This window comes from Talpa europaea (genome assembly GCF_964194135.1).
Source record: "Talpa europaea genome assembly, chromosome: 6".
NCBI lineage: Eukaryota > Metazoa > Chordata > Mammalia > Eulipotyphla > Talpidae > Talpa > Talpa europaea.
Genome location: NC_140072.1, coordinates 6752687 through 6824775, shown reverse-complemented (window position 1 = coordinate 6824775; position 72089 = coordinate 6752687).

The window sequence follows — 72089 nt, the reverse complement described above, 5'->3', positions numbered from 1 at the left end:
GAGGGTGGGCCCCGACCCTCGCGGGCTCCTGCAGCCGACACACCAGCCCGAGAGTCTGCTCCGACTGTTGCAGAGAAGACGGTCAGACAAGGAAGGACTCAGCCGAGGGCACAGGTGGGTGCAAGACCGGGGAGCCACATCCTGCTGCTCCCTCCCTGAGGCGCTGCTACAGCTCCCGCCTAAGCCGCCTCCTGCCTCCACTTAACCTCTCTGCCGTGTTCCCCACACAGCAATACACCAGCCTTTGTCCAACACAAACCACCTCCTGCGCCTCTCACGATTCTCCATTACTCCTGAGATAAGATCAAGATCCAACATCTTTTTACTCCACCTGCAAGCCCGCCCACATTCCACACCCCAGGTGACCTGAGGGCGCCCTGGAGGTGGGCAGCACCCCCTGCATGGCCACAGGGCACCTGGCCTGGGACTCCTGCAGGCCTCTGCCCTCAATAGTCTCCACCCTCACTCCAGCTCTCAATTCAAGCAACACCCAAAAGCACCCTTGACCTTCACAGCCTTTGCACGAGCTCTTCCTTGTTGCCGCTCTCTTCCTCTCTTCACGCCACTGCCTCTGCTTCCGTCTCCAGTCCCCAGCTCAATCACTTTTTCAAGACCCCAAGATTAGCTTTCCTGAAGCAGTCAGGGTGGGTCCACGCAGGCCCTAAAAAAATGACAGATTATTCCAAACTGAAGTAATTTCATGCAGACTTGCTACACAGGTGTTGAAAGGTCAAACAATTTTCAAGAGTCAGTGCTGAGCTAACCCCGCGATTCCGGGAGCCATTACTAGCCCCTGAGCTGAGAGATGGAGGTGTTATAGAGCAACCCCGATATTGAACGGGTTCCTGGCTGTGGGTCCTCACCCGCGCGCTTTAAAGGAACTTATGAATACTCTACTACAGACACACGCAAAAGGGTTAATAAAAGGTTTATTTACAAGAGAAAAAGAAATAAGGAAAATGTACAACTCAGGGAGAAAATAGGGAAATCAAGTCTTTAATGCGTCCTACCCGATCCGACGACCTGGAAACCCAAAGTCACTCTCAGAGCTGGCCGGACGCTGCGAGCTGGCTGAGAGCCCAAAAATGGAGAGAGCCCAAAGCCCACGTGTCTGCCTTTTGTATCCACCTGGCTGCTGAACCCCACCCTCAGGTCCCAGCCACCTTCCCTTGGGTGGTGATGCTTTGACCTGGGGTGGGGGTGGAGTCCACAAAGCCTGTATGGAATTTGCTTTGAGACATCCTTTTCCCCCTAACAGAGGGACCAGAGCCTAGAAGCTCAGGAGTCCTGGGGGCTACTGCTCTGACCACCAAGTTGCTGCCCCACTGGCTGAGCCGGACTTCAGCTGCCCTAAGAGTGGAAACAGGAAGAGCATCTTCCTGATGTCTCCTGTTGCAGAATCTGGAAGAAAACATGCTGGCGAAGGAGTCTGGGAAATGTGGCCCACAGCCTCCCAGGCCCAGCAGCCCAGAACAGGAATTTGGAACAGGTTTGGCCAAGAAACCAAAGTAAATGACTGGCACATGTCCAAGCTACATCATTTATCTATTTTTTAAATATATTTTAATTGTGCAATTTTTACTGCAATGGTGTGGTTTTACAACACTGTATGTGATTCAGGAGTATAGATTCATACCTCTTCAGATGTAGGTTGCCATGCCACACCCACGAAAAATGTACCCAGAGTCCTCCACTCAGACTTCTGGGGCCCTCCCCCTTTTCATACTAACCCCCCCTCCTAATCCCCCCACCCCACCCCATGTCAATTCTACAGTCAGATTTCCAGGGTTTGCTTTGGTTTAGTGTCTGCTGACCCTTTGTTTCTTTATATTCCACATGAGTAAAACCAAGTCCCCCTGACTGATTTCGCTAGCACAGTCCCTCCAGTTCAGCCACATTGTTGTCAATGGCGAGATTTCATCTGCCCACCTTCGCTTTGGACTCGAGCTGCATGGAGGTTGGCCAATACCCCAGGACCCAGCCCAGAGCCTCAACAGTTAGCACATAGTAGTATCAACTAGCCAATTGAATAGGAGGGCTGAGGGCTTTCCGAATCTCAGTTTCCACAGCTGTAAAGTGGAGATAAGTCCCTTTCACAGAACTGTGGTGATTACTGACAGTGAACGTGAGCGGGTCCTGCAAGGCCAGACTCAGCTCAGGACCTAACATGAGAACCCGCCAGGCCAACGACTTCACCGGCCATTTTCCCAACTTGTTTTTAGCAGTGTGTGAGGATGTTGAGGAAAGAGTGTGGAGCCCACTTAGGGCCTATCTTCCCCTAAAGAATTTCAAAAGCTCCTTCTGCCTATTTTTGTCCGTGGTGCTTGAGTGACTATGTGGGTTATCACCTGTGAAAAACATTTTTATGCAAGTGTTGACATTTCTGGTGTTTTCCGATAGGACAACATCACCTATGCAGCCTTGTGAAAAGAAGTCAGTAGATGTTGTGACCCCAGGGTGTTGGGGAAGGAGACAGCAGGCACAGAGAGGAAGACCAGGGTCTGGAATTCTTAGCTGCTGTGCAGAAAATTTTGAACACAGAGAGTTTTTAAACCTATCTGCAAAGCCCACTGGAGCTGGAGGGGATATTCAATAGGTCCCTCCTTTCTCTTTCCTCCTGATTTCTCATGATTGTTCCCCATGATTGCTCCAGGCTGCAGAGTCCCAGATCCCCATCTCCTGACCTCTCTTGCTGCTAACACTCAGCCCCGTAGGTCATCTCATCCTGTCCCCACTGGCGACTCCCGATTTCATATCAAAAGCACTTTTTCTCTTATGAACTTATGAAACCAACACCTACTTCTGATGGCTAATGGGGAGATCAGATAGATGATAGATGACAGATAGATAGATAAATGAAAAATGATAGACAAACCTAAACTTGATTGTCCCCCAGTCCTTAAACATGCTCCTCCCACCATTAGCCTCATCTCTGCCAATGTCAATTTTCTTCCAACTTTGGAGAAATCCTTGTCCCCACTCCGTCTCTCACTGGTGACTTTCAAACTCAGCTCTCTATGTATTATGTGTGCATCCACTTCTGTCGCCTCCATGTCACCATCCTGGCCATGTCCAGCACGCCTGAGCCTCCAACTGCTCCTCTTGCTTCCATCCTGCCCTTCCACTGACTGTTCTCCAGAGAACAGAGTGTGAGCTTTAATGCGTGGCTGCCCCCCAAAATAGGTGTGTCCATGTTCTAATAGCCATTCCATGTGAATGTCACTTTATTTGGGAAAAGAGGCTTCCAGATAACATTAAGTTAAAGGCCTTGAAATAAGATCATCCTGGACCATCCAGTGGCTCCTAAGCCCAGTGACCACTGTCCTGAGAACACTGCAGAGAAGGCGCGTGGAGATGAGTGATGTGGCTGCCAGCCGAGAAGCTCCCGGAACCCTGCAGAAGCAGGAAGAGGGAAGGAGGGATTCTCTCCTAGGGCCTCTGGAGGGGCACCCTAATTTTGAATTTCTGACCTCCAGAACTGTGAGAGAATACATTGCTGTGCTTTGTTCTGCAGCCATAAACAAGTTTTGCAGACTAGGTTGGCGGCCCTTGGAAACTAATACCCTGTGTAAGTCAGATCACATCGTTCTCTGATCTGAACCCTCCAGTGTCACTTCCTTCCATCTTGAGTAAAATCAAGTTCCTTTTCACCAGACCTATGTGAGCTGAGCCCCTGCCCTTGGCCGATCCCTGCTGCTCTCCCTCCCGCGCAGGGGCATGGCCTCTTGTGGAGCCAGCAGCTCCACCGTCCTCACCTTAGACACTGTCATCTCCTCTGCCACAGCGGTTTTCCTCACTGTCCTCAGGACGCTCCGCCACTGCCCTCCGGCCCCTCCTCCCACCTGCTGTCACACAGAAGCCACCCCGTCCACTTGCTTCTGCCACCTCAGCCTGCCCTTCACAGCTGGTCCTCTTCCTCCCATGAGAAGGAAAGAACCTGGAGGATCGGGGGGGGGGGGTCTGTTCTCTTCACTCGAGTATCCCTGGTGCGAGCACATACCTGGCTCACAGATGGCACTCGGGCAACGTATGCTCAGTGACACTCCGGCCCTCTGAGACCACGGGTCCACTGTCCCTGTCTGGCCTCAGACATACAGTGGGGCCACAGGCACACACTGGAGCCACAGGGACACACAAAAGCACAGAAGCTCAAAGAGCTTGCAGGGTCTGAGAAATGGCAGCTGCAGGTGCCCACCACAGGGCACACCAGTGACCCAGAGCAGAGAGAAGCAGAGGGAGGGAGGAGGGTGGAGGCTTGGACCAGGTTCTGGGTGAGACAGGATTCCCTCACGGCCATACAATTCCCTCATTATCTAGGCAAGATACATTCCTGGGGGTGAATGAATCACTCTATTGACAAGGAAAAAATAAGGAAGGAAGGGAAAAAACTCTCTTTAATGGCAAGGTTACAGAGACTCTTTCTGCTCATCTTGAGTTCCAGGTCAACTCCCTATTTTGCAGATTTGAATTCCAAGCCCCAGGTAGGAGTATCACCATGCGAGACAGCCCCTCCCTGCTGATTCCCAACCAAGACTTCTAGTGTAGGTGATAATCTCCACAAAGTAGCAAATATCAGATGCAGAAAATAATGAGAAGTTTCTGCTACTGATCACTTTTAGATAGAACACAGGATGGCCCCTCTGAAGAGTCTCCTGAGTCCCTGGGCCTCAGGCTGACCAAACACACTGTAGAAATGCTTCCTCCTACAGGCTCTCAGGCCTCACCTGGACCAGGTGGGCCCCTCCCCTCTGCACCCATCCATCTGTCTAATTCATTTGAACCTGCTTTATTAAGGTGTAATTATCTACAATAAAGTGCTGTGTGTGGCAGCCACGGTTCAGTTACTTCCAGTATTTGATGACTTTGACTCTGCGTCTGCCACAACCAAGACACAGAACATTTCCATCACCCCAAAAATGTCTTCCTGGCCCTTGGCAATCCATCCCTCCCCTGACCTCTGGCCCCAGGAAACCACTGATGGATTTTTTGTTAATATAGTTTCATTTCCATTTTCTACAATTTTATGTAAATGACATCATCCAGGATGTGCTTTTTTATTTATGCCTGAAATTCTTTGCTCATCATGATTACTTTGAGATTCATCCAAGGGGTTGTATATTTGTCAACAGTCCATTCCTTTCTTGTGTGGAGAAGCATTCTATTGTACAGAGGCATCAGAGTTGGCTTCTGGTCGTCTATTGATGTGCCTTTGAATTGCTTAAAGCTTACAGCAATTGCAAACACTGCTGCTATCAATATTTAAATACAAATCTCTATGTAGATATGCTTTTATTTTTCTTGGATTAATACCCAGGAGTGCATATTATGGTAGTGCTTAACTTTTGGAAAACCTGTTGGTTTCTACAATTTGGGAACAGTTCTATTCCTACCGGTAGTGTTTGAGAATTGCCTTTCCCACATTCCCATCTACATCTGTAATTGTCAGTCTTTCCATTTTAGCAGGGCAGAGTGTATGTATTGGTATCTCGTTATTGGTTAATAATTTCCCAATGGCTATGATGTTGAACACCTTTGCTGGAATGCATTTTAGTTGAATCTTAAAGGATGAGTAGTTGATGGACATACAAAAATGGGAAGGAAAAAGATTCTGGGTAAAGGAAAAGAAACAATGTCCCTGATGCAAATAGTTGGGTGTATTCCTGAAATTGAAAAAAACAGAAAGGGTTAAGATGTGTGAAAAGTAACAAGAAAAGTGAATATAGGCGGGGTCAGATCTGCTGTCTCCTGTGGGTCACAGTAAAGAAACTGTAAGATTTCCAGGTGCCAAAGAGAGTCCATGAAAGGCCTCAAGCAGGCAGTGATGTGCACAGTGATGTTGTTGTGTGGAGATCTTAGGAGGATACAAGGATGGATGCAGGGAAACCTGTTAGGAAGCACTAATAAAAGCATATGTGACAGATGCTATTGACCTAAATATAGTGCAGTGGCCCCATAAATAGATAAAAGTACATAGATTCCAGATATATTTTAGAAATAGAACTAGCAGGATTTCTCATCTCTGAAAAGCAAAGGAAATTCTCCAATTCTTTTGCATTAAAAGAGTGGCACATTGATGTCAAAACCTCATGCAGAAAAATGCACACACAAAAAGAAAACTAGAGCTCCATTTCATTTCAAAGCAGAAAATAAAACATGACTAGACAGAATCCATCAGCATCATGTAAACAGTTAAACAAACAAGTAATTAAAAATGATACAAAATGATTGTTCCAGGAGAGCAAGGCTGGCTCAATATTAGGAAATCTATTACTACAACCCATAATATAAATATATCTGAGGATAAAAAGAATGGCATACTTATCTTCCATTTACATATCTCAAAATCATGACTTATTCATTGGCAAATTAGTCAATAAAATAAGAGCTGACAAATAAATTTGGCAATTATTGTATTGTGATTTCACACACACATACACACACACACACACAAGCCTCAACCCTAATTATAAATGCTTGAGAGTATCTCAGAAATACTTGAGACTATCTCCCTCAAAGCACAAGTAACACATCCTCTTTTAACTCTCCTCTAGTTACTTAAATAAGATTTACTGTTGATTAAGTAATTCACTAATAGGTAATATAAGAAATTAAATGTTAAGTGTTAGGGAAGAGTAAAACTTTATTAAATTACATTGAAAACTGAAAGACTCCTGGGCTTCCCCGGCGGTGCAGCGGGTTGAGCACAGCACTGTGAAGCTGCAGCGCGAGTTCGATTCCCAGGCAGCCAGGGAGATACCCACATGGCGCGGCAAACCTCTCCTGTCTCCCCGCTGCTCCCCTCAGCAGTGTATTTGGTCCATCTGCCTGTTCTGCTCCCTGCTCTGTCTCTGGTGAATTCTCCCAACCTCCCATACCTCTGGCCTGTACCCCAGTTCTCATATAAATAAAATAAATCTTTAAAAAAAAACCTGAAAGACTTGATTCAAAACTAGTGTGAAACATAAAGAGAAATTAGTAGTTAACAAATCAACATGTCAAAATTAGTGACTTCATTAAAAAACTAGTTAACACTCAAAAAGAGAACACTCTACCATAATAATAATTAGAATGTGTATAAATATAATATCTAGGTACAAACTTAAGAACTATGGAGACTCTGTGATAATAACCTCCTAAGGGTATGAGTTGGCTTGAACAAATGAAAGATAGGAAAGACATACCACATTCTTTGACATTTACTTCTAAATTTAAGGTGATCCAACAAAAAATAAGTTTGTATTTTTTTTCTAGATCTCACTAAGTTGACTGTGAAGTTGATTTGAAAGGAAAAATAAGCAAAAACAAGAAATCTGTAAAAGAAGAGCAATATAAGGGACATAACACCAGACTCCATTCTATAGTAGCATGGGGCAGGTGGAGACAGACAGACCAATGAAAAAGAACAAAAATCCAGACAAAGACCCACCACCTGTGGAAATTTAATATATGACAAAGGCAACATTTTAAATATGTGGGGTAAAAATGGACTTTTATGAGTGTTGTTGGGATAAGTGAATAATCAATCATAACAGACAAAATAAGATCTGTCTCACCATGTACCCCAAGAATGTATATAAATGTAAAAGAAATAAAATAAAAACGTAACCACAGAAGCACTAAAGGAAAACTAGAGGAAAAAATTTCTCCATAATATGGAAGTAGAAGAACTTTTCTAACTATATCCCCAAATCTGGAAGCAATAAAAGGAAAACTAAACACATTTGACTACATAAACTTTTTGAAAATTAAAAAGAAAAAAAATTGAAAGGCAAAAAAACAAAAAAAAGCTTAAGAGACAGAAACCCATTGTCAAAATGGAAAAAAATGACTTGAAACTTATACCACAGATAAGGGATTGTATCTATCTATATATCTATATCTATATCTATATCTATATCTATATCTATATCTATATCTAGAGAGAGAGAGTAAATAAAAAGGTTTGTACTAATAGAGGGGAGAAAGCCATCAGCCACACAGAGAAATTTGCTAGAGAAATTATGGGATCTCACAAAGAAGAGAAGGCTCATTGCCCTTAAGCTTATGAGGAGATGGCCATGCTCCTTTAAAATTAGGGAAATGCAAATTAAAAGTACTTGTGACACCACCTCAAAATCTGTTATAGAATATGTAGGGAACCATGAACATGGGAAGTTGCTAACAAATAAAGTTGGTGACAAGACCCCTTTGAAAACAACACGGTGAGCTTTCCAAAATACATATACATCAACCCTTTGGCCCAAGACTCCTCCTACAAAGAATTTATCCAAAATACATGATATTCTGGAAAATTAGAGAGAGTGATAGAAACACAGAGAGAACATTTCAAAAAGAAATTATGTAATTTGGTTAAGAACCAACATTGTTCAGCATAAAGAGAGGTGGATATTAAAGCAAAGAACTAGTCATCTAATAGCTCTTAACTTGAAACACTAGCGTGGATTTGTGATATGCTTCCCAGCTCTGAACAGTGACAGATCTAAGAAATAACGAGCCTTCCCATATCAGTGAATCTCACTGCTAATTGAACCATGGTCTCGGGAAAGCATTTCCCAATAAAAGGAGCCAGGGTCCCTTGGGAAAATGGCTCACGCCAGGAAAAGTACAAGATAAACCTGGAATATCTTATCATACAAAAAAAGCAAGGAAATGATCACTGTGGTCCTGTCTATCTGACGTGGGAGCCAAAGGGCAGTTAAGCACCAAATAGGATCGGGATGGGAACATACCAAGTCTACTTAAAACACAGTCATGGTGGTGGTATCCTCGTCCTCCTGTAACAAATCCTCATAAATGATGAACTGAACATCAAAAAGGTATGACCATTCTGTTCTGGTGGTTCAAAGTCCAAATCTGCAGGGCTCTGTTCCTTTTGAATCTCCAGGGAATCATCAGCCCCTGCCTCTTTCAGCTCCTAGGGGCTGCCACACTCCTGACTCATGACCCGCATCGCTCCAACCTTTGCTTCTGTCGTGACATCTTCTCTAACGCTGGCCTCTGCCCTTTCTTATATCATCCCTTGTGATTACACTGGATCCAGCAGGATAACCCAGGATCATCTCCATGGCTCAAGATCCAAACATCAGTCACATATGCAAAGGCCTTTCTGCTGCTAAGGTCATGTATCCACAGGTTCCAGATGTGATTGGGGCCCCATTAGTGCAGCAGCTAGTCACCTATCTTGAACAGAGAGACAACCAGTATCGCCAGGTGCCTCCTGGGGAATACACAGAGCTGTTTTGAGGTGTGCTTGCTAAAAGAGGCAGCCTAGATGGCATGAGGCTCCTGGATCTATTCAGCAGGGCGCAAGCCCTCGTTGGAGCACATAAACACATAGATAAAGCACAAAAATATAAAGCAACAATATAGATGGGGGAGGGAAGGAAACAGTATAAATCACCCATTCTCTTCAACAAACAGGTTGCAAAGAAAAACAAGACGAGGAGGAGAAGGCAAAAATTGAAGAGGCTGAAAAAACACAGCAACCTCATGAAACAGGCCAGTCTTGATCGACTTCATAAAAACAAACCTAACCTAAGGGATATTTATGGCATAATCAGAGAATTTCCAACACTGACTTAATCCTTGATGCTATTCAGGAGTTGTGGGGTTTTTGTGTTTTTTTTAAATAAAATTCATTTCTTATAAAGATATATAATAAAATATTTACAGAAGAAATCCTATCATGAGATGATGCCTGAATTGGCTTCAAAATAACCCAGTGGAGGAGGGGCAGCTAAGTAGAGTGAAAGCAAGGTTGGCCCAGAAGTGAGAATTGTAGGACTGGGGGGCTGGGCACCCAGGCTTTCATTATTCTCTTCTATTCTCCTATTGGTTAGAAATGTCCCATAATGACAAGTTTTTTTTAATAAACAATATGTACCCAGAAATAAAATTACTGGGTATGAGTATTTCCAAAGCATTTAAAATGTATTGTCAAATTGCTTTCTACAAAGGCTGCAGCAATTTTTAGCCCCACCGGTGGTAGAGGAGTGTTGAGATATAATATTTTCAAGAGAATATATAATCACTTAGGTAAATGGAGGCACGTGTCTTTCTCAGTTGCCCAGGTCTCCAGAAAGACTAAAGGTCTATTATGGGATATTGTGGTCAGTTGTGACTGAACACCTGGAGGCCTGTACCTGAGCAGCAGGGGAAAAAACCAAGAAGCAAATGAATTTCAGCATGACGGACTTGCAAGCTCAGATTTATACAAATCCAAATTACCCTAATGAGGGGTTTCTATGTTATTTCTGACACTGTTGCAGGCGATCTTGCTGAATCTCCATTGAGGGATTCGTTTAGCGGGAAAATATGCAATTGTATCTTCTCAATGAAATCTGATTATCTTCAAGAGACTTCCTCACATAAAGATGGGGAAAAAAATCAATGCCCAGGTTTCTCTGCCTAGCATGAAAGAGAATTTTCTGCTCTAGGGTAATTTTGAGCTCCTGTAATCTTCCAATTATGTTTGATCACAGTTCCTCTTTCCTGTCGCAGTATTAAAGGACAGTCAGCACTTTTCTGCCAGCAAAACCAACTTTCCGATGAGGCAGTCACTTATTTCAATGGCTTGTTTATAATCAGCAGTTCTCTGGGCGTGTGGACCATGCCCTGCCTTTGAGGATAAGTCCCTTCCCCCTCTGCACCCCACTCCCACCCTCAACAGTCCTCCCTGACTTCTGGTCAACCAACTAAATAACAGGTGTATTTGATCTGCTGGTGTTGGGGAGCCTCATCCACTGTGTGGGGGCACCAGGAGCAGTGAGGTGCAGTGTCTGGCTGCTCAGAGGCCACCGTGTTTGTGGTGATTGTGTGATGTCTGGTAATGGCTCAGGCATTCATTCATTCCACAGATGCTAAAGGTTAGACCATGTAAGAGCCTGGTCACAAAGAGATGGCTAATCAGAATTCCATGGGAGACAGACATACAAAATCATGAAGATACCACTTGGTGAGTGTAATGCTGGAGGAACATACCCAGGAGATTTCGGGCGCGAAGGAGAGGTTAACTAACTAGTTCAGAGAAATGTCCCAGAGGAAGAGAAGCTTGGACTCCCATTAAGGCTTAGAAGGTGGACACGGGTGGAGGGGAGGCCCTTTTCAGGAGCAAAGAAGAGCACATGGAAAGACACAGAGACTTGAAATAATGTGACGCCCTGGGTGGAAGGTAAATCATTTGGCTTGGATAAAAGAGATCTTTAGGGTAAAGAGCAAAATGGATAATGGGAAGGTAGAAATATCAGATAACAGAGGGTCTCGTCTGCTTGCAGAGGCATTAGCTTTGCTCTGTAAGCTAAGTTACCAGGAAGCAGGTTTAGAGAGTGCAGGGAGAGGACAGAGGATAGAACCAGGTCAGCCCATGAACTTGACCCCATGTGACCTGCAGGAAGGAGTTACAAGAGAGCAGAAAGGTAGAATGTGTCTGGGGGAATGAAAGAGTTTGCAAGAAAGGAAGCAGGGCAGATGCTGGACCAGTGAGGATGTGAGAGCCCAGTGCAGAGAGCAGACTGGAGGCAGGACTGGGGAGAGAGCAGGGGGCGGGGGATGGGGGGGGTGCTTGAGATGGGTGTTAGAGCCTGGGGAAACGAAGGCCAGTAGGGATCGCGCTAGTCCACTTAGGAACCTAGAGAAAGGCAAATGACAGAAGTTCTCCAAAGGAATATACCATTTGTCCAGAAGGATCTGTAGCTTACTGATGCTTTAAGAGGCTATTTTATGTAGAATTGAGCTCAGGGGGAGAAATATTTTGGGTCACAGTGGTACAAAAAAAAAGTAGGATTTGGCAGAAAGTGAAGATACCAAGCACCATTTTTCAACCCATTCAGGACCTAGTTTTCAAAGGCTAGTATTGTAGACGAGGTATTAATGGCCGCATATTAATGGAAGGAAACAAATTCTAAAATCTCTCTTGGGAATTTCTGGATTCACATTATCCTTTTTTTCTTGCTGGTAAAATTTGAGGGACCGTCAGTCTTTCCTGGAGGAAGGAAAACTGTCTTGACACATAGAGGGCAAGGCTGGCTCTAGAATTTTATAAGTCAAAATAGTTGTTGAGTGAATGAATGAAATAATGGCACTTGCCAGAAGCCCTAAATGTAACTGTCTTTAAAGGAAGTTTCAAAATCAGTAATTGAATCAAAATGATCAACTTTATTTATGTCTAAAAACCTGATTCTGAAGTTTTGCATAGTAAAATATCTTTTTAAAGGCAATGGAGGAAATACTTCGTTTTAAACTCCCCAGTTTATAAGTCTTTTTATAAGAAAACGCTATCTATTAAAAGAAAGCAATAACCACAGAAAACAATCTGTTTAATATGATCAAATTAGTATTTTGTGTTTTTCACTAAGTGGGTCCACCAGCAGTTATCCCAGCCAAACACTGGGTGCCCTTGAGCTCCCCAGATTTTCAAATGCACCAAAGGTTGAAGAGACATAACTCACAAAGCCTCGCCCCTGTCAATATCTATGCTTTGTGTGCTTAGATCTTCAGACAGTCAGAGAGAAGGAGGGGAGCAGAGAGACGTGACTGTTACTCAGGAAGGGATAACGCCCCCAACGATCTAGAACTTCAAACTGTTCTTATTTCATCCTGAGATGATGAGCTCTAAACAGTCTTGACACATTTCTGCAGAAGTTCATGTTTGGCGCACCCAGCGGGCAGCCCCTCAGGAGAAGAGGAGAAAGGAGCAGGTCTTCGAGGCAGCGCCCGGGGTGATGGGCCCCGGCAGAGGGCTGCTGGGGCTGATCTGGTCTCCAGATAAACGCGGCATTCATGCTGGCCATCTGTCCGCAGGTCAGTGGGGACAGAAACTCAGAATCATTATCTCTAATGAATGAATATACAATGACAGTCTTGTGTGTGGCAAAGGCTCATCCCATAGGAACAGGGGTGGGGAAATCAGGCAGTGGGCACAAGTGCTGCTGATCTTGAAAGGGGAAACAGCTGCGTGCATGTGTGTGTGTGCGTATGTGTGTGTGTGTCTGTGTATGTGTGTGTTTTCCTTTAACCTTCAATAGCTGCAATAAGTTTACAAGAGAGATGTTTTTGCAGACATCTTTGGCCTGTCTTTGTCCAGGGCAGCTCCTACATTTTACAGACATGGTTTGGGGGGAAGTTTCTGAAGAGCCAGCTCTTTTCCCTTCTCCAGGCCTGTCCACATTGTCACCTCATTTTCTGCCTTGCTTTTGTGGGCCAGGGAGCAGTTTGATTTCCTCCCTATCCCCTGCACACACACCTTAAAACGTAAGAACCTATTATTCTAGATCTATGGTGCCTTTAGCAGAAACACCACTCCCTGCTCTGCATTCCTTTTCATCACTTTCCCAAGTGAATTCATAAGGCTCACGTGTATACACATATATAAAAAATTATGATTCAGAAATTCAGCTTCCAATAAACAGATATTTTTAAGCACCTACCCTAAGTTAGACCCAGAGCAGAAACAGAAACCGAAGAAAATGTTTCCCTGTCTTACCAATTTCACATCTTTATGTTTTTTTTAAAGATTTGTTTATTTATTTATACAAGCACTGGGTACAGTAAGAAGCACAGGAGGGTGAGAGAATTCACCAGAGCCAGAGCGGGGAGCAGAGCAGGCAGAAGGACCAAAGTACACTGCCGAGGGGAGCAGCGGGCGGCAGGAGAGGTCTGTGCACCATGTGAGACCCTCGCCAGCGGCCGGGGATCGAACCGGCGCTGCAGAGGCTGCGGGCAGCTTCACAGCCCAGCACTCAACTGCTGCGCCACCAGGGGAGGCCCCAATTTCACATCTTAATGCAGAAAATGAATAGTGGTTTAAAAAATGAAGTCAGAACCAAAACAAGTAAAATCCACACGCTGAAGGATCAGAACCGGGAGAGCAGGGAAGGGATGCACTGGACCTGGTATTGGTGCAAGATGCTAAAAACACGGTCACCTTTATTTTTGACAACTTCCTTCTGAGGTAGGAATCTTTGCCCTTATTTTTGAGGTGGGAAAGTTAAAACCCAGAAGATTTAAGTGACAACTGTAGTCACACAGTGAGCAAGAGACAGATTTGGAATTTAAACTCAGGTCTGTTTGACTTCAGAGAGCCTGTGGTGAGACTCAGAAAGGATCGCATTTGAGCTGCAGAGGGGCCAGGTGAACTGGGAAGCAAAGATCTGGAGACAGGCTTTCATGTCACCCTGAGGAGCAGTCCAAGGTGGGGGTGCTGGAACAGCTCAGTGCTAGATGCACAGAGGCCCCCTGCCAAGAGCTGGGACCCCCACCCCCCCGCCCCCCCCACCCCCCCCCACCCCCCCCGTAAGGGAGCTTGAATGCTATACGGAGGGCTTTGGGCTTGATTCTGCAAGCACCTGAGAATGTAATTCCAGAGTCTAGAATAAAATGAGTAAATAATTGCTAATTGGATCATGTCTAGGCCGTCTGCACAGTTGATGGGATTGACTCAGAAGGGTCACATTCAGGGAGGAACCAAGAAGCTCCTGGGGTGGACAACAATGAAACCCTAGGAGGGTGACCCCTTGGCCTTCACCCTACGGAGCAAGGGTGCTAGCCCCCAGCAGCATGTGGAACTGGGGACGGAGCCCTACCTGGGGCCAGGTGAGGCTCACCCATAGCTCAGATGGAAAAAACACGTGGGAGTGGAGAAAAGCACATCACATGGGCTGACATTTAGTTCCTCCTGGTCTCTGGGAGAGAGCTGTGATGAAGGCAAGTGGCCCTCACACCTGGGCAGCCAAGTATCCTTGTGAAACTGAGGGCAAGAGGCCAGGCTGCTCTTGGCCTTACAACTGGTATCTCCCCAGTGGGAAGGGGGCCTTCAGCTGATAACCTCAGGGAGGCCTCTGTTATGTGTAGGGGAAGCCATGTCACATGAAGAACAGGCAGGCACAGAACACCCAGGCATGTTTGAAGATACACACAGTCCTCACAGCTATCTACTTGGGGGGAGACCACAGATGGACGTGGAAGATGAACATCGCCTGTTGGGGGGAGTCCAAGGTCTGCCCATTCGAGCCAGAGGATGCCATCTGGATGGATGTCGTTCCAAGTGGCTCGGGGTTGCTCCAAGTGTGGTCCACAGGCCCCTGGTGTTTCCTGTGGTCTTGCAAATGGCCTACAGGTGTTGTCACGGTTTCAACAGAAAACCTGTTGAAGCCGCCATGTCCACATACATTTCACAGATTTGAAATGGACAATGATTTCAATGAAATGAAAGGTGATTGTAGAATGTACATTATGCGCTTGAAGGATGTACTCCGAGGATTATGTCATCAGTTAACCTAAGAGATCATTCCTTGAGTATCGTATCTTCATCTCACAGCATATTTTTGCATAGTCCATAAAACGGACATGAAAGTTATTGTCTTGTAGTCATCATTAAACCCCAAAGGTATGAAGTAATGGCTCAGAAGTAATTTTGAGACCTGTGAAAAGTCATGTTGATAAAAATACCATTACCACTTAGAGCTGATCAGAAGTGATTGGACATGGCTGTGGATCAAATATAGAACATGATTCCCGAAATGGTGGCGTTCAGACACTGCCACTGATGATTTTGCTCAAGCAGCCAAAAAAGAAAATGTGGCCAATAATTAAGATGATGTTTCAGAAATTGGGGCTTTGGGGTGGGGGGGGGCGTCTATTCAGCCTTAGTTCCTACTACATGGTAGAAATTCTCAAAGTGTCACAAAATCATTTTTGATCAAAATTTGTTGACATTTTTACTAAGCCACATGAATATTTCAGAACAAATTGGATAAAATACTTCCCCAGGGGAAATGACTGAATTGTATCCCCAGAGGCATGAAAAAGAAAAAGAAAACCAGAGGAGCATTATTCAAAGTTAAGATTTCATCGCACTTAAAAAGGTACAATTACACTGTTGCCAAAAAACTTGTAAAACCACCCACAATACTAATGCCAAGTACTGAGTTCAGAGAGAGAGAAAGAGAAGCAGCACAGTCACTCAGCAACCCACACCAGTGGGCGATAGGTAGCATCAGTAACATACGATGAGAAAGAGCCTTTGTGACCTCCGAGGAGAGAAAGGTCATGCATGGGTCTTGGGACACCTGCAAGCAGGGAAAAGTGTCCACAACTCCATTGTATTTGTTGCTGCAAACAACAACTCTACAGTGAATGATTATTTTTCTTGGTGGCAATAGTGGCCTTGTGAGCTAGATGTCCAGCAGGCAGGGGACTAGCCACGGGTATCAGACACAAGGGGAAGGTCACGTAATAAGAAAAGGTTACCCTTGAGTATCAACCAGGCCACCAAAGTTAAGTTCAATTGTCTATCTCTGACCTTGATCCAGGATTTGAGGAAATATCAGCTGTGGTCATTCTGCCTTTTCATATTTTATAAGAATCCTGTTGTGTAGCAAGAGGAAGTCACTAAAGATTTGAAAGGAAGGAGCGATTCAAATATTTCTTCAAAACACAATCTTCTTTTAGTGGTAAGTATACCTCCCCGTGACAATATAAAAGTCTATCCCTATGCATATAGCTAAGAAAATGAAAGTATGTACATCAAAAAAAAAAAAATACAAAGAAAGTAAGTAAAATCATTTCCATGGGGAGTGAGTTTAATATGTGTGTGTGTATGTGTGTTCATGCTGGAAATAAGTGCCAAGGTTTCTTAATAAGGTTGAATTTTGGTGCAACTTTAGATGCTTTCTGGATGATTTTCTTTACTTATCTGTAAAATAAGCCCATGCTGTGATATTTTAAAAGTGCATTTTCATACAATCACAGTGGCATAAATAACTTTCAAAGATAAATGCTATCAAAGATCTGTTGTGAAATCCATTGGCAAGTTGCACCTTTGAGCCTACCAGAAACATCTCTCTAACTGGTATGAACAGGGGGCGGGTACAAAATTACTGTTTATCTTTGTTTCTTGTTCTACCTTGAGACCAGTTGCCAGGGAAACACCTGTTAGAGAAGGCAGCTTGGTCTCCTCCGTGCTCCACAGCCCTGGATGCACAATAGACACTCAGAAACACACCATTAAAGGCACAAGTAAATGGACCATCTAGAGGAGCCAGCTTGAACAGTCTTGATATGATCACCAGAAAAAAATAATAATAATTGCCATCTTGCTAACTTTTCTGTCCTTGGGTCCTCTTTAAAATCGCTCTGCTGCTCTTACCTCTTTCTGACTGCAAAGCTATCCAACATCTTTCAGGAATTCAAGTGGGGCAAGCAGAGAATGCACTCCCCACCCCCAGCCTCCTACTGGTTCTGAAAGCTGAGGACTACACCCACCATCTCTCAGAAGTGGACCTACCCCATGCCCAACACAGCACAGCCTCACAATACCTGCCCCGTGGGCCATTCTTACTGTTGCAAGCTAAGGAGGTGGGTTCTTTGAATTTTTATCCCTAGATCTAGTCTCTTTAGAGTTTGGGAGATGGAAGGGTAGATTTTATTCTTGATGAATTGATCTTTGTAATCATTAGATTCTTCTCAAGATACCAAAATCTGCTTTGTACACTGTTCTAGAATTCTGTAGCAATCAACACTCATCTCCACTTATAGCTGCCAGAATCCTTGCTTTGGTACATTGTGAAAGACATAATAGTATTGATTACTTCCCAATTTAGAAAGACCTCCAGCTCTTAAAGTTTTGGACAGATTACAACAGGGCCTCAGAATGAAACCTCCAGATCTTGTTAGCCTCCAGGACCGAGGGAAGTCGGGTCCAGATTCTTTAAGTCATTCACAATGGCTAAGTGCTCATATTGGGCCCATTCCAAAGCCTGGGACTAGAAAAATGTCTGGGCTTCAATCCTGGGAAGAGGCCAAAGGTATCCAGGAGAAATCCACCATTGTAACTGAAACAGAGCTACTGAGTGCTATCGAGGGTCAAAAGACAGTGCCAAGCAGAGGACCACTGCCTGCGGGCTCTTTACCCACGCACTCAATTGCAAGACCATTCAGGTACAGGGAAAGAATTTCTAAGGCCACAGTGGCTCTCTCACCCCAGATAGTGTCCACAGTGTCAAGCCCCAAACAAAAGGCTGCTCATGCAAGATGGTGCTGTCCTGTCAACGAGGGCTTGCAGCTCGTAGCTGACTGGTACGCTGTGGTCAGTATCTATCACAGGGAAGCAGCAAGAGGTGTTCATATGTGGGGTTGCTGAGACGACACCACAGCAGCCCACAGCAACAGTCTGAAGGCTGGGCTAGAGAGTGCCAGGCACTGGACCAGACAGCAATGGAGGCAGAGCACCAAGAGGCAGTGTCGAATGATCAGAAATGGTGGACAGTTCTCAAAGGTGACCCAAACACAGAGTGCCGGTCTCCTATCAACAGAGATAACAGCATTGGCCAGTAGTGCCAGTCACCACCACTCACCAGGATGCAGACACACCTGTTTTAACAGCTCTTTATGAGCTAATGGAAGGAATCAACAGCACAATAGGCCTTTGAGACACCAGGCCAAGGCCTATGGTGCTCCTTCCAGGTGACATCAGAGGCAGGGCAGAGGTAGGTGCAGGGAGCAGGTCTCTGGGAAGGTCTTCAGCTTCTCTTCTTTCTTTGGAGGTCACCTGCTATATGCTTCTTCTTTCTTCAGAGCCCAGGAACCAAATTCCCTCAGCTGGCTCCTGCCCTGCCATATATCTTCTTTCAGAGTCCCCAACTCTACAAGCCTGATGTGGCTGCAGTGGCACCAGGACACATGTCTGAGCTGCTGCAGGGTGGGCTCTGCTGGGAGCCTGCCTTATTGGCCTGGGGCCACATGGGACTCTCTACTGCCTGCAGCTCAGGGAGCCACAGTACTAGAGCTGGTCCAGCAGGGCCCCATGCTCCTCCCTGCAGCCCTCAACCAGGGGCCATGGTCCTCGTCTTCTGGGACTTGCTCCAGCACAGGGCAACCTTGCCACTGTAGCCCCAGTGGGGCTGTATGCCCTGGAGCAGCATGGCAGGGGAACCATTGCTGCTGCCATCAATGCCGATGCCTCTGCCAGCAGCCTGAGCCCCAGTAGGGCCACTGGTGGCAGGTTGTAAAATGCCCAGCACCCACTGCCACCTACTGCTGGTTGTGCTGCCCACAAGCATCTTCTGGGGCAGGATGCCTTAGCTTGCATGAGGGGAGGGGCTGCCAGCAGGCAACATGTTCCAAGGGCAGGGGAACCGCTGCTGCCAATGCAGCTTTTAGAGTGGCACCTGCTGGCAGCTGGAGCAACAGGGAAGGAAATTGCCACGGCTGCTGCCAGCCACCTTCAGCTGCCTCTGCTGGCCAGCCCTCCAGCTATGTGCACTGGGCAGGTGGGGCGGGCACTAACAAAACTGGCACATTCCACTGCTTTGGCAGCAAGAAAAAGCTGGTCTTGCCCTGCAGCTTGGGCCGCAGAGATCCTGTTTCATAACCACAAAGGTAAGCCAAGGTGCCCTGGAGAACAGCTATACGCAACATGGCAGTCTTTGAGGAAAGAGAGTCTCGGGGATGTTTCTCCAGAGAAACCCTTCTCCTTTCATCTGGAATTCTCATTAGACTTTGACCCTGCTTCCTCCTGTCCAGTTTTCATAGGTCAGGATGATTTTTCTAAAGCACAGGAGGGCCATTTGAGCCCTTATTTAAAGTGTGTTGATGGGTTGTCCAGTTCCATTTCTAAGATAGAAAATGTCCTCCATGACCTGACAGCTGTGCCTCTCTCCAGATTCCAGCCTCCTTGCTCATATTCTTTGAGTGCAGAAGTGCACGTACTTGCTCATGTAATTTCCTTGGTCCTGTAGCCAGCTGTCTGGTGCATCTCGCAGCACTGACCACATGTCTTCTCCTCCATGGGGTCCTCTTGCCATGGCAGGCTTGATGAGATGCCCTCCCCTGGGCTCTTAGCAGGCCCTGTGTGTCCCTGGAGAGTGGACCCCAGTCCTTCCCAAGGGATCGTGTATGAGGCCATCACACCATGCAAACTGGCAAATACCGCTGTAGCGCATCATTACCCGCCACGCCCCCGATGCAGTGAAAATGATGACAGCTATCCCCACAAACATGATGGGAAGTGGGGGTCATACCACTTATGGGACAGATATTTGACAGCAGACCTGGACACTCACTAGCTGGGTGCCACTGCCTACCAAACATTCTCATGCCACAATTCAGACTGCACCTTCTGTTAGGTCCTTTGAGTCTGTAACAAGTTATTATACCTGGAGTGACTTAACATGACACAAACGCTTTAGTTTACAGCTCTCGAGAGCAGAGGTCCAAATGGGTCTACTGTTCTAAACCTCAGATTCGATAGGACTGTGTTCCTTCCAGAGCCTCTAGTAGAAAACCTACTTCTTTGGCTTTTCCAGTTTCTAGAAGTTTCCTACACTACATGGTTTGTGTACCTAGACACCTAAACTCTCTACCATCGTCACATCTCTTTCTGATTTGGACTCTCTTACCAACTCCTTTCATTTATAAGGACCCTTGTCTCTATATCAGGCCACCCAGATAGACCAAAATAATGTTCCCATCCCAAGGTCCTTACCTTAAGCACATACACCATGTTCCTTTTCTCCTGTAAGGTGACATATTCAAAGGACCCAGGTGTGGACACCTTTCTTTCTGGTTACATACTTTCTTTTCTCACTGTGCTCTCTTCCACGTGGCTCCTACACTACAAGAAAGGACATGTCATGAACTTTGGGGTTCTCCTGTAATAATTTAAACCACAAAGATAAAAAAACAAGACTTTGAAAAGAGAGCGCTTGTGTCTGTGTCCCTCTCTTAATTCTGAGCAGTTCCTGGAGGGCGGGGCCATGGCTGAGTCCCATCTGCCTGACTGTGGATGTTCATAGATCCAAAATGCTCACCTGTTCCAGGAACAAGAACTTTACAAGGTCACTCAAGCACACCCTCCAAAATACAGCCAAGGAATGACCTGTGTGATCTTTTCCCAAGCACACAATACAGTTAAATGAGCTTTAATTTCTATCAATTTCAGTGTTCTTTTTCTCAGTCTGACAAACCAAGATCTCCACTCAAGTTGCTAAAAGGACGGCATTTCCAGCCTTCAGCATCTCTGCCTGGGCGTTAGAAGAAGCCTACATGATTAAAAGCACCAGCCCGGACAGAGAACCCGACACCCTCCTGAGAGCTGGCATCTGGAATCATCTCCAACCTGCAGCAAGGGCTGCCCCACTGGCCGGAGCCTGCTGCTCATCTCTCCCTGACCCCTGCAGATCAACATCCTCTACCATGGGGGCAATGCAACCACCACTCTGGCTGGCCTGTGGGGCTGGTGTCCCAAGGAAGACCTGCTTTAGTCAACACGCTTAGAGCTTCTGGTCTTTGAATCTCAGCTTCTATTGCATCTCACTGCATGGGGCAGGGTGTGGGGTTTTACGCCTGGGTGAAGGGGACAGGAACTTTGTCTTCATGCTTCTGGACTTCCACCCATGTCAAGCCAGCTCTCCTTAAGCCACTGTCTCCGGGCACCACCTCCTTTGAGTGTGCTTTGCCATCTTCCTCCTCTTCCTGCTTTGGCAGCCTCTCTCTTTCCTGGGGAACAACACTGGGCATGGAGATCTGACCAGAGATTGAAGATACCATCACTTCTACCTTCTGGAGAACTACCATCCCATCTCAGAGACTTATCTTCGTCACTCATAAAATGGGGATAGTAGTAAGTCCCCGAAAAGCCCTCTGAACCCCATAAATACAACAGGAGAGCTCACCTAGTGTAGCAAGTGATGGCTACTTGGGAGAAATCTGATTATTACTCTCCCATCATCACTCACATGGGCACCACTTCACTCCCATGTCCCTTTGGAGACAGGAGCCTGGATCGCCAGGGAAGCAATTCAAGGAATCAGCTGCAGGCCAGGTCTTCATCTTGTCCTCCCGGGCAGCACCCTGGCGAGAGCTTCTACTTTCTTAACTTAGCTGATTTCTGTGACAGTGGGATTAGCTGTGTCTGTGTCCTCTTGCCACTGAGCCATATGCCCCTGAGTGGCAGCTGCTTGGCAGCCCATGCTGGGAGAACACAGTCTTTTCAAACCAAATTTGATGAACATACATTTCTTCTGTCCGTCCTACTTTGGGCCATCTGTCAGCATGGCCTGGCACCTTCGCTGGACCTGAAAGATGCTGCAATCAGACCACCAAGGAAGGCTCAAGGAGAAGGCTGCTGCCAGGGAGAGCTGGGTGGAGGAGCCTCCTTGGGATCTGAAAGAGCCAGATGGGTTGCCCAGCCCTCACCTGCTACAGTAGGATCTTGTTTCTGCAGCAAGAACGTGGCCTCCGCCGCTAGCTCTGAACCCAATTGTGACTCTTGGACAAAAGAAACTGCCACCAAGTGTAATAAAGTGATGCTCCTCCAACATGCCTGTGCTTGTGGGTGGCTGGGAGTTCTCGTTCAAATGCAGATTCGATCCAGCAGGACTGGGCCGAGATGCTCCATCCCTAATGAGATCCCAGCTGATGCTGGTGCTGCTGGTCAAGGAGCACAGTATCAAGGTTATCAGGGACACCTGATTGGGGTCAGGAGACTTGTGGGTCATAGAAGGTCTCCTGCCAAGAGGGTGTTTTGGGAATGAGACACCCATGATGGCTCAGATAACCAAAGACTAAGAAGGAAAAGCCAGCAAAGAACCTCCTGGTAAAACATTCCCGAACCTGCTATCTGCCCCAGTTCTGGGTCACCTTCCGTGGCGTCAACACTGCAGAGTTACCCAGACAAAAGCAAGGAGCCTATTAGCCACATTCTCTTTTGCAGCATAGAATATAGGTCCAGAAGAGGCACATAAGCAACGGGAAGTCAAAAGAATGATGGGGTGCCATAACACCCCTATCTGCCCAATGCCTGAGAATGGAATGTATAGGGGCACAGGGGAAGGAAGAAACTGGGCGGTGGAAGCAGAGACAGGGGAGGCCAGACACCCCCAATGAGAAGCCCTAGAACTCACCCCTGCCCACTTAGCCTCAGGCTCTGGAAGAATCCACGGGGAGGCACCCTGGAAGCTTCCTTTCAGGGCGCAGGAAAGTGTATGTACTTGCCTGGAAGCAGCATAATATGAGCAATTTCCCAAATCGACTTTGGCAGCCCAGAATTTCGGCAGAGATGTCAGACGGTGACATCAATCCACCCAAATTGCTTTTGAAGATGGAATGCTCCAGATCTCATAATTCTTCTTTAATTGTTAAGGAACTAATTAAACCCAGAGCATCTCTGTTAACTGAGTTTTATTATGTTAATTTCACTACTGGACAAGCTATGTCAGGCGCCCGCGGACTCCACTGTGGGCTTCTGGCTCCTGACGAAAGGCGTTAATGATATTTTCAATGAACACAGCGCCTGCACCCACAGAATCCCGAGTGATTTACCAACAGTTTCTTGCCAGTTCCCACAGGGCTGAGCCCTGGCAGCCAGGCATCACCCCTCAGCCCATTCTGCACAGCCCTTCCCTCTGAGCGCCTACCTGGGCAGGTACACGCGTGCGCCTCGGGGCACAAAACAGACGTGGACCACCAGCCTGGCTGGAGAGAAACAAACAAATGTGCGATTCGATTCGGAATCCTGTTTATGTTTCTTTTTGAATTGTTGATAATTCCTATTTAATGGCGAGATGAGCCTCGATTACAGCCATTAGTGACACTGGGCACAGCTTCACACAGCAACCCTTGGACCATCTCCCTACCCGGCGCCTCCCCAGCAAGACCTAGGCCCAGGGCTCCCTGTATTCTGCCCCACCTGATTGAAATAGGGGTGCATCCCCCTGCATTGCATGTCCCACAGCCGCTGGAGTTCTACAAAGATGGGGTGACTGAGCAACAATAGGCTCCTGTACCCACTATTTCCCAAAATGCGCCCCAGCGATGAGACCTCTGAGGTGATGCTCCCCAAACTGTAAACTCTTTCGGGGCTCACCAAGAAAGTGGCAGAAACAGAATGAACATCCCTATCACTTAACTCTTACTGTCTTACACTGATAGGATGGAACGAGCTTAGAAATCTTGAAAATCTTCAGTTCCTCTGTAGAAGCAGCAGCTGTCATCTCCAGGGAGAAAGCACTTGCCACAGAACCGCAGCGAGCATTTCATTCCTGGTGGTTCTGGAATCAGGTCTCCTACCCGCTGGTCCAGTTCACACAGCAAACATCCCAATGTAAATGCTAAGGGCACTTCTGGGAATTTAAAGGCATCTGTCGCTCGTGTTACTTGAGGGAAATTAGGTTTCTCCAGGTAGGCAAGTGCAAACTCTGTCCCCAGGGGCAGAGGGATGTCAGGAGTGGGAGGAGAATCCATCGGGGTGAGGTGGTGAAAGGGTCAGGAGCCCCCTCAGGAGACAGGTCAGAGAGACGAGGGCCACATCTCAGAGAGACCTCCCACACTCTCCTCAGAAAGAAAATGCGATAAATAAACACCCCTTCTCACAGCCTCTTCCCCCTTTTTTGGCGAGCAAAATGCAGCCAAAAAAAAAAAAAAAAAATCCTTAAACCCTAAGAGCCTCTGAAACGTGACTACCCATTTGATTTTGGAAGCTTCTTCTTTGCCTACAAAATAAAATGTACAAAAATAAATAAAAAGAAGGAAGAGGACAGGAAAATGCTTTGGGAATGTCATTTCTTCCTGATAGAACAAATCCCCCTTGTGAATTGTGGACTTTGAGCTGCTGCCCAAGGTTGTCTGATCTCCAAGGAGGCGCCCCGGGTCGATGGCAGGACCCCATCCCTGGGAGAGGCACCAGCACCCTCCTGAGGGAAGGAAGCCGGGGCCACCGCAAGCCACCCCGACCCTGCCTGAGAGCTCCGCAGAGACATCTCCATGCCCAGGAGGCAGTGACCAGGCTGTTCAGTCCTGAAGAAGGAAGGAGCCAGGAATGGCCTCTAACCAAAGGGGTGGGGGAAGGGGGAAAACACCCACCAGAAGGTGGCGCTGCACCTTCAGACAGACTGGCCTGAGGGGTGATGGCTCCAGGGGAGACCTAGCGCTCCAGAGCGCCCGGGTGTCTAGAGAGGAAATGAAAGGAAAGGAAGTTAGGGCTGGAAAATCCCTCAAATAGCTCCTAGCATAATCCTAGTCACTTATGGGGAAACTGAGGCCAAGAGAGGAAACTTCCAGCTGCTGACCCAGGGATTGAATTCTTAGTCTTTCAACTCCACTACAAACAGCTGCCTGCTTTGGGGCAAATCGAGGATCAGAGAATAACTGGAGGGGGTGGGGTGGGGTGGATTGGCTCACAGTAGGGTAACATCCAGCTGCGGAAGTGACTGCAGCAAGGGGAGGACCCACAGTTCCCTACCAGAAAGGATGCAGAGGCTCCTCTCCGTGGCCCTGGGGGCATCATCCTCAGCCCCAGGAGTCAGTGACAAAGACCAGGGGCTCCAACTCTCATTCGGTGTGCAGTAGAGGACCTGACTTAGCATCTCCAAGCCTTGACATCTTCACCGGTAAGATGGCACAAAAGTACCTCCTGCTCAGAATCCCCCCTGAGAATTAAAGATCCTGGTGTGAAGTCTTTGCACAAAGCACGTCTGGCACAGACTCAGTCCTCATGGTGCGAATTTCCCATCCCTTGGGGGCTGCACCCTGGGAGCATCCTGCTGTGAGCATCCTAAGCTCGGGCGGGGAAGCCCCTGGAAGTGCCCCCGTGAGGACTTGGCCTCCTGTCTCCTGGCCAAGGACCCAGACCAGGAAGCGTGGGGGGACGGGCGGGTGGTGGGAAGAGGGGCAGGAGGGGCAGGCTCCGCCTCCATGGTCAGACACACGGGCCACGGTGCCAAGACCTCAGTCTCGGTGAAAAACTCACTTGTAGAGAAACAACTCCCTGGCCAGATCCGTGTCCACATTGCACACGCCTCCCTGTCAGCCTGACCCCGACAGAGGGCAGGACGCAGCCTCCTGAGCTGGGGCCAGGACGGCCAGCTGTTCATGCCCAGCAGGGAACCGCGCTGAGATCACCCTCCCTCCCGAGACTCGCTCTGTTCAAGCCTGACTCTCACTCAGGGCCCGCAGGGACCAGACAGCTGATCACCATCCTCCCCACAGACTTTGAAGGGCTTCCCTGGGACCACACAGGGAGGCAGCGTGCTATGTAGGCCCAGGGCTGGTGGACAGGGCCCAGGCCCCACCCAGCCCCTGTCCTGGCTCTCGGAGTAGCTCCCGGCGGCAGCTGAACCTCAGTCCCCTCCTGAAAGGGGAGGGGGCAGGAGACCAGACCCCTCTCTGGCCACTCCTCCCTCTGCCAACCCTTCGCTTCCAACTCAGTCCAGCGGCCCCTCTCCTCTCCTAAGGAAACTGTCCTGGGGATCTCTAGGGAACCAAGATCTCACTGACCTGCCTTTTCTGGAGCCAGCTGACAGACGCCACCTGTCAGAAAGCAGAAGCTGACTCCCAACCTCGCCCCCCGTACCCACCTCCCGTGCCTTCACCTGTAACACTTCTCCAAGCTCCCGCTGCCATCACTGGCTGACGAGTGATGCTCTGCTCATGGAGCACCCAGCCTGGCCCCATTAAGTAGTGGGTGAAATGCGGCTCCCTGAGGTGAGGACACCTATCTGTGCCGCTGGTCTCTCACTCGAGTTGACTGAAGTGGCAGTGGGGGTGAAGTCTGTGGGCTCTGGGCCTCCCGTGCCAGTCCTTACACCCCCACCTGTCGCCACAGCCAGGCAGCTCCACCCACCAGGACTCTGCCTTCCTCCACAGTGAACTGATGATAAAAAATAGACCAATAACCCCCAAACAATTATAGGGTTGGGGTGCCAAGCACCTGCATGGCTGAAAAACACTCAATGCTCATCCTCACATTCCTATTGAATGGGGTGAGAGCTGATCTAGGGGATTCTCAGGAAATGGTCCTGTAAAAAGTCACCCCGACCTCTGCCCTAAATAGGGTCTCTGACTTTGGCCAAGTCCTGTCTTTCCTGGGCCTTTGATTTTCCATCTCCGTAGTAAGTGGCTTGATTGTTTATCGCTGAGGTCGCTTTCCTCTATGAAAAGCTGTGACTCTGTCATGTTCTGGCCTTTTGAAGTCCACGACCACACAGAACAACTTCTCTTTTACGTGGCTGCTTCCTACCCGCGTTCACACAGCCATGGCCAAAACCACACCCTTAGTAAGCGCAGCGTGGACTACGTCAAAGACGGCCCAGGGGCGCCTTATTCCATGTGACCAGCCCCCAACACCAGGGCGTGCTCAGTCTCAGCCTGAATCTTCACAACCAACGCATTCACCTCCAAAAGTACAGGTGCCCAACAGAAGTGATGACAGAGCCGTCAAATCATGCTTTCAGACTCAGGCGCATGTGGTTTCAATACTCACATTGTGCTCATGACATCGTGGCCCACACTTGATTGTCTGCCTTTCAACAGAATCCTTTCTCTAGAGTTCTGGCCAAGTGGCTGACACCATACAAATTCAATTAAATGTTGAATTTTTGTCCTCTGACTTCTTGGTTCTAGGAAAGAGGTTTTTCCTTGTATTCTATCTTCTTAAAAAGCATCAGTATCTTCCTAAGACAGAAACTGGGAGTCATCCCAGACTCCTTGTCCTCCTATTCAGTAATTAACCAGGGAACAAGCTCCATCAATTCTACCTCCTTGACACCTTTCAAATAAATCCAAGGCATTTTAACCCCCTTGTCACGTTGCGGCTCTGATACTCGTCCTGTCCTTGCTCAGAATTTTGCAGTGAGTTGGTTTACCAAGTGGCTCCCAGCACCTTTCAGTCAGTTTCCCAGTCCCACCTCAGTGGTTCTCAAACTTGAGGCTTAGAGTCACCGCTAAGTGAAATGCACATTGGTGAACTCGTGTACAGAGTTTCTGATACAATAAGCAGGTCTAGGAGGGCCTGGGATTCGGCATTTGCAAAAAGTCACTGGATAATAATAATGCCGCTGTTTTGGTCACCGCATTTCAGGAGTCACTTTCCTACCCTGGAAGGTATAACCCCCTTAGCTGGGTTCTCAAGATCCTCAGCAACCTCAACATAGATTTTCCATCTTATTTCACATTATGCACACACACGTTTACCCAGTATTTGTGACTACCAAATCAAACATTCTAGTAGAACAGTCTTTCTAGTTAGAACAGAGACTCCAGACTGTAGCTATAAAGCTCATACACCCTTTCAAAATCAATGGAGGGATGAGGCAGCATTCAACGGGCAATCTGGGGCTCAGCCACCTGGCAGGTGCCGGCAAGCACCCACACCCCAGCTTTGTAGCTGCTGCTTCAATGCAGACACCTTCCAAAACGCTGTCTTCTTCTGATGCCTTAAAGCCATGTGGCCAAATCAACACCACAGTCAATTCATTATTCAAGCCAAACATAAACAAGATCTCAAACAGAATAGAAGGGAGGTGAGCCAAATGGAAAGGTACTTTAAGGTTATGAAATCTGGCTTGGAAACCACATGTTGTCTGAACTTGTAAACATCAAAGAGCCAGACTGGAAAACTGTAATAATATAATAATAATTAATAATAATAAAATCATGCCTTTTCCACTGTTACCCCAGGATATAAAATCATAAAAAAAAATTAAGATGTGATAGGCCTATTAAGTCATTCACTCTGTCTCTGAGAGGGAAGACCCGCAGCATTTACAGGGACTGACAAATGCCTGGAGGATAGAGGGAGCTTCAGAAGAGGCAAGATGACAAAATCTGCTACTCGGTTGCCCCCAGCTTGCGGATTCTGGGCTGCCAGTGCAGAAAACAGGACCCACTGCTACCTCCTTGGAAGTAAAAGGGGACCCTGCGCCCCCAGCATCCCGCCCACCATGATCTTGTGGAACAGAGGGTGCGTGTCTGAGTATCACACACATGCTGCTGGGGCAGCCCCATCTGAGACCCAGATGCTTGCACAGAACATCTCCAGGCAAGGGACTGAATTTATTTCAGCACTGGGGAGACGAGTGTGTATTTGCCTGTTTCAGGCACTTGATCAAAACGATTTGAAAATTCAGTTACGCATGCAAAAAATTAATTTCATATACTATAAAGTGCTGACACTATTCAAACTATTATTTTTAGCTGTTATTTTTTAAATGGTGTGAACACTAATTTATCCTTCTTAGGAGTAACTCCCCGTTCACCCAACACCTCAAAACAAAGACAACCCCAGCTAGCAAATGGAATGACCCAACAGGGCTTTGGAATAGAATTGCCTTTAAGGAGTTATCTTTGGAAGGATGACCTATCTCTTCTACTATCATGTCATCTGATATCATCTCATCCATCATAAAATAATCCCTCACTTGATCCCGTCAGTGCTTTGTTAATCTACAAGAGTTGTTTCTGCCATCTTCATCTTCGCAGTTTTTGAGTAGTTCCTGATAAGAGAAATTTATACTAGTTTAAGTATTTAGAGCAGTAAATTTAATTTCTTTTTAGTGCTGCGACATTTAACAGTCTAGTCACCAGGTGTGTGTGCAATTTAAGTTTAAATCTAAAATTACCAAAAATAAGTAAAGCCAAAAAGTCAGTCTCTTACTCTAACTACATAGTAAGCATTTCATAGTAGCATGGAGGTAGCGGCTATCATATTTGGTGAAATAGATAGTCTGCATGGGGGGAGAAGGGAGTAAGATCAAATGGGTGGGAAGAGCCCAAGGGACAATGGTGATGGTGCACGGGTGAGCTGTGGTGGGAATTTCACAGGGACCATAACTGAGATGAGAAAGCATACATTATAAAAAAAATGAAGAACAATGTAAAAAATATGTAAAAAATAAATAAAATTATTGAAATAAAAAATAGATATAGAAAATCTCCATTGCTGCAGAAAGTTCCGGAAACCACTGTGAGACACCATGTTTCTCCTCTACAAGTCTTTGTTGTGGAGGTCGAGTCCATGACCTTATCCTCTCCCTGCTGACGTGCTCTCAGAGCCCACCCTCTGTCATCTGAACCAGCAAATGCAGCTGCCTCCCATCCCCCCAACGTGGGCCCTCACACTCTGGTCTAAGTGGCCTCCCATCCTGACAGAGAAGAGAGAAGAGGTTCCTGCTTAAGGTGACTAGTAATTCAGAACATGGCTCAAACTCCAGCATGCTAACTGTGGTTGTCTGACCCCATCCATATGTTTGAACTGGCTTTCCATTGTGTCCCCAGCTAGATTCCTATCCTAGCTTACCTGAAGGACCACCATTCCACCTGCTCTGACGTCAAACCACTTCAAGCTGCAGTCTTCTGAGATCGAGTCTATATTTGAGCCATGGTCTCAGCGTCTTCTGCCATGGCGGGCCAGTGTCACATATGAAAGTTTGGAATATGAGCATCCCAGATCTGGTTATTTGCTACATTTCATCTCCACAGCCCTTCTCTCTGCTCAAATTAGAGCAGAGCAAGGGAAAAATAGGACCACCAGTCGTGGAATTCTGGCTTCATGTTTTCACTTCTCTGCTTCTGGGACATCTCTGAGGACCCTGTCCTCACCTCCGGGGATAATAACAACAGGAGTTGTGCTGAGGATTCTATCACATTGGATGTTAGGCAGCGAGCTGAGTGTTGAGTTTATTATATAAATCAAGACATTGAGCACAATTGGTCCCTTTCAGTGTTTCTCTTTGGAAATTTTTGAACCAGTGGTAATAGAATAAAGCAGTGAGTAGATTTTTAAAGCCATTAAAAGACTACAGCTCTTAAAAGTAACTATTTAATTAACATCTTGCTTTTGTTTATATTACTACAAATAATCTGTGTTAGCCATGCCCTGCAAAGTTAATCGTTCAGAACAAATGCGTGCCTTTTGAAATCCTACGTGGAAAACAGTCCCTGGAAAGGCTAACACTTTCAGAGCTAACTTCAAATTACTGAAACATATTTTCTCTGTCCAAGTTAAATTTCAAATGACTAAAGTTAATCTTGCTCCAAACTTGCCCACAAACACCAAAGCACACTCAGGCAGCCTAGCAGGCCCGGTAAAGAGAGAGTGTTGGCTCTGCAGCCACGTCGGAGATGGGATCTTGACCAGGAGACTTGTCACATGTGGATTAAATCACTGAATACCCTAGAACATCTGCCAGGTCGCAGGGGCTTTATGTTCCAAGGACCCAGACACACTCACCTAAAATACGATGATCACACAGCGGGAGGCAGGGGTGGGAGGTGCGGCGAGGGGGGTGGGAGAGGATCGTGAGGACAGGGAAAATGGGATGATTCAGGATGGAACTTCTCCGATCTTTATGAATGGTAAGATGCATTCATCACTCACGCTGGCCAGGCTCTGTGCTAAGTGATTTACCTACATCATTTCCTTTCCTCACCAGCCTATGCGCCCTCAGGCAAATTCCACAGCCGGTACAGGGCAAAGTTGGAATTCAGACCAAGAGATTCTGACTCCCAAAGCCGACTCTTAGCTAAGGTGTGTTCTGTCTCTCCAGGCAAGTAGGCTGACGAGAAGGACCGCTCTTAGCTGCAGCCTCACACTCTGGAGACGCAGGTCCTGATTCCACAGTGCACTGCATCTGTGAGCTTGGAATTTGACCAAGAATCTGCTTCCTCAAATATAAAATGATAGCACCATCACAGGGGCTTCCTGTGAGAATTCAATGACAGTGCACCCAGATGCATAATAAGCAAGCAGCCAATAGGAGCTATTTGAACAAAGACAAGCGTGCCCACAATTCGCAGAGGGAAGTCAACAACCTCTGCACCCCAGGAGTTGACAATGGTCTGGGTCCTCGCTCTGGCAGTTAAAGAGGCAATTGCTCCAGCAAAGCAGACCCAACAAACTGCAGGTGGAAGCCTGGGACACAGGTTATGTGTGGCCCTGTCTTGTTTGGTGGAAGCAGGTGTCTCTGCGCCTTCTCCACGGAGGTCCTAAGGCAGTTAGGAGATTAACCAAGAGAGGCCGTGCATTTTTAAAACTGCTCTGTGTAAAAGAAAAGTTACCTTTAGTCACATTCTTGAAAACCTTGGTGCTGACATTTCTGAGATCACTACTTCGCTAGGATGCCTGGTCTGTCATTGCAAATGGATCTCTTAGCTCTAAAAGTAAAGTCCCATTTCACTGCTTTCAGCCAGTTTCCTTTCTTGGGCTCTGCAGTCATTCCAGAAGGTGCCTCTACTCAAAGTGCTACCCAGACCTGGGGGCACAGTGGAATGCTCTCCCCACCCCTGCAAATGCACTGCCCCCTTGCCAGACAAGCAGCTCTGTGCTCTTTCGAGAAAAATCAGATGTTGCCTTTCTTTTGCTAATTGGTTTCCCTATTGTCTACAGAATATTATCCAGCAACTTCCATGACCTCTCCCAGCAACATGGCACCTGACGCCCTAGAGCAGCTGCAATGAGATTCTGGAGCTCCTGAGGTTGCCTGATTTCCTGGCTCTGCCCTTCGCCCCAGATCCTCCCTCTGTCTGTGCCCTGTCCTCTCTCCCACTGCTTCTAACTAAATTCAACCAATTTAGAGCTCTGAAACCCGCCTCAGTATCACCCCAGAGGTGCCCTGGAACCCACACTTTAGTGCTGCCACTAGCCATTGTTGCCTCATTTTTGTAGCTCTAATGGCACCAACTGAGAATTATTTTTGCCTCTTCCGTGAGCAAATAAGACCCTCTCAGCCTCTGGCTGGGCTAACAATCATGTTGTTGTTGCCTTTGACTCCTTAACAAGTTTTGCAAAGCAGTTACTTCAAACCTTAAAGGTTTAAAGTTTTCACCAACAAGCTGTCGTTTTGAAAGACACATCCAGGCAGGTTACATGAGTGTCCTCAGCTCCCATCTGGGAAAAACTGTTCCACATGTATTGACTCATTTTATATTCAATGCCACCCCCCACCTTAGAGGTAGAGAGATTCGGTCCTATGTTCCCAAGTAGGCAGAGAGGTTAAATAACTCACCCAAGGTAACACAGCTAAGAAGCTCTGCACGAGCGGAGGACAGACGTTGCTGATTTTTAGAATGACTTCCATGAAACATTTTAGAAAACAGAGGGAGAATAGCTCACTATTGTTACCTGAATCCAATTATATGCGGTCTGCTCTCCCAAGGATAATAGATAAAACGGACAGGCTGAAATGCTACCCTCTAGTACATCGGATTGATAATCCCTCTCATCAAACCAAACATTTGTGTGGCTTCTCTGAAGGGGGGAGCCTGTCACTCTGTCTCGCTCTGCTACCCGCAGTAGCTCAGTTCAATCTGAAACTATTTCCATCCCGTTTAATTCAATAGCCATTAATTCCCTGACTTCACTCCCTAACCCCTGAACATCTGTTTCTTCAAATGCCTATTTTTAGCTCCTTGGTGCGTTTGACTTCTGTTAAGCATTTACTTCTCACATACTATCATCTGCTAAAATCTTAATGCAAATGATAACCAGAGTTGTTACCTGAAATCTGTTGCTTTACTTTTTCATTTTGTAATACTACGGTATATATTTAAAGTGTGTGTGATTTTATGATGTATGTGCGTACGCACATGGTGAAATTATTTTATAGTGAAGTGGTTACCACACTATTTAACACAGCTATTTAACACAGCAGCTCCTCACATAGTTATCACCTTTTTGAGCACGCTGAAAACACTTAAAATCTACTCCCTGAACAGATTTCCAGTATAATTTAAAAAATTTGATAATCCCCAATGCTGGCAAAGGCAGGTGTAGCTAGTACATGCATATTCTGATGACATTATAAACTGACATTCTAAATTTTAGAAAATTATATAACATGCAGCAAATAAAATCACAAAAGTATTTGTACCACTTATGTTGTTTTTTTCCCTTTTCTGAAGATGCATACAAAAGATAAAACTGAATGAATATTCTTTCTAACTTTAGGTGTAATTGTGAAAATGACCAAAATTTGAAATTCCTCCCAATGGATAAAGGCCCTCCACGTATTTGAATATTGTGCAGTTATCAAAAATGATAAGTATGACTTAAAATATTTCTGGTATATTTGAAATATATCTAGCAGAGTCTGAATAAAAAATTAAAATACAACATGTTATTATTACCTCCTTTTGAGTCTTAACCGTATGTAAACTAGACAGAAATTGACATTTCACAGGAAAAAAATCGTTAATACTGCTTTAGAGAATACGATTAGTTCCCATGCAATTCGGAAAAAATTGTATTTTTATTTATTTATTTATTTTTAACGCAAGGGTAGAGTCAGCTATCCCTACTTGATCCTTGTTAGGGACTCTTTGCTGCAACTGCAGATTTCTGAGCCCCCACGGGGGTTGCTACGGCAGGAAGAAAAGAACCAGCCTGTAGGACACCTGGACAGACAGACCATTCCTGAGTAACTTCCGATCCTCTTTGAAGCAAATCCCAAATGTTGTAACCTGTCAAGCCACAGGAGAAGTATTATTTTGAGCTTCCTGGACAAAATATAATAAGCCCCAAATAATCTTATTTTAGATTTCATCAGTTCTCCAAATAAGGCATTAAACGTTCTGGGGCGCACACACTCCTTAAACACGCGGCCTCGGTCCCCTCGTGGCGCACGTCTTCTTGGCCCTGGTGGGTGAGGCTGGTGGACAGCCCGGGGTTCTAGCCCCTCTTTGATTCAGGAACAATAAGTAGCAACTAAATGAGCTGATTGATTTGCCAGTCTGAGGACCAACTGCAAGCGGATCTAGCACTGTAGTTTGGTATTTCCAGGCAAGTTCACCTCTGGAGGTGTCTGTCCTCACCTCCCTGATAACTCAGATTCTTTAAAATTCAATTGCATCTCAGAAAACAGGGAACTTTCCCAGCACAGGACTTCCCCCTGGACTGGTATTCACTGGTGTGTCAATCAGATGTTCAACCTTCCTTTAAAGTTTAAGCCTTATTAACCTACACGCTGGATTTGACTGGTGATCGGCCACCGCCGACAATGCCAGGCGCTCCCAGGTTCCAAATCCTGTCGCCCTGGTTCAGCTCCCCACAAATTCTCTGGAAGGGATAAAAGCATCGCTCACATGTCTGATTCTTGGAACACAGGCAAAGCGAGGACAGCGTTTCATTTTATTTATTTATTTATTTATTTTTTAAGTGCGCAGAGGTCCTGCTGATTGAGACATCTTGGAGGAGACCCAGCTCCCTGCGCTCCTGCCCAAGAGGCTGAGTGCCCGCCGGCCGCCCGGGCGCAGTCGAGAGCGTGCTGCGCGCGCCATATGCGAGATCCCCACCAAACATAGAGTTGGCAAAGGTGCTCATTTCAGAGGCGGCCGTGCCAGGGTTGCCCAGATACTGGGCGAAAGCCTGCCTCAGAGTTGAGAGTGCCTCCTCAAGAAGATTCTAGCTGGGAAGTCATAAAATAATCAGAGGAGGCTGCTTGGATGTCAAAAATATGGTGTGCCTGCCTGGGCTGGAGAAAGGACAATCCCAGCCCCTCTCCCACCCCTGCCCACCCCGCCATCCCTTGGTGGATTTCTTTGTTCCATGGCAGTAGAAGACTGCAGCCTTTCCATGGATTTCCAAGACCTTGGCCCCTCTGTTGCTTTCCATAAATGCCAGCTTAAAAACAAAGTAATGTAGACATCCCTGGTGAGTGGAAGCCGAGGGCCAGGGATGGAGATACAGAGCCTCACAGACATGGAGACGCACAGCAGGACCCTTGGCACTTCCCGGCGTAGCTGCTTTCCAAAGTCAGTGCAGTCGAAGGAGAAAGGAGCACAGAATTTCGTGACGTCATCTCGACATTAATTGTACCTGCTTTTTTAAATACCAGAATCGCCTGACATTCCTCAGATTCCTCATTATCTGAGGACTAGAAATGAACTTGGAAGAGGAGGCTGGAGGCCTGTTTCTGCCCCAGATCTACCAGGTTACAGGTCCTGAAGTCCCAGTCACTGGACTTGGGGACACTTCTGCACAGCCCGGAGCAGGGAGAGTCTCCATGTCACCTCCAGGGACCTCAGGGACCTCAGATCCCCACTCCCAAGCCTGACTGAGAGGAGGCAAGGGGAAAAGCAAGGCTTTCACGTGACATTCTGTGGCCGCTACTCCTGTTTCTTCCCTTGACTCTGTATTAAGTTACATCACTTGCGCAACGACAGAAATCAAAAGGACCATCTAAAATCAGATTAGGGCTGTTGCATCCACTGACCAGTAGCCTGCGAGCATGAAGCTGGTTCTCACAATGAATGACTTCTGTACACTCACCGAGCATGCTGGAGGGCCCATGGAGGGGGTGGGGGGTTTCAAGGGCACCGGCCCTGCCAGGATGTCCCATCTGCCAGCGGGGGTGTTAACATGTCACGGTGCCCCCGTCCTGGTTGGCGGTCACTGCCTCTGCCCTAGATGCCCTGACTCTTGCTGGGTAGGTGCTGGGTGGCACAGGTAGTTCAATGGTTAAACTCAGGCCCACAGTTCCATCAGCTCCCTTGCTCAGGTGCTCCCTCCTCCTCTTCCAGCATGAAATAAGGCCCCACTGGCCTTGAGAAGAAACTCATGTGGTTCATGACAGGTAGAAATCTTCAAAATATTTTCTTCAAACTTGTTAGTAACTAGCTAGAATTACATGAAGAAACTTCAGCCAATACCCCTGTCCTAGAAGTCATGGGGTTGAGTAAATATTAGAAATCGATATTTTATCAGTCAAAAGAGCTGATATCTTCTCTTCATCTCTCTTCAAGGTGCCAGAGTGATTTAAATTTTAAGGGAACTAAATCACAACAAAAGCAAATCCTCTTTTCTTTGCAAGGAACATGGATTCTGAGATTACAGTTTAAGGCCTCTCCCCTTATGTTTTAAGGGAAATGGTGAAAATAAAGCACAGTAACATGAAGGCGGTTATCCAGTTCGTGCTTGCTGAAGGGGACACAGATATTATGGAACTTTTTTTTCAATAAAGAAGTTGATAGAAGAAAAGAGGAGAGGAGCTTAAGATTTCCCTCCAAAATTGTGCATGTTGCTAGTTTATTTTGCAAGTTCCAGATGTTGGATCAGGTGAGAACTATAGGCATGATTAGGAGGCTATCGGAGAAAACACAAAACCGAAAGCCTTTCAGTTGCCTTTCTTTCTTTTTTTTTTTTTTAAGATTTTATTTAGTCATGCACACAAGAGCTGGGGTACAGGCCAGAGGTATGGGTGGTGAGAGGATTCACCAGAGACAGAGTGGGGAACAAAACAGGCAGACTGACTGAAGTACACTGCTGAGGGGAGCAGTGGGTGATTCAGGAGAGGTTTGCTGCACCAGATGGGTTGCTCCCTGGTAGGCCGGGGATCCAACTCATGCTGCAGAGGCTGTGGATTGTTTCATAATGTGGTGCTTAACCCCTTGCGCCACCAGGGAGGCCCAGTTGCCTTTCTTTTTTAAAAGCCCCTGCCACAGCCCCACTTTCTTCCCCACTCAATTTCTCCCCCAGGTAGCCAAATCCGAAAGAGCATGAAAGCCAAATGCTGTCCTTTTCACAGCACAGGCATTGCAGGGAGATCATCCCAACCTCTGTGACTCCTTCTCCCCTAAATCTGGTGAATGGAAACTGGCACACAGGCGGGAAGGGCAGGAGGAGCCATGCCCGGGATGCACAGAGCATCCAAATGTCAAGGCCACGTCTGCCCTTCCACTCTGTGGCTTCCATGTTATCAGAGTAATTTACTAGCAGGTGAAAGTTCTCCCTCCCATTGGGGGCCAGTGAAGTTCTTCAAGGACACCCAGGCAGGAAAGTGCACTGAGTTATGAGCTCTAGGGGCTCCAGCAGGGAGGTGCTGGCAGAGAGAAGAGGAGATAGATACAACTTTCCAGCATTTACCTCGAGAGTCTCCTGAAAGGTGAGCTCAGCCTCCACACTTGCATAGATCATCTGCTGAAGAGAAGTGACTGGAGTAATTCAGAATATTGTCGAAAAAAGGAGGTAACCTTATTTAGTGGAAGGGCATGGGGTGCTGAAGTCAACCATAAAATGCTGCTCGTGAATAGTCAGGCAGCAGACTCTGTGAACCCCATTTTTCTTTACCTGAAAAATGGGGGTGAAACCTTCATAATTGAGCAGCTACACTCGGGTGCAGAAAGAATTTTGAACACAAAATTGAGGCACAGGGAGATATGTGGCACCCCGTGCAGGCTTTAAAAGAGAGAAAGTGTGCCTCCCTGGTGGTGCAAGGGGTTAAGACACAGCACTATGAAGCTAACTGCAGCCACTGCAGCACGAGTTCGATCCCCAGCCAGGGAGCTACCCACATGGCACAGCAGACCTCTCCTGACTTGCCCGCTGCTCCCCTCAGCAGTGTATTTCAGTACATCTGCCTGTTCTGCTCCCCACTCTGTCTCTGGTGAATCCTCTCACCCACCGCATCTCTGGCCTGTACCCCAGCTCTTGTATGCATAAATAAATACATCTTTAAAAAAAATTACAAAATAAATAAAAGAGAGAAAGCAACTCCAATGAAAATGCCAAATTAGAAAAAAAACCTTCAGTGGATTGTTATTTTTATATGTACACAGTGGATTATTATTTTTAATATAAAGAATGCTTATAAGTCAATAAAAGCAATAATGAATACAATTTTTAAATGGCCAACAGATATAAAAGACATAGAAATGGTCGATAAGCATGAGGGAAAAATGTTTGACCACACTAGATATTGAAGAATCATTAATAATAATGGTAAAATGAAAATTCCATATTTGATTTATCAAATTAGGAAAGACTTTCTCTGTTAATACCAAGCATTGCTTAAAATGAAAGAAAATGTACGTAGTTTGATATTGGAGGTTGAAATGCAAATTGGCATAACCTTTCTGGAGAAGATCCAAAAGTTTTAAAGATGGCCTTTACTCCTTAGCCAAATAATTCCACTTTTGAGGATTGATCTTAAGGAAATAATTACACAGATGTGATAATGATTTCGCGGAGAGGATGTTTGCTACAGTACTGTTTGTAACAGCAAATATTTAGAAACACAACCTAACTATTCAGCATTCATTCAAGTAAGACATTCAACAAATATTTACTAAGCACTTAGTAAGCCCTGCGCCATGGACAGGGTAGACCAAGTAAATCAAGGCATTTCAATGTAATGAAGTCCTCTTCTGCATGAAAATAAGATAGAATATTTAATGGCAGAAAAAAAGCAGCCATCATGTATTGTTAACTGGAAAAGCATGTTTAAGATAGGATATGCAATATAACCCCACTTGAAAAATATATAGTTCACACAATTTAGGAACTATCCAATCGATTTCAAATAGGTGATTGCAGGATAATGGGAAACTGTCCTTCCTTTTGCTATCTCTACCTTCCAACTTGTCCTCAATTAGCATGAATCATTTTATGATCTTTTAAAGAGTCACTAATTTGAAAAGAGCATCTACATTGTTTCTTGAGGGTATAATTTTTTAAAGTATCTAGTATCTAATAAATGCCCCAAACATGTTGTCTCTCTGATTATTTGCTCTTAGCACCTTCAGTGACCAGCCTTCTGGGAACCTGTCACTTGAGTGTAAATTCGAGGTTCCCATTGGGAGCTGGATCTTTGAGGGGGGGTCATCCTGGGACACAGAACTTGTCAAGTCAAAGCAAATCTGCCAGTTTCTCCTCCTCTTTCTCAAAGCACGGCCCCGTCTCAATATTCTTGTTGTTCCTGTTTGTTTGCTCGTTTGCTCTCTCCGATGTCCTCCTGTCTCTGAAATCATTTTCTTTTTCTCCTGTCTCTGCTTCATTATTTTTTTTTTAGTTCTGCCCACTTGACTTATTATCTTCTGGTGTTGATTTTTCTTCAGTCTTTGAACTCTGAAGTTTCTTCCTTATTTTCAAATAATAATAAAATGAATGTTGTCTGTAATGTTTTTGAAGCTTTAGAGACCCATTTGAACTCATGTTTCCTTAGATAATATATGTTCTCCATCTGCCTCTTCTGGTGTCATCTGCCCCATTCTCCTTGCATATTCCAGGCATCAATTGTATGTTGTGTCTCTTCTTCACTTCCCTGATCTTTAAACATGGCCAGACACTACGAGTTTGTGGAAGCACAACAGAAATGAGCTGAATCAACGTGCTGTTTTGTGTGAACTTTGCTGCCTCTTCCTCTGTTTGCTAAGTCAAGTATTTCCTTCATCTACAGACCATCTTCCCACAATGTCAGCGTTTAGGTGAACCATTGGATAAGACTCCCAAAGTCCAGCTTGTTACTTCTAAAAAAAGTTTTCTGTGCTCAGGGTCTAAAGAGTAATGTGGGGATGTCAGATTCTTAACTTTGTTTTTTTTTTTTTTAAAGATTTATTTTATTTATTTATACAAGCACTGGGTACAGTCAGAAGCGCGGGAGGGTGAGAGAATTCACCAGAGCCAGAGCGGGGAGCAGAGCAGGCAGAAGGACCGAAGTACACTGCTGAGGGGAGCAGCGGGCGGCAGGAGAGGTCTGCGCGCCATGTGGGACCCTCCTCCGGTGGCCGGGGAGCAGCCGGGGATCGAACTGGCGCCGCAGAGGCAGCGGGCAGCTTCGCAACCCAGCGTTCAACCGCTGCGCCACCGTTTACTCACAGCTTTCAGTCTTTGGTGAGTATGCTTCATTGCTTGTTTCAGTGAAAATAGTTTCCTTTGTTTATTGTTCTACTTTTTATTGTCTTTCACAGACTTCAAGGGAGAAAAGGGGAGAAAAAGATGTCTCCGTATCTTTAAATGGAAATCCAGCCCTGTGAAAACTTGGGGCGAATTTCTCCAGGTAATCAGTCTCATGGAGCGATGCCAGAGGAAGAGCTGAAATATGGGCAGTGCCCTGGTAAGCTGGACGCTTAGCTGTGCCTGCCTGTCCTCTCCCCAACTCTTCCCCAGCCCCTCCCCAACTTTTCAGCAATTTTCCTCAGGCTTCGACCCAGACTCTGACTTCTATTTCAGAGAGAAACCTGGGGCCCTTCCCTGTCCCCCGTGCCTGCCATGATGCATTCAACTTTCGTTCCCCTTCACTACAAACTGAAGTGCGGGAGACCCTCGTTATTTATAGATTCCTTACTTAAAAATGTGCTTTGTGACTAAAATTTATTTGTGACCCCCGAATCAATGCTCAGAATGCACGCGTGTCCTTCCTGGGCCTGCACAAAAAAGGAGCGATGGAGCCACCACAGGCTTGTGTTCACAGCAGAAGCTGAACAAGATGAAGCTCCAAGTCCCATTTCCGGTCTCGTGCTATAAACAGGTTCTTTTCTGTTGTCTATTTAGTCCCACGGTCTTGGTAAGGCATGGCAGGAGAGGTCTGTTGCGCCATGTGGGACCCTCACCCGGCGGCCGGGGATCGAACCAGCGCTGCAGAGGCTGTGGGCAGCTTCACAACCCAGCGCTCAACTGCTGAGCCACCGGGGAGGCCCTACTCATGAATGATTTTAGTGTTTAACATGCCCCCGAGCATAATGTAAACTCTGTCCGGTGCCCTCAGCCTGAGGTGTGCCTCATGGAGATGTGCCAGACAAGCTTCTTCCAGGCCAGAGTTTCTGAGCTGTGGGCCTTGAACCCGGTGCTAGTGGATCAACAGCACAGAGTAAATATGCTGTCACTAGAAAGAAACACTCATAAAACAAAGTTATCTGTTACTCGGTGGACAATGTGAAGGGAGGTTCACAGGAGCCTAGGCCTGTATTTCCCTAGGAGCAATGGCTCAGTTTTCACAAATTCACTGTTCACTAATTCCACATTCACAGCAACTTTATAGCGCATAAGTGCTCTGGTCACGAGAACCAACCATACCTTTCTGACGGTTCTAACCTCCTTTCTTCCAGTGTCAAGATCGAGGCCCACCTTCTCCAGAGTCTTCCGCTCCGCTCCTCAGGGAAGGGACCACTCCGTCAGCCAGGCCCTAGCCCTGCACCTCTCGCTTCTCTGTCCTCAGAGTCTTTCTTCCAACCTACACAGACACTGACACTCCTCCTGCCCTGAAACTGGGTTCTCCCCTTCAACACTGAGCTAAGTGCTTCCCGTACCGGACTGTTTTCACACCTCAGCCCAACTCTAGAAGGGAGGTGCTATACTTACTTTACAGAAAAGGAAACGGATGTGCAGGGATGTTAAATAGTTGTCCTAAGGTCGCTATTGAGCATTGAGGGTCGTGTCTTCCTCTGCCCCAGACTCTTCTCTTCTTCTCATACTGACATCATAAAAATAAGATATAATTCATGGCTCTTGGCCATCGCCTGCTCTTCACTCCTGAATCCGCTGCGGCAGTCCTGAATTCTGTCCTCAGCTGCCCCCAGCCCAGTGCTCACTGATGGCCTTGAATAGTCACACGCCCCGAGTCCCTGTATTCCTGGAGCTTGTCCTGCCCATAGCACTGCTTGAAAGTACTTTTTGGCTCTGAGTACACTAGTCTCTTCCCTCTCCTCACATATGCAACTGTTCCCTTTTTGTCATCAATATACCTGAGTGTGTCACCAGTCACCCCCATTTATTACAATTGGCCTTTTCACTCTACACCCCTTTACCTGGCACTGACCTCCAGGTGCTAGACAAGGGAAAGTTTGGAGCCTCCAGCCACCTGAAGACAAGGACTTTGCAATCTGGCTGAGACAGAAATTATGGCCTTAGTCCACATCAGGTTCAGCTCTGGCTCTACCTGCTAAGATTACCAGGGGCGGGGAGGTCCCTAAAGACTGGAGCAGTTTGGGAAGGCTTCCTGGAAGAGGTGCTAAGGGCTCTGATGCTTACATGAACACACAAGAAACGAAACACCCAAGAGAGGACCTCCCTGGTGGCACAGGGCTTAAAGTCTCAGAACTATGGTGCTATCACCAACCACTGCAGCACAAGTTCAGTCCCTGGCCAGAGAGCTGACACACATGGCGCAGCAGACCTCTCCTGTCTTGCCCGCTGCTCCCCTCAGCAGTGCATTTCAGTAGATCCGCCTGTTCTGTTCCCCACTCTGTCTCGGGTGAATCCTCTCACCCCAGCCTCTGGCCTGCACCCCAGTTCTTGTATGCATAAATAAATAATTTAAAAAAAAAAAAAAAACAAGAAGTGTCCTGTGCTCCAGAAATGTCTCTCGAGAAGAAAGGACCCGAAAGAGCACAGGGCTCAGCCCAGTGTCGGGGTGGAGCTGCAGGGCCGTGTGGGCCTCCAGTCAGAGCAGCTCGGCCCCCCGGGGCAGTGTCCTCTGCACACAGTCGAGAGCTGCCCCAGACGTGAGCGGGCAGAGAAGAGGGGGCAGCCCTCACCCTTGCTCAGTGACTCTCAATCCAGTTTCTTTCCAGGGATTTCTGACAATGCAAGGACCCTGCAGTCATGATTAGTCTCCATGAAAAAGGGAAAAGAAGACAGAAAAGAACTTAAGGAAATGTTGCCCCTGGAGTGTTTTGAAATCTGGTGGAAATTCTTCCCTCCGCATGCATTTTCCCGGTGGGGTGACCCTCTGAGGCGGCCGAGGTGGTGGTGGCGGAGAGGAGTCTTCCCATAGCCCAGGACACAAAGCTGGTGTTGTTGAAATGAGAGCCGTGTAATCAGCTAAAGAATTCCTGAGCAGAACCAAGGGCAGCAGATACCCAAACCTTGAACTTCTGTGCCTCCCTGCATTTTTCAAGTGCTTCCTGGAGAAAGAAGCACCCAGGGCCTTGATCTTCTTCTAACTTAATTAGGGGCATGCAGGAATGGCGCAGGGGCTAAGGATTGTCTCTGGAGCCCAGGGCTTTGAGGATTCCGAGGCGAGGCAGCAGGAGTCTGGGCGGGGGCTGTGTTTCGCAGCAATGCTGTGTGTACGTTTCCATTGTCCCGCCTTGGAATGACAGGGAAATGGCATCTTCTGCCCTGATGGGTGGTCTCCAGCCCTCCACGAGAGGCTCACATCTCTCCCATGGTGTCTGCGCCCTCCAGGCCCCCGGGAATAAATGAAGACCGAGCGCTGGCGTTTGCTTTTCAGCACCTGCCTGTCCAGACGCCGGGGAGGAGCTGAGGGCCCCGCCGGGCCGCCAGCAGGACTCTGGCACCAGACTCCTGAGCGGCGCTGCCTCCTGGCTCTGCCCACACCTGGCTGTGTGGTCCCGGACAAGACCAAGAGCCTCCCTGTGTCTGTTTCCTAATTTGCAAAAGGGGGCTAGTGCTAGTAACTTAACTCCTACACTGAGGTGATAATGAAAACAAAGGATGCCACGGAGCTGCTTAGAACCATGCCCAGCAATTAGAAAACACCCAGCAAAGGTCACCTGTGACTATCATGAGGCCACATCACTGGCCAGCTTGCAGGTGTGGGCACCCCTTTCTAAGGGAGCACCCGGGGATGAGAGCTGCAGAAAGAGGTCCCCCATTTATCTCAGGAAATAATGCGTGATGGGAGCAGATGAACTCCCCACCTCTAAAGCTCGTTGAGCTGCAAATCAGCACCCCTCAGACCTGCCCCTGAAGTCAGCTTCAGTTCAGCTACACAGACACTGCGGAACGCCATAGCCTGTGGCCGCCAGGGCAGACTCTGGGCTCCCAGGCCAGACACAGCGCGGCCTGCCCTCCAGCTGTGCACAGTCTGGAGCAGAGGCTGGCGTGCAAATTGTTACAGCGTAACCAGTGAAGCAGCAGACCTGGGATGAAGTAGTAAAGGAATCAAAACAAAACCAAGTGAGAGACTGTGAGAAGCTTATCGCCCCTGGTTCCCAGCATTTTTGTAGATGAAGCAAGAGGGTTAGAAAGCATGCCTTTTCATCTGCTTAAGAATAGAAACTGCTGCTTGGCAGGTTTCTGATAAATATGTATTGAATTTGTTTTCGCTGAATTCCATTTTCTGCGGCTGCCATCTCGGGCTGTGTACCCCTCCCCTGCCAGGCCTCCCCCCACGACTTTGCCTCCCTGATGATTTGTCTTCGGAGACCCTTGGGTCTGGCCCCAGCTGGCTCTGACTGTCTCCACCTGTGGTTTCCCACTCTCTCCTGGTGACCACGCCTCCAGCGTGTCTGCTCAGCCCTTCACAAAGGGGGCTCCCTGGCCTTTTTCTGAGGTCTCACCATGGAGGAATCCTGCAAAAAGCTGTGGACTGAAGGCCACACATCCTACAGGTGAGGCTGAATTTGAGTACTTGGGGGGCCCTTCCAGATCCCTTCTCTACCTCAACAGTGCCACAGCGGGAAAAACTGGTAGAAAGAGGATCTCCAGAGTGGATCTGGGCACGTGCACAGCAGAGCTGGACCTTGGGCCCCGAGGGTCCCTGAACCCAACCCCTGCTTCCCTCTCTGCCAGACTGCCACTTGTGAACACGCACAGAACATGCTGTGTGCCCCAGCTAGCTACCTGGTACACACACACACACACACACACACACACACACACACACGGCTCAGAGGGGGTCCACAGATCATCTCTGGGTATCGCTGCAGACTACTGAGCACGAGCAGAGCAGGGCAGGACCAGAGGGGGCTGAGCCCCAGGGCAGGGCCAGGGCTGAAGGCAGACAGCCTAGTCTCACCTCCACGGCTCTGCGCCACTGGGACAGTGCAGGCCAAGGGGCTGGGGCCTCAGTTTCTCCATCCACGAATGGAACAGGTTAGCCCTAGCTGCTCTCAGGGTGCTCACCCTGCTGGGCACACCTGGAATCCCAGCCCCTCCATGGCCCTTACCACATGGCACTGCCCTCTCCAAGGTGGATAGGGTGGAGAATATGCAAACATGCCTAATTAAAGCTGGTCCAAGCAGCATTTCTGTATGATTCACCCAGGCCCCACAACACTGCAGAAAGTGGGGCAAAGCGAGCTTTCATCGCGTGCCAGATGGAAGCGTGGGCAGCCGAGGTAAAAGAACAATTTTCTCTTGTTCCAAGCATGTTTCAGGGGTGCCGCATACCCCTGTCAGCTCACTCTGCCTCTCCCTCCCCATCTCCAGGCACTTGATTACCCCTGCCCCCAAAGCATTCACAGTCTGGAACTTTCTAATCATGGCCTGCCTTTGTCTGGGCACTTGGGATCATATGGCATCAATTGAGAGCGTAACCCGACTCAGGTTTGGTATTTAACATACCTGCGCAGAGGAAGTGTCTTTGAAGGAGAAGCCATGTGTGGTGGCCCTCGACCCTCCCTGCCACGGGCCCAGCCCTTCACCTCTTAATCAGGCTCCCAACTAACCACCCCAGGTCTCACAATGGAGGTGCAATTACCAGGGTGAGGAGATGAAAGAGGCAGACCCAATGGTCCAAAGGTTCTTTTGCTTTTAAATTATCCATGATTTACCTGCATAAAAGGAGAGGAAGTGCCTGAAGATTATTCTAATTGAGCCAGACTTTTCAAATCATGGAAATACCAGCATTTCCAAGGGGAAATCCAATCCGTTCAAATTGCCCCCGTGAGTAACTCATACAAACAGAAGGAAAGAGGAGGCTTTCTTTTGCCAATGTGGGTCTGATCAGTGTAAATTGGATAAATGACGGGGCCAGGAGGGCATGAAGCTCCCAGCGTCCTCTGCCCGCGTTTTCTTAGCCAGGTTTGTTAAGGGATCCTCTGGACCACAGGACGGTGGAGGAAATTCCTCCATTTCGGCACCGAGCCCCCTCCTCGTGTTATTGGAAACAGGCGGGCGTGTTTTCTCCTGGTCTGATGTACGTCCTTCCAACTTGTGCCCCGAAGGTCTGCAGAGAGCAGGCGTCTTCGGCGCTCATCCGTGGAATTGTCTCGGGCCGGACTTCAGTCACAGCATTCAGGACAAGAGCACAGGCGTCCCGGGCGTGACTGCTCGACCTTCTCCTGGGAGAGGGTGAGGGCGCCTGTGAATGGACACCTCTGTCCATGGGACTGGTCCGGAGAGGCGGCATGGAGGCCAGAGGAATTAAGTACCTTCCGTAAGGTCAGAGTTCACGTCCCTGGAAAAGCTAGGGCAAGACCTTCCTGCCTTTGGGGGTCCCTGATCTGCCCTCGCGTCGAGACAATGGGCCTTTTCTTTAGGTTCAAAGCCATGTGTGTAGGGACTTCCGTACAAAAACTCCAGGCTCACAGGGCCGCCTGCATGTTTGCAAGTTTGACTCAAGAACTGACACAGGCATAAAAATAAGTGGTATTTTGTAATATAATGTATTCTACCATCATGTAGATTAAGACTAAGTGCCATCGACATTCCATCTTGGAGTCCTCAGTCAACAAAAAGAAGCACACATCTGTGAGTTCACACAGTGAGGGTGTGTTTATGCATCAAGCCGTTGTACTCAGAACCGTCCACCCCAGGGTCACAGGTACCACAATTTAAAAATAAATTCCAGGTGACCACGCTTGAAGCACTACCCTATAGCCCTCTTTTAGGGTACAGAATTGTGTTTGCTAATCAGAGAACAAAACCTGCTCCTGCTGAGCTGTAATATTCTTCTTGCCATTTTTCCGAAAGATGACCTTGACATTGCTGGATTCCATCACCAGCTTTTGCTGAACAAATATGGCAGAGAAGCACCTTGCCACTGGCAGGTACTTCCACAGACCTTGTCAATGATGTACCTCCAAGCCAAGGCTGGAAGCCTGGGTGCTGTTGATACCCGCATTTTGCAGGAGAGGGAGCAAAGAACAAAGCCGGAGCGTTGGGGGAACCAGGCCTCCAAAGCGCCCCATCCTCCCTGCAGAAAGAGTTTATAGTGACCAGAATCCCACAGCCTTCCTGTCCAGAAAGAATAATGAGGCTCGGAGAGGAATTCCAAACCTTCCCAGTTATTCCTCCCCCCACATCCTCACCCATGAATTGTTGGCTATAAATTGAGCGAGATGGTCTCACCAGGCAAAGTGTAACTCACTCTCATATGTGCAAGGATGAGAAGCGGCGGTCCGGGCGGCTTGGAAATATTTCCACAAATTTAAGAACATCAAGAAATAACTCCACAAAGAAGTGTAGGCACAGCTCGATTCAGTAGTCACCGACGTCTACGGACCTGAGTTTATTTAAGACACAGCGTATGTGGCACCCACAAACGCCCTCTGTCTCCGAGAACAACCCCGTCGCGGTCACGCGCTGGTCTGCTCCCGCAAGGAGGGCGCTGCAGGAGTTCATTGGAATTTAAGACACGGAGGGCCTCCCTGGTGGTGCAAGGGGCTAAGATGCAACCTATGAAGCTATCCACAGCCACTGCAGCATGAGTTCGATCCCCCACCAGGGAGCTACCCACATGGCACAGCAGACCTCTCCTGTCTCCCCGCTGCTCCCTTCAGCAGTGGATTTCAACAGATCTGCCTGTTCTGCTCCCCACTCTGACTCTGGTGAATCCTCTTGCTGCCCACACCTCTGGCCTGTACCCCAGCTCTTGTATGCATAAATGAATAAATCTTAAAAAAAAAAAAAGATAAGCATCTGTCACTCTTTTTTTTTTTAACTTTTTATTTTTTGACCAGGTGATTTTACCAAAACCCCCTTTTCTATGCAAGTGGAAACAATTTCACATGGTAGGCCTCAGACTGGCTGACTCCTTGAGAGGTGAAATGACTTGAAAAGAAGCCTGATGCTCTCTGCAGGGCTGGGGGCTCTGCTCACGGCTTTGCTTCTGCAGGGCTGCCCCCTCCTTACCCTCAGGTGCCCTACTCCCCAGTAAAGGCAACCCCTTCCCATCCTGACTCCCTTGGGGGCAGCTGGGAAGAGTTAAAGACAAGCGAGCAGGCATCCTTCCTGTGGAGGAACCCTGCTTGTGGATTAGGGGCAACTTCTGGAAACCGGGGCACAGGGTGGGAAACAGGATGCTTGGGCTCCCACTCCAGAACCTTTGGGGGTAGAAGGGCCAAGACCACCATGATCTGGCCTCCGTCTTCCTGTGAGGGAATTCCCAAAAGCTTTTCCTCCTTATGCACATACTCCATAAATGTGAATTCACCTATTTGCTAAATTTTTGTCACCCCAAAATTAATACTTGAATCCCCAAAACTAATTGAAATGAACCAAGGTGATGTTAGGCCTGGTCTCAGCACACAACTACTCCAGCAAGTGTCCTCTTTGTGGTCCGTGTGCCTTCTGGAGAAAACACAGTAGGAGACGAGCTTCCCTTGGGCAGGCGACTGGGAGCCGCTGACCGGGCTCCGTGTCACTGAGTCAGTGACAGCCGCAAATGGGAGTCTTTAAACTGCAGCATGCAGCAAACCAGGTCCCTTGAGTCCACCCATGAAAATGCAAGCAGAGGTTGGCAGCCTCCTGACTCTCTGCACCCCCGCCGGCAGCAATGGCCCCATGCTTTCTTTGCGGCACCTGTTCTAAAACATACCTGCTTTAAATACCAAGAACTGGTTGCACTGACCTGACTTCCTATCCCTGACAGGCAGATACAGATCCCCAGGCAGGCAGACGGGGGCTCTGCCAACCTGCTCAGGTGCCTTTGTCAGTAGGATTTACTGCCACATGACCAGTGTACCAGGCCTTGGGGACCTGACACTGGCCTTGCAGGCCACCACCCCCACATCCATGGAGAAGCAGGGTCACCCCCCTCTAAACTTTCCCCAGCCTCTCTGCCAGTCCCTCCCACCTCCATGCCCCAGTGTCCCCTGCCTGGCACCCAGGGTGCAGGATCGAGCATCTCTGAAGGGAGCAGGAGGGGCTGGTGATGGTGGGTGGGCTTGCCCACCAGGCTGTCCTGGGAAGTGAATGGAGCCTGCCTGGCACAGAGTATGGCCCTCGGTGTCCGTGACCCTCTCTCACCTACCCGCCACCCCCACAGGCGCCGGGATTCTGGGGGACAGGAATCTCCCCTTCTGACCTTTCCTTCCCCGATGGGTACATGTCAGAGAATCAGCAGACTCAGTGACATCGCCGTGGCAATGACAAACGTGGAAACTGGCATTTCCAAGGCAGGAGCTGGCAGTGCAGGCTGCAGGGACAGAGGGGACAGGGTCCCCTGATTCTCTGGAGAGAGGTTGTCCCCTTGTTTCTATTCCCCTCTGACTGGGCAAGGAGTGAATTTGGTCCAAATGGCAAACAGGCCACAGATGAACAGGGGGCGGAGGTGGAAAGAGAGTGGAGGAAGGACGTGGGGCAGGGTCACGGCAGACATGGGGGAGACTGTCAGGGAGCACCCCGACTCAGAGGGAGTTGGATTTCGATGTTCTTCTGGCCTAAGTGATGTGTGGCCTGTGAGCGGCCACCGGGTACACATGACCCGGGGTCATAATTTCCGCCTTGCAGAGTGGTGACGGGGTGGAGCCAGATGAGGAGTGTGGAGTCCAGGAGGCCTGTCTTCTAGAAGGAGTAGCTCGTATGATCAGTGTCCTCCCCGCGATGGGCTCAACACTGGAGCAAGGTGTGGGCTGAACTCTTCTCACGGCCACTGGTTGCAAGGTTTCCATAAAACAGAGCTTTGCCAGCTGTGAGAGGAAGCAGGGCTCCCAAACCTCGGCCCCCCGTGGACATGCAGATGCCCCTGCAGACAGCTAGACAGCTGGCCGGGGCTGGTTTGGCCAAGGCCCCTCCAGCAGCACCCAGGATCACTCGGACCTGCTCAAGGCCAGGAGAGGCCTGAGGTGGGGGTAGAACATAAAAGCAGGTAGATGCCCCCAGGCCTGCAGACTGCAGCCCTTACCTCCAGCCCGTGACCTTTGGTGTCCCCCTGGGTAATAACACCCTACGGTTTTACAGCAACTTTCCCAAAGGAGCTCAAAGCCCGGAAAAGACATTACCTCATGAGCCCTGGCTCTGCGGGGAGAGGCAGTCCATTTCAGCAAGTCTGGCTCAGGGTGAGGAAGATGAGGCCCATGAGTCACCTGTGGGCTAGACACAGGTTTCTCGGGACCCGAACCCCTGAGCCCTCCTCCTCCGTGTCTTCCTCCCGCCAGCTCCGCGGAGTGGAGGCCCGTCATGTGGACGCCGTCCCGCGCAGGCCCGGGCCTGTCCTGAGATTCTCGGCGGTGCTGCCAAGCTCAGATCACACACACTCCCCTGCTTGCTCCCAACCCACTCTTGGGGGTTGGAAATGCCTGTGGTGGATGTCTGGCCTTGCTCTGCTGGAATCCAGGGCCTTGATCTCACAGCCTGTTCTAGCCAGTCTGCTGTCCCCCCCACAGTGCTCCCAGCTGGGAGCTGAAAGAAGGTGCCAGGAAGAAACATGACGAGGTCCCCACTCCCAAAGTATTTCCTGAGACCATGACATGACACGTAGACCCATGGACACAGGTGAGGTGCATCCTTGATGCTCATGCCCCTATGCGTGCGCCCACCAGAGAGGCCCCCGTGCCTGCAGGTGCACGCCAGCCCACAGCACAAACCCTCCTGATTCACACCCAGCCACGCTGGCCACGCATGCACATTTGTTCACACTCCAGGGCAGACGTGCACACAGACTACACACACAAGTCTCTTCTGCTTGTTCCTGCTGAAGACAGAGCCCTTCCCTGGTCTTCTTGACAGCACCTGCTGGTCCAGAAGCTGACTGTGGCGCGGCTCTGACTGTCCCCACCATAAGACGCCAGCCTCCAGCGTGAGCACATGGACACCCCCCCAACTCCCGGCCCCGTGTGGGGTTTCGTCGCTGTCCATCTGCCCAGCCAGGCAGTCCTCTCCTGGGGGTGTGTGATCTCGCTGTCAGCCAGGCTGGGTCCGGGCCAGCAGGGATGGGGGACATGGCCTGCTCTGGCCAGGGCTCCTCCAGCACAGAAACCCACTCTGTTGAGCAGACACCTGGAGCAGAGGGCCAGCCAGACAGCGCGATCCAAGCCGGAGGGTTTCGTCAGGTCCTTGAACTTCTTGTTTTCTTATCTCTGGGACAATGAACATGTAACTGCCTCGGGAGAGGTTTGCTGTTAGATGCAGCGATGCCCTCAGAACCCCAGCGCCATGTCTGCTACGTGGGTGGCTTGGTGACTGCTATCATCTCTCTTTCCTGATAACCAAATCCGCCTACACGCCAGCGTGCTGGCATCTTCAGATCTCGGGCTGCAAAGCCAGGAGGCTCCCAGTGCATCTTGTCCAAGCCCATCATCACATCGACAGGTACCAAGAGGCGGCGCAGGAGCCGCAGGCCCGAGACCAGTTAGCACAGCTGGAGGGGCGGCTGCAGGGAGGCCTCAGGACAAGGCAGGCGCCTGAAAACCAAGGGCCCTCAGGGGACACGCATTCTGAACATCCAGCTTCCCACCGAGGCCCCGTAGAGTCAGGGGGCCCAAGCAGCCATCTCTCACTTTCCTTGTGAGACGTTAGCTACTGCTGACTGCGTCCTTGTCCTTGTCGCTAGAGCTGTACGTAGGCTGCAAACCAAGTCCCCTGGTGGAGGGGACGCGTGCCTCCAACTTCCTGACTGCAGGCCAGGCCCCTCCCTGTGACTCGGGGACATTGTACTGAGCAGAAGCGTGTCCTTCACACAGGCCCGGTTCAGAGCTGAGTCATCCAGGAGACTTGGGTAAAGCTTTGTGAAGAGCACGGCGTGTCTGCCCATCACACAGTGGGTCCAGGTTCCCCCGCCGCTGCTTTCTTCGGATGTTAATTTCAAAGCAGGTGAACCCCACCCCAGCCCGGGAGAATCCATGGCTTCCTTCACCGTGCCTCACCCCCACCTCCCCGGATTTGCCCAGGGCGCCCCTCACTCTGCTCAGCGCTGATTGGCTGACATGCCTCCCTTCCAACCGAGACACGCTGATCTTGGTTCCCCAAGACGAGGAACAGAAAATCTGCACAGAGCGGACGCCCCGTCCATGTCTGAAAGAGCCAGTCCACCAGTAAAACAGTGAATGGCTCTGCTCGCCTAACGTGTGATCCCCAAAGCAGGTCTGTCCACAGGAATTTCTCATCACTCAGCAGCTAAACGCAGACGGATGGCTGGTCCAACTCTCGGTGCCAGCGGGTCCCCAAAGCGGCCAGCGCCAAAGCCGGCACCAGCGCTCTGACACTGACACTCTGCCCTAGGGTGTCCCCTGGAAGCCCGATGCCACCCACACTGTATGAAGAGGGTGCAAATGCTTTGCCCCCATTAATAATGGGCCCATTTCTCATCTGACTTCAGAGTCTGTGAAGCCGGTCCAGGCACGGAGACTTCAAAGGGAGCTTGGCGCTGGAATTGGCCCCAGAGGGCACAGAGCAAGACAAAACACAGGCCGCAGTTTTTATACTGTGGATGGTGGATAGGAAGTCATTGTTGCTAAGCGCTCGCCTTGCCAAGCCCACCAGATGGGAGGAGTCCAAGAGCTCGCGTCTCCGCGTAACTCGTCGTGAGCACACACAGGAGTTTGGCTCCAAGGCTCACCAGACTGAAATGAGCATTGCGACATGGGTTTTGTTTTCCCTCATGGAAAACTTCCCCTACCCCTAAAACACAGACTCTGAAATCAGTCTCCACAGCATGAACCTACCAGCAATACAGTAAAGCAGAGTTACTAAAACCACCGAGGAAAAATCTCTCCTACTTGGGTAACTGGGAGGCTTGATCCCAGGACCCCCTGCTTTCCTTTGCCCCAGGCCTTTGCCACCCTAACAGTTCCCCTGAAAGCCTCAAATCTGCAATACCTTGCCAAGGAGGACGTGTGGGGTGGCACGGGTCTCCCCGCCAAGCCACGAACAGCTTGCAGAATGCCACGTTTCTCATCCCTGTGCCCCGTGTGGCACTTGATGTTGTCTGAAATGATGTTTGTTACTCATTGATTTGTTTGTTATCTGTCTTCTCTACCACTAGGCTTTAAGATCCACCCGATAAGAGACATGTTTTACCTTGCTTGCCATCCTATTCCCGAAGGCTACAGAAGAAGTGCAAAGTAGGAGGTACTTAATTACATAGTTGTTGACTGACTGTGGGATACTTGGCATATGTCTATATTAACAGATGGATGGATGGGTGGGTGGATGGATGGATGGATGGATGGATGGATGGATGGATGAAGGGTTCATCCATATGTATGATATGGTCATGGGAGCCTTTTACAAATGAGGAAGAAGAACCAAAGACAGGTTATCCAGAAAATGGTTGTGAAAGACCTGGCGTTATTTTAACCAAGGAACCAATACTAGAGGCATTAGTTGGCTTGGGGAAGAAGGATTCAGTATAGTCTGTGGGGCTCCTGGTATCAACCACAGAATTCATAGTTACAAGCAAAAAAGAGGCAGAGAAAGGGGTAGAATCAGTGGTCACTTGGTTCCCATGGTGGAATGGGCTGCATCAGGAGCAGTGCACAGACCATTAGTCAGGAGGGCCCTGAACACAACTGCAGTATTGGGGGTTTGTTAGCAATGCCCCCCCTTCACCTATAGGGAGCTTTGCTGCAAACTGGGAAAAGGTGCTCCCTCTGTGAACACACCACAGCTAAAGAGTGCTAGAAAGGAGAAAGTGGTCTTTCCTCTGGAGCTTAGGCTGAATTTCAGCCCCACTCTCCTCTCCCCCCTGCCATGCTTTCTGAGATGGTACAGGGTGAGTTCCAGGGTTATTGGTGTCTGTCTTGTCTGGTAGACCGGTGGTTCCAGTGACTCCAAGACCAGCTGCTACTGAAACGCTCTGGGGACATTCTTCCCAACAGTCACCGGTCCTCCTCAAGACAGGCTGATTCACTGGTGCTGCTGCTGCTGTTTTCTATTCTAGCTCTGAAGCACCCACGTGATTCTGGTGATGGATCTGATCTGTGAACTCTTTTAAGCTCAAGATCATGGCTGTTGTGGACTCACTGTGGGGACCTCATAGCTCCCTGGAAGGAGATTTCATTTAGAATCAAGTCACCTCTCCTTTTAGGAAAAGTCAATAAAAGCTTTTCAAAGGAAAATTCCCCAAAGCCATCCAATTTGATAGACAAGGAAAGATATCATTGATTTACCCCAGCTTGGAATCTCAGCAAAGAGCAGCACAGGGCAAGTTGTATTGATTGCTGATTGAAGGATGCCAAATATCCAAATTTTCAGTCATGGAGACAAAAAGAAAAGCTGTCACTTATTCACATAGCTAATCTTCAGGATATAGCCGAGGGCCCACTAGGTAAGGAAATACCTAGAAGAGCGGCTGCTTTGTCTCCACACTGTCTTCAGCTGTGCTGGAATCAGAACACATGAGCATGGCCAACAAACATTAGGATGCTCCTGACCCAAACACAGTTCTAGTCTTCGACCATTGTTTTAAGTTAGCTTTTTCAAGGCCAGTAGTGTGGCTATGTCCTCAGGAATGGCAGGATAATTCCAGGAAGGAGGACAAAAAAGGAGACAAGATCCAAATTCCCAGAAGATCTGGGCTTATCCCACTGGGTCCCTGCTATAAAAAGCCTTTGGGGACAGCAGACTTCTCATCCACGGTGGCAAAAGGGACAAAAGATTTTTGTGGATCTCTCTCACTCCACAAGAGTTTTTACAGACCTGCAAGTCTCTCCATCCTTGCTCATGGAAAGCAGTAGTTGATTCCAGAAGGAAGTGCTTGAAATGAGACCTTGAGAATGAGAAACCACTTTTTAGATAGAGAAATCAATAATGACACTCCAGGTGGGGACACTGTTGGGTCTGAGGCAAGATCTAGCACTTTCTTTCTAGATCCTAATTCTATGAGACCAGAGTGTGTTGTTCACTACAGTATTCCCACCTCAGAGCTCAAGTGTCTGCCACAGAACAAGCAATAAACTTTTGAAAGAATGAGCAAAAGGATGGATGGATGGATGGATGGATGGATGGATGGATGGATGGATGGATGGGTCATAGGCAGATGGGCAGATATGTGGGTGGGCAGGTAGGTGGACAGGTAGGTAGATGGAAGGATGCATGGATGGATGAAGGGTTGGATGGACAGAGAGACAGGAAAACTGGAACTAAATTTCCTCTATCTATGGGAAAGTTGATTTCAAGAATTTATTCTTAAATCCATTTGTTCTGAAACCCTCAGTGATACTTACAAGTACCTGCCGATGCTTTCTCTTGGTAGAGACAAGAGTTGATGTGTTTGATTCTATCGCATGCCTGTGTTCCTACTATAACTTGAAAGTGCACAGTAGAAGAAATTGTATACTCAAAATGAGACAAAAAAAAGAAACACAGGGGTCAGCTTGTTGAAAGTTTGAAATATTGTGCTTGGACATAATTTCTGCAGGCAGTGAGATTCCAGAGGACTAGAGACAGCTGGACAACCCTGTGTCTCTGTTTCACAAAGATTTCTCAGGATGCAGCTGGAGTGCATGGCTTGAGAGGGGGCAGACTAGACAGGAGCCGGGTAACAAACAACTTCCAGGGAGAAGACATAGACGGAAATTGAATACTAACATTTTCCCAACAAACCCAGCCACCTTGGCCACAACACCACTATTTCTACAAAGCCACAATTGAACATGGGTGCTATGACATCATTTAGGGACACAGAAAGGAATTCTCAAGAGCCCTGGAGGTGAGTTACCTCCACATACCTTCCCTCAAGTCATATATATTCCCAACAACCTCAAGGAAAGGGAGTGGGGCAGCAAAAGAGAATTCAAACCATTTGAGCATCCAAAATTGGCAAAGAGCTTTTTGGGGTAGTTTAGCAATTCCCAAATGGATAATTTTATGGCTCATTTAATACTTCGAAGCAATTTCCTTAATGACAAGTTCATATAGGAAAATTGGAAGTGGATTTTTATGCAAAAATGCCTGGAATGACATACATTTAGCCTATGGCACTCCATCAGCCTCCTCTACCTCCCCACCCCTAAGACTGCTTGTAGTTTCTATTTTTGGCATGACTGATCAACCTCTTCTACAGGCTCTTTTCCTGAGACCTGAGAGGATGTGCCATAGGATCTATGAGCAGAACATCTTCACCATGGAGAGACAATAATGGGAGTCGCTGCACCTGACAGCTTCTCTAGAACTCTATCAAGGGTCGTCAGTCTTGAAATGTCTATGGTTCCATAGCAACAGTTCAATGACATATTACTCAGAGCCTACTATTAATTAAAAACTGCTTTTGTAATAGAAGAGGCACAAGTCAAACAAAGACTATAAAGCTTTGTACGTAGGATGACCATATACTTTATTGTCCAAACCAGAATAGATCTGAGAGTGAAAGGAGGCACTTTCAATCATGGTGCTGGGACAGAGGAGTAAACCTGGTCTCTTCCCTGCACACCAGGAAACAGGTCACTGATATAAACGGCCACATCTTACTGCTCTCTTAGCTTGTGGAATGCTGCACACTTCACATAGCTCCAGACAGCCGAACTATACCTTATTTGAGCTGGTATTCACTTTCCATTTTGCTACTCAATGAGATCACATATAAAGAATTAAGACTACTGATCGATACATCTCACCTTTCCTTAGTGGTTAAAATGATCTCTTTGCCTGACACGTAGTTGACTTGCAGAGTCATTAAAGGAATGACTGACCCAAAGAAACATAACAAATTTTCTCACTAAATTCTCCTGCCTCTCTAGATCAGACCTTCTCGGATTTAAAATTCGGGGATACAACTAACAGATTTTTCATGTTTCTTCAAGTTCTAATACCTTATTAATTTGTTCTCAGGAGTGACTATCATTTTAATAAAGTTATTGATAAAAATATTAAAAGGGGGCTAGAAGACATGGCATGCAATGTGTAAGGAACCAAAATGACCCCAGAGCACTTTTTCTATTTGGGAGAAACTTAGCCATGCTCCTTAGTTGCCAAAAGGAGTGAATTAGCAACAAAAAGAGCATTTTCTTAGCTTGATGGTTTCCTTCATCATTCATCCACCAGACACTTTCTGCTCACTGCTCCCTGGGGAACATAAGTGCCATGTAGTATGTCCCAAAGCTCCTGGAGATCAGGTTCTAATAACTGAGAACATCATAGATACAAATGGCTTTAAGCCAATATAGAAAGAAGAGTGTCACAAGAAAGCAAAGCATTCTGTGTGTGTGTGTGTGAGTGTGTGTGTGTGTGTGTGTGTGTGTGTGTGTGTGTGTGTGTTGGGGTCGGGACTGGTAGTATAAGAAGGTATGGTCAGTTCCGGTTTGGCGGAGTAAGACAGGGGGTTAGTGGCAGTCTCATAAAGGAGTCATCGTTACAACCTTGAACTTGGATGTTCAAAATTTGAGGGGTTCCCGGATGGTATAAACAGTAGATATTAAAACAAAACACAGAGGTACAAAAAATGTTTTGACTATATCAGATTTGTCTGGGATACACAGTGCTCAGAAGCAGAGTTCATGTCTTATTTATCTTTGTGTCCTCAAAGTTTAGCACATAACAAATGCTCAATGTTGATTAACTATATGAGTGAATGAATGGAAAGTAATAGAAGATAAAATTGGGAAGGTAATATTTCACTTGGTGGAGTGCCAGCCTATCATAATAGACACTCAATATTTACTGAATGCCTATTGGATGGATGTATGGATTGACAGATGGATGGATGGATGGATGGATGGATGGATGGATGGATGGATGGATGGATGGATGGATGGACAGATGGATAGATGGATGGATGGATTGACAGATGGATGGATGGATGGTAGATAGATACCTGGATGGAAGGTGGAGGGAACATGGATAGATGCATAAGATTTTGGCAGGTCTTGAATACTAAGCTAAAAAGCCTACTTAATCGGGTGATGGGAGCTGCTAAACATTTCTAGCAGAAGACTGTTAGAAGGATAACAGGATATAACAAGAATCACCAGCATGCAGGCTACACATGAGGGGGAAACCAACAGTGGGAGACTATTTTTTACTCTCATACTGATGAATTTTAAGTGTATTTCTCACAAGCATGCTGTGATAATGAAATGAAAATGATGCACAAAGAGAGGATTTAAAGATTTCATTAGTGGCTACAAAATATTTTACCTGGGATACTAAAGATGTCCCAACATTTTATGTTCTGCACCAGAAAATTTGTTGTGGTATAGCCAGGTTTCCTGAGTCAGGAGTTACAGAGCCAGTGGCTGGTAGGTGAGAAGGACAAGTAGGAAGAGGGCGGGGTCCCTGGTGAGACAGGAACTGAGATTTGCCAGGACACATCACACACCTGCCTCCTCCAGCCTTCAGACCAGCTCTTCTCCACCTATTGCCCTCTGGGCGCCACAGGCTGGGCTGGCCAGGAGTGAGAGAGCTGGCCCAGGAACCTGGTGACCTAGGCATATATCTTGACTCTGCGACTTGGTAGCATGAACTTGGACCAGCTTTTGAACATCCCTTGGCAAGTTGGAGCCAGCGCATGGTCTGCTCCAGCCAATCTCTTCCTAACTCCACGTTCCTAGATAAGACTGGGCATGGTAGACATAGGGCCACTATGGAAATTGGCAAAGTTGGTAAATTGAGGCATCGCTTCATTTTTATTTTCTTTCCAGAGGTCAGTTGTTAACATTTACACCATCTATACTTCATATTTCCCCATCTTTAGAGTGGATTTATAAGAGTAACAAGAATGCGGGCCAGCGAGGATGATTACGATGATCAAATTAGCTGTTGCGAATCAAAAGATTAAAACAATGCCTGGCAGACAGGAAACACTCAACAACTAGCTATTACCTCAGGTCTTTGCCTAAGTGTCTGTGTCTTGAGAGCAAGTAGGGGAGGAGTCTCAAGAGGGGTTGTTCGTCTCCACCCCATCAAGCCACACCCAGCCTAACGCCTGGCACGCAGTAGGTGCTCAGGGAGTGTGGGTAAAACTGGAATCACCTCGGCACCCTGCAGCGCCAGCATCAGCCTTAGAGGGCCTCGCTCCTGTAATTAACAAGCCAGGCGTCACTTTTACTCCAGGGCCCTGTCCTCTGCTGCCTCTCCTTCTTTCTTTCAACTCCGGTTCTTGAACAAATCCCTCTTTTCAGGAACGGGAAGCTGATCTGTTCTGGGGACCCGCCAGTGGCGCGGTGTGTGTTGGCACCATCGGCAGCTGTCACTCTCGGGAGATAATGGGATCGGAGCGCCAAGGGGGAGAGTTCTCCATGCAGAATTTCCCTGCTTAATCCGCTCTTGTGGCTGGCACAAAGTCAGCAAAGGAAAGGAACCAAATTACCCGGGCAGCTTTGGCAGGCTGTGCCACTGTCACAGGCCAGAAGTTAATTCCCTCCTCTTCCCCCGTGCCACCAGCCCAGGGGGCAGGTCTGGTGAGGCTGGCTTGCTGTGTAAGGCTGTCAGGTGGCGTGAAGTGGAGAGAACAGGCAAGCAGAGGGGGGTCCAAGCCCCCATGCAGCTCCACAGACAGAGGGACAGACAGATGTCCCACTCAGGCACTGGCTGCCCCGTTCCTGGGCACCAGGCTCTGTCTGAGGCCTTGGGGAAGGAGGGTAGATGCCCCCAGCCTGCAGGGTGGACAGTCCTCCTGTGGAAATGGGGGTTGCTCTTAACTACAGGACGCCATGCCCTCTGACAGAGCCCTTTTCAGCTCTGTCTTACTCCAAGAAAAGTTGTTGGGGATAGGGGCACCCCACATTACTAGTGGGGGTGGGGAGGGACTGAAGCTGATCTGCTTATCCATGAAGCCCCCTCCATTACCTCTGCAGTTTGGGTGGGAGGGGGCCAGGGAGTTGATGTTGAGCGAGCCTGGGCACCTGCCATCCTCATGTGTTGTACCCCATGAACCCCTCAAGGTGGCCCTACAGGCGCATGCTGCTGCTCTCATTCAACAGGAGTGAACACTGCTGACTCAGGGCCTGCAACAGCCATTTGTACCCAGACTCGCCTGAGCTTGGGGGCTGAGCCTATTCCAGAGGCTGAAACACCACAGCTGAGATTTAAACCTTTTCATAACCATACGATAAGAAGTATGTGTTCCATCCTATCCAGCTGTAAGTCTAGTGTCCCAGAAGTTTACTGACATATTATGGACCTTATTATGTGCAACGAGGTCTAGTTTCTAGCCTGTCATATACTCATCTCAAGTGTGACACGCTGCCCTGACCCGCCAAATTAACATGCTGCACCCCACAGGAGTCACAGCCAACACTGGATAAACGCACGCTACCTGTGGTGGGTGAGGGGAAGCCTCTTGCTGCGAGCTCCTGTCCCAGAAGGCAGGGTTCAGGTACTGCTTGTGACGCAACTGACCCCCACCCTTCCCCTCTCCTTGCCATGCCTTCTCAAGTCCACCTGGTGCTTCCAGCTCTTTCCTTTGCCCCTTCTTCATGAACTTTGCACTCATGACAGATTTGCTGACCTGCACACTAAGCATGCATGTATACATGCACACATGTATACATGCATCCATGCATGCACACATCAGCGCACATGTGTGCACTCTTGGAGAGGTCACTGTTCATGCAGGTTGCTCACTAGAGTCTAGAATGTGTTGTTGGGGCACCACCATGTACCCCGCTGCATTCTGTTCCCACCTTGCGTGCCAGTTCACTAGGCGTGACACTGGGCTTTACAAATCCAAAGGGGACTCTTCACATTGGATCCCCTGGAGGGTAACTGAGGGGGACTGTCAAGGTAGAATCTGAGGGGGTGCCCTGGTGGGCATGCACTCACCCAGTGGAGTTAGGTGCCCCAAGAGCTTAGTGGGTTGTGCTGTGCTGGAAGTGTGCTTCTACCCAGGGCTGCGGGGAGGCAGGCCGAGCAGCCCGGACCACATGGGCCTCTGCAGCTCCCAGTGCCCTGGCCCGGTGCTGCTGCATGGAGGGACATCTCAGCTCACGGCTCTGCACTCCCGCATGGGCTCAGGGGGGCCCTGGCTTAAGAGCCCTGTTCTGGGAAGGGATCAGGTGAGTTTTGCTTCAGAGCCACAGTGCGCAAGGCTCCAGGCAGCAGAAGCATCCGCTGGGAAGTCTGAGCAAGTTCAGAGCACCCCACTCACCACTTATATGCACAAACCTGGGAACCAGCATTCACCTGGAAACAGAAGACACACTGGGGACGAGACCTGGCTCTGCCCGCCGGCCAAGGGAGCTTGGGGACATCGGCTTTCCCCTGTGAGCCTCAGCTGGCTCATCTTTTCAATGGGAAGATCAGATTAACCCCTGTCACATTCAGACTGCACCAGAGCTCAGCTACCCAAGCAATTTAAAATAAGATTAATGCCCCAGACAGTGACGAGGTACCAGCCATGAGTCTGATTCTCTCTTCTTCCTCTTAACCCCCACCCACATTTTGATGGCACTGAGGCCCAGCACGGTGGACTGACTCTTCCAGGACTGCCAAGCCGGCCAGCACTAGGGCTGACTCACACCCATGCCCCTGCCTGCTCCTGGCACATGTCTGTCTGCCCTCTGCCCCGGGCACCCTGCCTTCTGACTCCGGAGGCTGCATCTGCTCCCGGCCCTCTGCTGAAAACCGTAGGGACAATGTCTCATTCATCTTCAAAGGGCGCAGCAGGAGGAGGAATGTGAGCTTGGCTCACCGAAGGGGCCACTGAACCCATGTGCCACTGAACGGCTCACTCAAAAAGAAGGACTGTCCTGTCCGGCGACATGAAACCTCACAGCCATCTCCCTGCTTCTCTGGGGTCGCTGCCCCGAGGACACCTCTGTCCTTCTCCCGCGACAGGCCCAGCCTATGTGTCACTGTGGTTCCCAGCCCACCGCGCTGAGTCCTGATGCATCAGCCCACCCCGGAGCGCACGCCCGCTCTGCCTGTCCCAGGCACGACCACTTCCTCCCCAGGAGTCCCAGTGCCCCCAGGCCTCTCCTCTGGATCCTAGAGCCCCAACTGCGCCTATGACTGGACGTTGGCCCCTCCCGCCTAGACCCCTGCAGGCCAGGTCTCCCAGCGTGCAGAGCTCTGCGGGCCAGAGTGCAAAATCCCCGGCCTCACCACCCAGACGCACCTCCAGCCCACGGAGGCACCCCTGGGAGGACACCCCAGGCCTCCGCTCTTCCTCTGTGGCCCTGTTGCTGGGTGGGCGAGAGGGATGGGGGGCTCCCCCTCTGTTCAGACCCCAGGCCCCTCTCCTCCCCAGGGGCCGCGGGCGCTGGCGACCCTCCCCCAGACACAAGCCTTCTTTCAGCATCGTTCGCGGAGACTCTGAGCCCCTGTCCCCTTCAGCCCAGAGCCATTGTATCAGCTGTGATTTATGTAAAGGCCTTTGTTGGACTCCTGGTTTTGACAGTCTCTGTGTTGTGGAATGGTAATAATTACGGAGCCTTTCATCCTTTATTTACGGGATTGCTCTGGGGAGAGAGGGGCCTGGCTGGGGGAGGCTGCTGGGGGAGGGCCGGCTCTCTTTTCTGCGCCTCGGTACTGAACCAAAGGCGTAGGGGTCCTTTGGAAGTTATAAATAGCAGCCCCGGAGAATAAAGAAGTCACCTCTCCAGACGAAGGCCGCTCGCCGCGGACAAAAGACGCCGGGAGCTGGGAACCCCGCGTCTTCAGGCCTGACGGGGCGAAAGGGAGTTTCCAGGGCCCAGCCCCTTGGCGTCCAAAGCTGATTCTGCCTGAGCACAAGTCTCCGCGGAAGGGGAAGGGAGCGGTGTCTGTCCGCCAGTGAGCAGGAGAGGCAGCTCCCTGGCTAGGAGGTTTCTCATTTTGACCAGTTCTGACTGCAGGGAAGCGCCCCTGAAATGGAGTTAGGTGACTTCGCTAAGCTGCACCCCAGGCGTTTCCTGGCCATGAACATCCCGCCTGCACTTCCTGGCTCCTCTTCTGCTAGGCTGGGCAGGTGGCCGGGCTGGGCCCAGTGTGGGTGGGAGGGACGTGCGCCACAGGGGGACTGGCCCTCCCAGGCCCCGCGGGACCCCAGGAGAGAAGACAGCCGTGCACTCCTGGGAGCACAGCGCGGGAGAGGCCGGGTCCCCAGCGGGAGTGGAAACTGCCCACGTGTGCCGAGCCAGCAGAGGCCAGGGGATGCCCCAAAGCATGGCCGGTCCAGTCAGATGAGCCCCGACTCCTGCTCTGGAATCCCTGGAGGAGTCGGGATCTGTGGGGGCCCACAGCCTCTGCCCATGGAGCACTCACAGGCTGGAGGAGACCGTCACCTGACCCAGGCCCACGGTGGGTCCCAGCACAGCCCGAGGCTCTAGGAGTCTGGAGAAAGGCGCCTTACGAGATTTGGGGTGCCCAGAGGAGCTTCTTGGAGAGAAGGCAAATGTGACATGACCCATGGATGGAGCAGAACTTGATTAGTCCAGCAGGTTAGAAGATTTCAGGCCCAGGACAGCACGGGGAGGGCAAGGAAGCCAGAGAACTGCTCAGAGCTCCAGGCAGGACCTCGTGGGTCTGTCACATGGCTGGGAAGTCCCCACCCGGCCTCGAGAGCCCACAGGCTGTTAGGAAGGAGAGACCACCCGCCACCACAGCCAGGCTTTGTGAGGACAGAGCTGGGACTGGAACCCAAGCATGGGAAATGCTTGGATCACAAAAGACGTGGACTTAGACCAAGAGAGGACGCAGATTGCAGAGAGGACGGATGTCACAGGGAGGATGTGGGTCACGGGAGAACAGAGCTCACGGGAAGGACCGGGACCCCGGGGAGGAGGGAGATCACCAGGGAGAACGTGGATCACAGGGAGACTGTGACCCCTGGGAGCACTTAATCGTAGGGAGGACATGGACAAAAGCAAGTGCCCCTAAGGTGTGGCAGATGGTGACGTGTCCACACTGGCCCCAGGAAGCTGCGCTGTTACTGACATGGCCCCAAGGCCCTCCTCCAGGAAGACAAGTGACAAAATCAATTACAGAGTGTACCAGAAGGTCACAAGGCGACCTGCCCAGCCTTTTTGCGGTTCGGCTCCTCGTGCCTCCCTCACCTCTGAACAGAAATGTGGCATCGCAGAGAGCAGAAGGCAGGCAGGAAGCTGGACCTGGACTGAGTTCCCAGCCTCACCTCGTGGGAGGTTTTGGCTTCAGAGTTGGCCCCTATCTCGAGACCCAAGTCTTCATCTGTCAAGCAGAGCCAAGCAAACTGCCCTGAAGTTGATCACAGCCCCTCTGAGCCCATTTTCCCCATCCCCACGGTTGACACAGGCCCGGCCCAGGGCGAGGCTTCACGCTTGGGAGTTACCACTGTTGTCATCTCCAGCCATGCGGCTCATAGCCCCGAGACAGTCACAAGATGAATGGGATCTGGAGGGTAAGGACCCAGCCATACCCCCAGAACTCGGCTACCTGCACTCAGCACGTTACGTTTGTCCACATGGTGCTTACGAGCCACACTGCTCAGCTCCAGGGCCTCCTGGGTGGAGCAGATGCACTGAGACACTAGTGATGGGTGCACTAGAGGAAGACCTGCCAGGACAGGGTGACAGGGATTGGTGGGATGTGACGAGCCGATGTGTGTTCTACATAGCAGGCCCGAGCCCCTGGACAGAGAGGGCGTGTCTGCTCCGTGTCTGCCCCTGTGTGAGATGGCCTCACTTACTCTTCACAGCAAACCTGGGAGCAACTTGTCCGGAGCCCCATCTGACCCCTGGGGAGGAGGCTGAGGCGCAGAGATGGTAATGTCCCATGATCACACAACCATCTGGGTCTGCACGCCCACCTCAGCAGGTCTGCGGCACTCTGGGAATTAATTCTCCCTGCGGGCCTTGGAGCAAAGAGAGAAATGTGGGCCCCAGGCTCTGGACGTGGGCCTAGAAGATGGAGCCGAGTGCAGCCAGGGACCCTGCCCCACCTGGCCTCGTGCGAGAGGGACAGTGAGGCAGAGGGGAGGAGGGAAAGGAAGGACCCAAAGGGGGTGGGCAGGGAAGTGGGAAGGGCAGGTCCCATTACTCGGTTCCCCCTGCCACTTACCCAGTGTCCTCTGGGAAGGAAGGCATCTCCTGAGGTCTCCTTTATAGATGAGGAGACAGAGACAGAGGAGACAAGCAGCTCGCCCCAGGTTCAACACGGAGCTAAGCAGCAAGGCTGCCCTTGAGCCAGTGCCTGCCAAGCCCAGCCCTGGGTTCTATGCGCTCCTAGCTCTGCACTGCTTGGGGCAAAGGTCAAATGCACCAGCACGATTCTATGGGAAGTCTAGAGGGAGGGCCCATCCAGAAGGAGGGGAGAAGGGGAGCTAGAGGACACCTGGCAGGCAGGGTTCCTGGGGCCTCCCAAAGGCTCCCTCCGCGCCTGTCTATTGGCGGCAGGACAGGAAAGGTTTAGGCTCAGATGGTCTGGGCCCAGAGACTAATGTCTTCACGCCCTTCAACTCTGGGAGGTGCAAGTGTGCGCTGCTACTACTCCATTCTAAAGAGGCAAAGGCTGAGGCCCAAAATGATATTATTGACCCACTCCAGGTCAGGGCTCGGTCTCAGTCGGTTGCTCTCTCTCTTCTGCCCCCCCAATCCTGACACACCTCTCTAGCAGAGCATTTGGCCCCTATTTTTAATGACTTGATTTTAATGTGTCTTTTCTCTAGATGGCTGGGACCTTCTCACAAGGGAGGCGTCACCGTCATCTTGAATTTCCAGCTCTGCAAAGCAAGAGCCATAGCAAATGAGATGGAGGGAGGCAGCAAATCTCCCCACTCGACTGTCCTCCCCACCCCTCTGAGAGGAATAGAACAATCAATTCGCACTCGCAGTAGAAGACCAGGATCTTGATCTGACCTGGTGGCGGCACCGTTCTTAACAGGCACCGGGTGTTAGACAGCCCTGCCTTCTCCTTTGACATCTGGGAAGCTCAGTGGTCCACTTGGGGTGCGGTGCTCCCTCTGATCCAGCCCCTCTGTAGCTGTGTGACCTAGTGCCAGTTACCTGACCTCTCTGGGTCATGACAGCCACACCTATAAAACGGCAGGCAGAGTAGTTGTAAGGTGTAAAGGAGGTGATGTGTGGGGCAGAACCTTGCTGGCTTGCTGATGTGGTCCTGGCATTGGGCAGACTCCAGCTGTGGGTTTCACCCTCACTGAGAAGGTGGTAAGACCATGTCAGGATGGAGGCCTCCATACTCTTTGGCAGGAGGCAGATGAAGTATGTTCTGTTCTCCTGCCATGGATTTCTTCCCTTGAATTTCAAGTAGCAATATTTTCCCCTGCTTTCCCGTGGAGACCAGTGGGTCTGTATGTGGACTTGCTAAGACGTGTAAGATCTCCCGTAAAAATCAACATGCGTTGGAGATGCTGTGACTAGGCTGACAGTGAAACAGCTCATTTCCCCTTGTTGGTGAGCAGATCGGTGGACTCCCAGCCTCTCCAGGTTCAAAGGCCCCTTCCCCAGAAAGACGAGGGCGAGGCACTGTGAAAACAAACATCTCTGATGAATTTGCTAAAAAAAAAAAAAAAAAAAAAAACCAACTAAAAACACACCACATGCTCCATCTTGAAGGAAGGAAAGGATTATTTGAATGCATCCCTGCCTGTGGGCCACAGTGATTTTTCCTGCCTGGTGTGTGAGCACAGTGCTCCTATCAGACAGCCTCTGACTGTGAGATCAGAATTCATTAAACTCTGCTTAGTTCAGGCTTTTCGTGCCTTAGATTCGGAGAGCTGTTTGAAATCGGATTCCCGCTGATGAATGGGGCTGGACAATTAACGGGGACAATAGGTGCAGCCCCTCCACACGGGCACAGAGGTGAGCCAGTCCTCCTCGGGGACAGGAGGCTGGCTGGGGAGAACCAGCATTCTCCCCAGAGCTGGGAGGGTCTCCTCTTCCTTTGTTTTAGAAGGTGGGCAGTGCTGATTTCTGTGGGTATGAAGGGTGGTGAGCCCAACATTCCGAGAATCTGGGGTCACATCAACCTGGGCTGAGATACTGCCTCTTCCTAAGAATGTATCTCTGAGACAGCCCACCGCCTTCTGAGCCTCAGTTTCCTTTTCTGTCAAACAAAGACAATGACACCTACATGCAGGCTGTCGCGGGACGAAGGGCGACACCAGAGGACAAGCAGCAGCACCTGCCCATGACGACAGGGCTCCCAACAGCCCACGGCTTCCCACGACATCACTGGTGTGAAGTCACCGAGGCGGGAGCGGGGCTGGTCGTGACATCACACTGTTCAGAGAAGGCCCTTCCTGCTTCATGAATGAAGACAGATTCTAACAGCTGGGCCCAGACAAAGAAACGTGTCAGGCTGCGGAAGCCAGTTTCCAAAGCACCAGGGAGCAGGGAGGAATCCTGGTGGAGGACAGGGTGAAAGGGCCAGTGCGGGGCCGATGTCCCCAGCTTCCGCTTCCCAGAATGCCTTGGGCCCATCACTTCTGCCCCTGCCTTCTCCCTCCCCCAGTGTGCGAGAGCCAACACAGAAGAATGTACAAAGCTTCCTTTCCCAAGCAGAAAAAGAGACTCCCGATTTCATGAATAGCATTCTTCGTATGGATATTAGTCCCTGCAAGGGATCACAGCCCTCCTTCAGACATTCCACTCGGGGGCAGTGGAAACTCTCGGCAGCCTTCTCACTCAGCAGCAAGGCGGAGACATCCACAGTGTCCACACGAAAGGGAGGGTTGCGTTCTTAGGGGGAGTTACCTGCCATACCCAAAAGATGATGAAGGATGCCCCCAATACCCCTGGCTCTCTAATAGGGAAAAATCAGGAGTTGGAACCAGTAACCTCAGAAAGACCCCTCCTGGATGGACACCAGACGAGGACTTTCCTAACTAGCTGGCAGTATGATGAGTTTATAAAAATCATTGAGCTTCTCCGGGTGGAGTTCGACATGCCTAAAAGGATCCCTCGTGAGGATGAAAGACAAAGGAACCAGGGAAGTGAGTGGCACGTCTGAGGCGGCATCCCGGCAAGGTGCTTCTGGCGAGGGGTGCTACCACCCAGAGGCCACTGTGTTGATGCACTGGGGGTTACAATTCTGTTAGGGGAAATCTAACTAAGCAGAAGACACCTCTGGAAAGAGAAAGGGACAGCAAAAAAATGGTACAAGCGGTCTGAGTGGACTCCGAATAGACGGATAGGCTCATGAATTTCTGAAGGCAGGTGCATTGTAGGATTTATCGTGTGATCAAAATAAGCAGGCTAGTTTGTCTGCTAGGCCAGCCAGGGGTATATGCAGATGGTCAAGAGTTGCTGCTGGTTTTGTGGCGCTGTCTGGACACAGTGTGGGCAAGGCTGGCTACAGGCTTTGCAGGATTTACCACAAATAATAACCTGGCACCCCTTGTGCAAAAAAGACAGCAACAAGGAAGTCTTTAACCCAGGTGACCTTTCTGAGGGTGGGTCCCCAGCCTGTGCAATAGTTCTGGTTGACATCTGTGCAATCAGCCCCGAGTGAACAACCTGGAGGAGGTGATGGATGATAGGAGAAAAGCCCAACTCAGAGGCCGTGTCTATATTGCCCATCCAGAGACATGCCATCTCGTCACCTGAGCCTATTTCTAAACAAAATTCAGCAGAATACGTTCCTGTTTATTTGTTAGGTTTTGTCTCCTCTCCCCGCCCCTCCACACACACACCCCACCATGGACCCTGGAAGGTAAGAGGCTCTGCTGACCTGGTCAGCACTATCTACCTCTATACCACAGCCCAGCACATAGAAGCTGCTCCGTAAGCTTTCGTGGGATGACTAAGTAAAAGTAAATATCAATCCTGGGACATTTTTCTAAAGCAGGGTGCTAGCACCTCTGGGAGGATTGGCAATGCCCCCCAACTATACCTGCTTCAGAACTCACAGCAGGTGACAGGTACAAAGTTCCATTTGAGAGACAGGAACCTCAAAAGTCCGTAGCTCTGTGAGCTGCTCCTTCTCAAGGCCACTTTACCCCATCCCATATTTTGAATACGGTCTATATTCTGGTGACATGTCTAGTCAAAATTAGATTTTCTCTAAACCATGAAGACCACCATGAAGACAAAAATAGTTGCTCAAAAAAACAGAGGTTAAAACCAGAAGTATAATCCACAAAATAAAATTGGATGCATTGATCCTCATCAAAGCTTTTACTCTGCAAAAGAAACTATTCCAACAATGAAAGAGAATATTTTTAAATCACACATTAACCAAGGACTTGTATCTAGAACCCATGAAGAATTCTCAAAACTCAACAATAAGACAATACACAACCCAATTAACAAATGGGAAAAAAGAATTGAAAAAAGAATTTCTTCATTAAAGAAATCTGGCTGGCGGGCCTTCTCTGGTGGCGCAGGCAGTTGAGCACCGCGCTATGAAACTGTCCACAGCTTCTGCAGCGCCGGTTTGATCCCAGCCAGCCGACGAGGGTCCCACATGGCGCGACAGACCTCTCCTGCCACCCGCTGCTCCCCTCAGCAGTGTACTTCGGTCCTTCTGCCTGCTCTGCTCCCTGCTCTGGCTCTGGTGAATCCTCTCACCCTCCCGCGGATCTGGCCTGTACCCCGGTTCTTATATAAATAAATAAATTAAAAAAAAAAAAGAAAGAAAGAAATCTGGCTGGCAAAGAAGCCCATGAAAAGATAGTCCACATCAATAGCCATTAGAGAATAGCCTGTGATTACGTTTCAATGGTCACAGCTCAACCATACCCAGCTATAAGGGAAGCCGAGGGATGTATTTATCCTCCAAGTGGAGTTCTTGTTACCAAGAAAATAGGGGAAAGGGATATTAGAATAAAAATGGCCTTCCCTGCCACAAGGTCCCAACCCCTCTCTTCAGCACAGGCCCCTCTCCTCAGCATCTGGCGCAGATATTCAACTGTCTAGTGATAACTGACCCTGGATAACCAATGGGCATGTCAAGTAAACATGTTTCTAGACTGAAATTCTTTATTTTCTCTTCCTCTGTCACCACGCCTGTTCTACCCTCAATTGCTCCCATCAGCGGGTTTTCATTGTTTCCTCAGGATGACTGAAGTCTGTCCATCTGTCTAGCTCCCTCCTTCCTTGTCTAGACAATTACAAGGCCTCCTCTGGGCTCCTAACACCATTCTCCCGCTAAGAGTTGGACTATTTTATTATTTTTAAGTATATATCTTTTGTCTTCTTTATTTATTGAAGTAATGTTGGCTTACAACACTGTATATGTTTGCGGTTCACACCCCTACAACTGTCACACCAAGACCACTATTTGAGAAGAGTTCCATGCTCAACCTCTCCAATAACCATGGGCTACCTTGGAAATCAAAATCCAAAACCAGCCCATTGGCCTGTAAGAGGCTCACTGCTTCTCCAGCCCTTCTAACTTCCCCATCTTCACTTCCCAGCTCTCTTCCATAGTCACTAAATTCCACCCACACCCCGAGGACACCCCATGCTCCTTCCTGGCTCAGGATTCATTGCACAGGCCTCTCCACTGGAGCACTCATAGCTCCTTAGCTGACCTCTTTCCCTCCTCTCACCCCAAACATCTTCTCAGCATCATATTATAGACGGACTGCTGTTTACAGCAGGTATCTGCCCGCCTCCGTCTCAGGCACACCCCATCAGGCCAGGCACTTTTCCTCACTCTCTTTTCTTTATGGGACCCATAATCCATCTCCTGGCCAGCTCTTATCACCAGAATTGAAGTCCAGGAGGCAGGTGCATTAGTCTCTGTCTTTGTGCCCCTCGGTGGTCCTCACTAGATATCTGTTGACTGTATGAATCAGTGAATGAAGGCATATCTCCTTTCTAGGGCTGTTTCTCCAGGAGAGCAGAGGCTCCATGACCCCCGACCCTGACGTCACTCCTCCAGAGCATCGAAGTCCCTTAGGCCCCTTCACCAGAAGAGCAGTGAGGTTTGGAACTTTTCCATGATCTGTGTCTTCCCACTGAAATCCAGAAAGAGATGCCCCCCAATCTCCCCTCAGAGCCTCAGATGCCTCCCAGGAACTAGAGGGCCTGGGACAATCTGAATTTCTTCCAGGAGTTAATTGTATTCCATTACCACTTGGCATGAATCCAATATCCCTGCTTCTGAACAAGTCAGAAAGCTCTGGACACCTATAGGGAGCTCAGTCCTAGGTAAGAAACAGTGAAGACAACAGTAGTAGAGGCGGCCAGACCTGCCCCACCCAGGATGGCCCACTGGTGTCCATAGAGGGACACATGGGGTCAGAGAGCAGTGGGCCCAGCCAAAGGGCTCCCAACCAAGCCAGTCAGGACAAGGATAGCTCTATCAAGGGCACGATACAAACAAGACAGCTCACACCCAAGCCCAGGGGAAGAGCAGCTAATGAAGCTTTCAAGGTCATCCTGCAGATCAATATTCACAATGAAGCCGGAAAAGACACTTGTCAATTAGGCAACCAAATAGAATCAATCAGATCACGAGAATTAGTGTGCTCCTTTATGCACCAGACTTTGGGGTTAGTCTCTAGAAGAGTAAGGAAATGGAGACAAAAAGTCAGGAGGCTCCAGCTCTAAGGGAGAGAAGGGAGAGGCAGCAACATTTCCTGAGAAGAGACACTAGCGGTTCTGGCAGTCACTGGCTATGAGGATCAGACACAGGATCCTAGAGCTCAAGGTCACCGCGAGAGACACCCTCCGCGGCAGGCAGGTGAGAAGCGGTGCAGCAACGCAGGTGCACATGCAGGATCAAGGAGGAAGGAAGCAAAGCTCCTAGCAGGCAGTTCGACATCCCCTAGGGGGGAGGGGGTGCTCCTGGGCCAGAAGGTTGAGGCGACAGGTATGAAGGATCGTGAAGGTCAACTACTTCATTTTTTCTACCTGGGTCACCTCCTGCAGGCTAAATCTGACCCACATCAACTGTTGTC